The sequence below is a fragment of the Heterodontus francisci genome, chromosome 1 (assembly GCF_036365525.1).
Source record: "Heterodontus francisci isolate sHetFra1 chromosome 1, sHetFra1.hap1, whole genome shotgun sequence".
Lineage (NCBI taxonomy): Eukaryota > Metazoa > Chordata > Chondrichthyes > Heterodontiformes > Heterodontidae > Heterodontus > Heterodontus francisci.
In genome coordinates this window covers 101,022,447-101,087,284 of record NC_090371.1, presented here as the reverse complement: position 1 = coordinate 101,087,284, position 64,838 = coordinate 101,022,447, and the positions used below count along the sequence as shown (strand labels likewise).

Genomic DNA, 64,838 nt, shown 5'->3' with positions numbered 1-64,838 from the left:
TCATTTAAAGACATACTTTGGTTCTGTCTTCACAAAGGAGGACACAAATTACTTCTCAGAAATGTTGGGGAACATAGGGTCTAGTGAGAAGGAGGAATTGTATGAAATCAGTTAGTAGGGAAATGGTGTTAGGGAAATTGATGGGATTGAAGGCCGATACATCCCCAGGGCCTGATAATCTACATCCCAGAGTACTTAAGGAAGTGGCCCTGGAAATAGTAGATGCATTGCTGATCATTTTTCAAAATTCTATAGACTCTGGAACAGTTCCAATGGATTGGAGGGTAGCTAATGTAACCCCACTATTTAAAAAAGGAGGTAGAGAGAAAACAGGGAATAATAGACCAGTTAGCCTGACGTCAGTAGTGGGGAAAATGCTAGATTTCATTATAAAAGATGTAATAACAAAGCATTTGGAAAACAATGACAGGATCAGATTAAGTCAACATGGATTTACGAAAGGAAAATCATGCTTGACAAATCTACTGGAATTTTTTGAGGATGTAACTAGTAGAATAGATAAGGGAGAACCAGTGGATGTGGTGTATTTGGACTTTCAAAAGGCATTTGATAAGGTCCCACATAAGAGATTAGCGTGCAAAATTAAAGCACATGGGATTGGGGCTAAGGTACTGACATGGATAAAGAACTGGTTGGCAGACAGGAAACAAAGAGTAAGAATAAACATGTCTTTTTCCGAGTGGCAGGCAGTGACTAGTGGGTACCGCAGGGATCAGTGCTAGGACCCCAGCTATTCACGGTATATATAAATGATATAGATGAGGGAATTAAATGTAATATATCCAAGTTTGCAGACGACACAATGCTGGGTGGGAGTGTGAGCTGTGAGGAGGATGCAGAGAAGCTCCACTGTGATTTGGACAGGTTGAGTGAGTGGGCAAATACATGGCAGATGCAGTATAATGTGAATAAATGTGAGGTTATCCACTTTGATGGCAAAAACAGAAAGGCAGATTATTATCTGAACGGCGATAGATTGGGAAAGGGGGGGGGGGTACAGCGAGACCTGGGTGTCCTTGTGCACCAGTCGCTGAAAGTAAGCATGCAGGTGCAGCAGGCAGTTAGGAAGGCAAATGGTATGTTGGCCTTCATAGCGAGAGGATTCGAGTACAGGAGCAAGGATGTCTTTCTGCAATTGTACAAGGCCTTGGTGAGACCACATCTGGAGTATTGTATGCAGTTTTGGTCTCCTTATCTGAGGAAGGATGTTCTTGCTATGGAGGGCGTGCAGCGAAGGTTCACCAGACTGATTCCTGGGATGGCAGGACTGACGTATGAAGAGAGATTGGGTCAATTAGACTTGTATTCACTAGAGTTTAGAAGAATGAGAGGGGATCTCATAGAAACCTACAAAATTCTAACAGGACTGGACAGACTGGATGCAGGAAGGATGTTCCCAATGGTGGGGGAGTCCAGGACCAGGGGTCACAGTCTAAGAATAAGGGGTAAGCCATTTAGGACTGAGATGAGGAGCGGTTTCTTCACCCCCAGAGTGGTGAACCTGTGGAATTCTCTACCACGGAAAGCAGTTGAGTCCAAATCATGAAATATATTCAAGAAAGAGTTAGATATAGTTCTTAGGGCTAATGGGATCAAGAGATACGGGGAGAAAGTGGGAACAGGTTACTGAGTTTGGATGATCAGCCATGATCGCATTGAATGGTGGAGCAGGTTTGAAGGGCCGAATGGCCTACTCCTGCTGCTATTTTTCTATGTTTCTATGTGATATGTTTTAATTAGTTTTCAAGGACCTCTTATCTCATGTCCACATACTAATCCAAAAAGACTAAAACATGCAGACTCATTAGGTGAATCCCGATTGGTAAACAGAAGAAATTCTAGCCCTCTATTCCAATCATGGGGATATTCATGACAGTATGCCTGAATCATTGTTTTGAGGGTCTGATGGTACCTTTCTAAAGCTCCCTGTGTCTGTGGGTGGTATGCTGAAGACTTTAGCTGTTGTTGCAAGGATTTGTTTTTGTATTAAAACTTAGGATTCTGTGTTTTTAAAACCTGTAAAAGGATTTCAGTGGACATTGAAACACCTGCAAATAGTTGAACTTTATGGACTTGTTCCCGGGATAGTTGGACTGTCCTGAGAAGAGAGATTGGGGAAACTGGGCCTGTATTCTCTAGAGTTTTGAAGAATGAGAGGTGATCTCATTGAAACCTGCAAAATATTTAAAGGGCTAGACAGGGTTGATGCAGTGAAGATGTTTCCCCTGGTTGGGGAGTCTAGAACCAGGGGACACAATTTCAAAATAAGGGGGAAGCCACTTAGGACAGAGATGAGGAGAAATGTTTTTACTCAGAGGGTTGTGAATCTTTGGAATTCTCTACCCCAGAGGGCTGTGGAAGTTCAGTCATTGTGTATGTTTAAAGCAGAGATTGACAGATTTCTAAATACAAATGACATAAGGGGATATCAGGATAGTGTGGGAAAAAGGCATTGAAATGTAAAATCAGCCATGATCATATTGAATGGCGGGGCAGGCTCAATAGGCTGAATGGCCTACTCCTGCTCCTATGTTCCTATGGATGTTTTGAAAGGAAGTTCAACAGAAGCTGAAGTGGTAAACAAGGACTGTAATGCAGCTAATTTCAAGGAAACCAGCAGGGGGTTGACCTCAGAGTTACCCTCTGTTATGACAAGAGAGAATTTATGACTGGGCATGTGACATGTTTCAGGAAGGTTTTGGTTTCAGCTTGGAACTTTAAAAACCCAGTGAGTTTGGACAAAAAGCTGGCATTTGAAATTTGATTTTGACCTCCCTGGAGATCAGAAGAAGACCCAGAAAATGTATTACTGCTCTGTAAAGGAATCCTGCATCTCTCGAGAAGAAACCCTGTATTTCAAATGTGGCAGATTCCTATTGCCTCCTGTCTCTGAAGAATCCCTGCATCAAGCTATACTGTTGTGCCTTGGGTTTATGAAATCTTGAATATTGGAAGAAACCTTTTACTGCTATACTGCTGCTGTAAGACCTAAGAAGATCCTTGTTGCTGCACCCCTGATGGAAAACCTTATGTGAAGCCTTCTGAAGTTCTTTGAATGCCTATCCAGCACAGATTGTTCATGGGATGAGATCATCGCTGGCTAGTGCTGCATTTATTGCCCATCCCTAATTGTCCTTGAGAAGGTGGTGGTGAGCTGTCTTCTTAAACTGCTGCAGTCCATGTGGGGTAGGTACACCCACAGTGCTGTTAGGAAGGGAGTTCCAGAATTTTGACCCAGTGACAGTGAATGGCGATATAGTTCCAAGGCAGGATGGTGTTTGTCTTGGAGAGGAACTTGCAAGTGGTGGTGCTCCCATTTGCATTTGCTGCCCTTGTCCTTCTAGTTGTTAGAGGTCACGGGTTTGGAAGGTGCTGTCTAAGGAGCCTTGGTGCATTGCTGCAGTGCATCTTGTAGATGGTAAACACTGCTGCCACTGTGCGTCGGTGGTGCAAGGAGTGAATGTTTGTGCATGGGGTACCAATCAAACAGGCTGCTTTGTCCTGGATGGTGTCGAGCTGCTTGAGTGTTTTTGGAATTGCACCCATCCAGGCAAGTGGAGAGTATTCCATCACACTCCTGACTTGTGCCTTGTAGATAGTGGACAGAATTTGGGGAGTCAGGACGTGAGTTACTCGCCACAGGATTCCTAGCCTCTGACCTGCTCTTGTAGCCACAGTGTTTATATGCTACTCCAGTTCAGTTTCTGGTCAATGGTAACCCCTAGGATGTTGATAGTGGGGGATTCAGTGATCGTAATGCCGTTGAATGTCAAGGGGAGATGGTTAGATTCTCTCTTGTTGGAGATGGTCATTGCCTGGCACTTGTGTGGCATGAATGTTACTTGCCACTTATCAGCCCAAGCCTGGATATTGTCCAGGTCTTGTTGCATTTCCACATGGACTGCTTCAGTATCTGAGGAGTCGCGAATGGTGCTGAACATTGTGCAATCATCAGCGAACATCCCCACTTGTGACCGTATGATTGAAGGAAGGTCATTGATGAAGCAGCTGAAGATGGTTGGGCCTAGGACACTACCCTGAGGAACTCCTGCAGTGATGTCCTGGAGCTCAGATGATTGACATCCAACAACCACAACCATCTTCCTTTGTGCTAGGTATGACTCCAACCAGCAAAGTGTTTTCCCCCTGGTTCCCATTGACTTCAGCTTTCTAGGGCTCCTTGATGCCATACTCGGTCAAATGCTGCCTTGATGTCAAGGGCAGTCACTCTGACCTCACCTTTTGAGTTCAGCTCTTTTGTCTATGTTTGAACCAAGGCTGTAATGAGGTCAGGAGCTGAGTTCCCCCGGCAGAACCCAAACTGAGCGTCACTGAGCAGGTTATTGCTAAGCAAGTGCCACTTGATAGCCCTGTCAATGACACCTTCCATTACTTTACTGATGATTCAGAATAGACTGATGAGGCGATAATTGGCCGGGTTGGACTTGTGCTGCTTTATGTGTACAGGACATACCTGGGCAATTTTCCACATTGCTGGATAGATGCCAGTGTTGTGGCTTTACTGGAACAGCTTGGCTAGGGGCGCGGCAAGTTCTGGAGCACAGGTCATCAGTACTATTGCCAGAATATTGTCAGGGCCCATAGCCTTTGCAGTATCCAGTGCCTTCAGTCGTTTCTTGATATTACGCGGAGTGAATCAAATTGGCTTATGTCTGGCATCTGTGATGCTGGGGACTTCAGGAGGAGGCCGAGATGGATCATCCACTCAGCACTTCTGGCTGATGATTGTTGCAAATGCTTCCGCCTTATACTTCGCACTGATGTGCTGGGCTCCCCCATCATTGAGGATGGGGATGTTTGTGGAGCCACCTCCTCCAGTTAGTTGTTTAATTGTCCACCACCATTCACAGCTGGATGTGGCAGGACTGCAGAGCTTAGATCTGATCAGTTGGTTATGGGATCGCTTAGCTCTGTCTATTGCATGCTGCTTACGCAGTTTGGCACGCAAGTAGTCCTGTGTTGTAGCTTCACCAGGTTGACACCTCATTTTGAGGTGTGCCTGATGCTGCTCGTGGCATGCCCTCATGTGTTATCATCAGTGTTACGGATAGTTGGTAAGGGTCTGGGTGGTTCCCATTGCTCACCTCCCAACTAACAGCAATTATGTTTTGTTTCAAATCATGAGTTAGTCCCTGAGTGCTTTTAGGGTCAAATAAACAGACAAATGACAGGTTTTCTTATAGGTTCAAAAAAATAACTATTTTTACACAATTCCCAAAATGTTCGCAACCTAACACGTTCACACACACACGCACACACAAGAATAGATTCCTCAAGAGAAATCGGTAGGATGTAATTCAAAGTGAGGTAGGTGTTTGTGGTTTACAGTAAACCTGTTGAATCTTCTAGGAAGGACAGTCTCTTTTAAAGTTGCAGGCCTGGGTGTTTGTAGTCTTGTACTTGTTGAGGTGTTGTAGATTCCTGGTGGTTAAGCCAGCAGACTGGATGTGGCGGTCACTTTGGGGGGAATTTAATGCTGTCCACTGCGGTGGATTTGGTGGCGCGCCAGGTGATATAATTAGGTGGGAGGTGTTTCTTCAAATTCCTGATGGCAAGATATTTGAGAGGAATTAAGTCAGCGGCGGGTTTGCAGCATTGTGTGAAGATATTTTTTGAAGGGCTAAAAGGGAGGGATGGGTGCTGTCAACGTCGGGGAGCTGTGGGTCAAATTGAGGGTACTGCCTATCAGGGGTAACGGTCACAGTCAATGGGGGCAAATGGATTCTGTCGGGGGAAGGTCAAGACTAATGGGTGGGTATTCGACAAATTCATATGGAGAGGAATGGGACTCGACAACAATGGTCAGTTCGATGTGAGGAGGTTCAAGGATAAGAGGTGACAGGAGTAGGAACAAGGGAGAGGGATGGCATGAATACATTGATGATTACACTGTGCTTGGTAATGGGGAGAAGGCTCAATGGTAACGGAGGGAAGGGTAACGGTCAAGGCTGATGGGTTCGAGCTGGAAGTTTGCAGGAGGAGGTTGGAAGGTGGGGAGACTTGTCCTGAATTCCATGTGCACCATTTTCTCCAATGATAATGGAAACCACATGGATACTCTTAGGATTGTAAAGAGGGTGGGTGGAGGCAAATGAAAAAGGGTGTGTCTTCTACATGCTGTAATTTGAAGGCAGATATAAGGAAGCTGATTATTGCCTCGATGTTTCAGCACACTAGCAACAAAGGGCTGAATTGCCATGCTCTGCTTATTTATTGTTCAGAAAAGCCACAGCGACATGTGTCTCATACACCCAATTTGTCTAGTACCATGGGAATAGGAACAAAGAGAGAGACTAAGGAGGGCTCTTTTCCCTCAACTCATGATACCTGAGTGCCAGCAACAGGCAGAACAGGAAGGTGAGGATGCTCCAAATGATAACATCCAGGAACAGCCTTATCAAAGAGGGGCACTGGCACGTCATCGCATCCTCAGGACAAGAAAAAATTACCTACAAATGTCAGAGAGGCAATGCCAGAGATGCCTAAGGATGTCATGTGAAATGGTCACAGAAGTTTGTAGGATCCTGTGGCATGAACTGCAGCCGCTCAGCTTTGGTGGGAATCCCATGCCAGTTGCCCTCAAGGTGACTGCTGCACTCAATTTTTTCTCCAGCGGCTCCTTGGGATCCACGGGGGACATATATGGCATCTCACAGTCTGCGACCCATATGTGCATCAAAGAGGTGACCAACACACTTTTCCAACATGCCAAAGATTTCATCTACTTACCTGTAGATGGGGACAGCAGGCAACAAGGTCTGCGGCCTTCAGCACCTTTGCTGGCTTCCTTAGAGTGCAAGGGTGATCGACTGTACTCAAATGGCCATTAGAGCTTCCTGGGACTAGCCTGCTGTCTTTGTCAATCGCAAAGGCTTCCACTCTTTAAACGTATAGCTGGTTTGCAACCGCAGGAGAAGAATTGTGCATGTTTGAGCACATTTCCCAGGCAGCTGCCATGACTCCTACATTTTGAGGAACTCCCAGCTGCCAGCAGTTTTCGTGGAACCAGCTGAAGTGGGTTACCCACTTTGTACCTGGGGTCATTCCCAAAGCACTGCTGAAGACAGGTAAAATGTTGTTCATGCATCCACCAAGGCCATCATTGAACACACCACTGGCATGCTGAAAATGCCATTCCGTTGCCTTGACAGGTCTGGAAGAGCTCTTCAGTATGCGCCACAGAGGGTGTCACAAATAATCGTTGTCTGCTGTGCCGTGCACAACCTTGCAATTAGACATGGCAACATTCTGCAGGTGGAGGATCGCCAGTCCTCCTCAGATAAGGATGACTATGAAGAGAGTGAGGAGAGCAATGATGCCATCATTGATATGAGGGCCATGGAGATACACGCAAGGGACATCAGGGAGAGCCTACTTTATGCACGTTTCAGCCAACAATAAGCTGCATCATCAAGGAACGTTGTGAGGAGAAACATAACAATCCCCCATAGAAAATCACTTTTGCATGAGGTCTTATTCATCTCTGCAATCTTACCAAAGTGTTGCTGCACTTCCATGTGATTGGCATTTGAAATCATCTGTGGGCTACAATGAATGCGACTACACACCACTACAAGCAGAGTTAACTTATGGCCATGGAAAGCAAAAGTAAGGCATGACAGTATTGCAAAAAGTTATTTATCATCAATAGGAAAATGGCCATTATTGAAAAGTGAAGGCTCAAATTCCAATGAGATATGGACACTGGACATTTCCTGAGATACTTTGCAAACATCATTGCGTTCCTGCCATAGGCCTCCAAAAAACTTCTTTGTATTCATCTGTAACCAAGCAAAACATTACCGAGAGTGGATCATGTCATGATTGTATGTGTGCACTTGAGTATTAGAGAATATATGGTACATGGAAGGGAAAGTGAAAGTAGCTTTGTGCTTTGGGGAAAACATCTGACCTGGGGGCTGTTGTCAGGTCAAATAGCTTTGTAGCCACAGCGAGAGCAGTAAGCAAGAACTCTCCAGAAGTCTTCAATAAAACACTTGCTAAATCTTTGTTAAAGTTACAGCTGTGATTTCAAGTGTGATTCATTTCAGCCTGAGATGTGACATTGGCAATGAGGTAAATTCAGAGATATTTAAGATTTTTAAAATTTGTTTTTGTGGGATGTGGGCATCGCTGGATAGCCAGCATTTATTGTCCATCCCTAATTGCCCTTGAACTGAGTGGCTTGCTAAGCCATTTCAGAGGATATTTAAGAGTCAACCACATTCCTGTGGGTCTGGAGTTGCATGTAGGCCCTATCAGGTAAGGACAGCAGATTTCCTTCCCTAAAGGACATTAGTGAACCAGATGGGTATGGCATTTATGTCATGGCATTTGCTGGAGCTGACATGTCTGCAATCCAGAGAATTGAGCCGTTTGATCTGATGGGTGATGCCAGTTCCGTCAGTGTGAAATGGAAAGTGTGATTGGAGGAGTTGGAAGCATATGCTGACAGTCTTGGTTTGTGTTTGGATGGGGCGATGGAGGTGCCAAAAGCACAGCAACGAGTCATATGGGGGTGCTTCGGTGAGGGAGACTTTCAAGATGTTGCCTGACATGGGAGAAAAGCTGGATTATAACGTGCAGTGAAAGCTTTGAAGGACCATTATGTGGTGACACCAAATGACACAGTTTAAAAGCCTATTTTTCATCAAATTAGACAGAAAGAAGGGAAACAGTCGCTCAATTTGTGACCTGTTTGAGGCAGGCGTCGGATGGATGAAATTATGTTGTGATGGATTTGAATAACCAGATAATCGATCAGGTGGTCCAACATTGCAAGTCAGACAAGTTGAGATGCAGGCTGCTGGAAAGAGGAGGTGACTTAATGTCGGATGACACTTTGAAGATAGCGGCTGCATTGGAAGCAATGGATGGACAAGTTCACAGCATGAAACTTGACCTCATTTCCGCCATTGGAATGACAAAAACTGAGGTTAATCAAGTGACGCAACGGAATCCAGGTACACGTAAATGTAAGCAGCAAAGGTCTGAGAGAGAGTGTTTCAGATTTGGCACTATGGAAGAGATGATTACTGCCCTGCCAAGGGAAAGATGTGCAGAAAATGTAGGGGCAGAGACCATTTTGCTAAGAAGTGCAGAAGCAAAGCTGAACAGAGTGGGAAGCCTGGCAAAAAGAGAGATGAAAGTTGTACGACTGTGAGACGAGTTGAAGAAGATGCAGTGAGTGAGGAAACAAATAGCAATCGTGGATACATGTTTTCTGTCAATGGAACCAACCATGAGAAAGTTCCAGTGATTGTTGGGGGTGTTGAAATGAGCATTATTGTAGAATCAGGCTGTGACAATAATGTCATCAGCACAGCACTGTGGGAGGAACTGAAGACAAACAGAATCAAGTGCACATCGCAAAAATGTGTAAAAAAAGCTTCATCCTTACACATCTAAAACCCACTTCAAACTGTTGTCTTCACAACGAGTGTAACAGCTGGAGATCAGAGTGTGGAGGCAGAATTCATAGTGATTGAGGAGGATGGTGAGCCTCTTCTGAGTAGAGAAACTGGCCAAGCCTCGAGGGTGCTACACATTGGATTGAAAGTGAATTCTATGAAATCCTATGCAGAGCTTCAAGAGGAGTTTGGACCAGTGTTTCAATGAATTGGGTATCAAGGAATTGCAGAACCACCAAATGAGATTAACAATTGACGAGAACATGAAGCCTGTAGCTCATTCTGTACGCAGAACACCTTTTGGTCAGAGAGGGAAAATTGAGGCAAAGATCAAGGAACTGGTTGACCAAGACATCATAGAGCCATTTGAAGGACCAACACTGTGGGTGAGCCCTGTTGTGGTAGTGCCTAAACCAAATGGTGACATCAGACTCTGTGTTGATATGCAACAGGTAAATGAAGCGGTAGTGAGAGAACATCATCCAGTTCCCACTGTGGATGAAATCTTTCAAGAGTTGTCAACAAGCAAGGTATTCTCTAAATTAGACTTAAAGTGGAGATACCACCAGCTGAAGCTTCATCCTGATTCAAGGAAGGTGGCTACTTTTGTCACTCATTGTGGACTGTACCGATACCAGAGATTGCTATTTGGCATCAATGTGGCAGCAGAGATTTACCAACACAAAATCCATAATGTGATACAAGGGATTCCAGGAACAGCCAATATCTCAGATTACATCATTATTCATGGAGCCAACAGAGAGGAACATGACGAGAGGCTGAGATTAGTATTGGCTAGATTGCAGTCAGCAGGACTTATGGGAAATGCAGACAAGTGCTTGCTGGGCATGACAGAGCTAAACTCATGAGCAATGGAATCAATCCTGCCAAAGACAAGATAAAAGCAATAGCAGAGGCATGTGAACCACAAAATGCTCACAAAGTGAGAAGTTTTCTGGGACTTATGAACTATTGCATGAAGTATATCTCAAACTTCACTACCCTGGCTGATCCATTGAGGAAGTTAACCAGAAAGAATGAACGGTTCAGATTTGATGAAGAACAGAAAGCAGCATTCAAAGCTTTGAAAGACAGCTTGACAAGGGCTCAAATGCTGGGATACTATGATCCAAATGCACCAACGGAAGTCATTGCAGGTGCTAGTCCAGTAGGATTAGGAGCAACGCTGGTGCAAATGCCCGAGAATCATTGTTTATGCGAGCAGATCTCTGACAGATGTGGAGGGGAGATATTCTCAGACGATTGGTGTGGGCATGTGCAAGATTCTATGCATATTTGTTTGGCATCGCATTTGAATTAATGATGGATCACAAGCCACTACAAATGATTTATTCTCCCAGATCCAAACTATGTTCCAGAATCAAAAGATGGGCTTTGAGACGCCAGCAATACAAGACCAAGGTGGTTCACATTGCTGGAAAGCTGAACATTGCGGACTCGCTGTCACGACTACTGAGGGAGGATCAAACACACAGATCTTCACTAGAGAAGGAGGCTGAATCATTCACGCTGTTTGTGACAGTTCATGCTACACTGACAGCAATGACAACTAGAAAGATTGAAAGAGAATCAGACGAAGATCTGGAATTGAATGACATCAGACAGAGAATCTAAGCTGGAAATTGAGAGAATTTCCCATGCAGAGCATACACTATTATACGAGAAGAACTGTGCACAATTGGGAAGTGTATTCTCAGAGGTAACAGACCTTTAGGGCTGAATTTTCTGTGCTGGCAGCCGATTTTGGCAATGGGTGAAAGAAATGGCAGAGCCGCCGCAATCTTCCGTTTGGCAGCTCATTAAAATAGCCAGGGTGGGCCGCACCCCCCACCCCCCGCCCCCACACCTCCGATCACATGGAGGGGACGGCCTGTCCATCCCTGGCAATGTGTCAGCTGCCTGTGTGCAGGCGTTGATCCCATTTTTAAAGGGCTGTCAGCCCTACTGGGAAATTTAACTATTTAAAAGTAAATTAAAATAAATAGACATTTCCTCTGCCCCTCTCCCACCCCCCCATAACAATTTATTATTTGCCCTCCACCCCCCCAAAAAAACACTTACCTTGTCCATCTGACCTTCCCTCCTCAAACTGCACAAACTTGAAACTCCAACCCTTCCCACCATCCCCTACACTCACGGCATTAATTTGACCCCATACCACCACCCCCAACACTGATAAACTTACCTCCTACCCCCTCCCCACCAGCTTGGCACCTCGTTTCCCCGGACAGGGATCCGAAGGCATGGGCGTGCTGGCCACTAGGCCAAAGATCGCAGCGGGACATCAGGAGGCGAAGTGAGTGTCATTAATTCATTCATTTTCATTTATTTAAATATTCAAATTGGGATCCCATTGCTGAGTGGCGGGGGAGTGCTGCCACGAGGCCTCGTACCACCAGTGAAATCGGGCCGGGCCCTCCCGGCGTCCGGGTGCGTGGCAGCCCTCTCCCGGTGGCATCTTCAGGCCCTCTCCCGCCATAGAACCCGACGCCTGGGGGAGAACAAAATCCAGCACATAGTGCTACAAAGGCTTAGGCCTAGACTAGTGATGCTAGCTCAGGAGGGTCACCTGGGAGTGGTTGGTACTAAGCTTATAAACCAAAGTATGGTGGCCGGGGATGGAGAAAGATGTGGAACAGTTTGTCAAAACAAGTCATGGATGTCACCTTTGACCCAATCCACCAGAACCAGTACACAGTTACTGGCTGGACCATGGGAGGATGTAGCAGTTGACTTCTTAGACCCATTTCCATCAGGAGAGTCCATACTAGTGGTGATTGACTTCTCTTTGGCCTCCTTATCTCGAGAGACAATGGGTAAGTGCCTGGAGGTGGTCAGTGGTGTGTGGAGCAGCGCCTGGAGTGGCTATAAAGGCCAATTCTAGAGTGACAGGCTCTTCCACAGGTGCTGCAGAAAAATTTGTTTGTCGGGGCTGTTACACAGTTGGCTCTCTCCTTGCGCCTCTGTCTTTTTTCCTGTCAACTACTAAGTCTCTTCGACTCGCCACACTTTAGCCCTGCCTTTATGGCTGCCCGCCAGCTCTGGCGAACGCTGGCAACTGACTCCCACGACTTGTGATCAATGTCACAGGATTTCATGTCGCGTTTGCACACGTCTTTAAAGCGGAGACATGGACAGCCGGTGGGTCTGATACCAGTGGCGAGCTCGCTGTACAATGTGTCTTTGGGGATCCTGCCATCTTCCATGTGGCTCACATGGCCAAGCCATCTCAAGCGCCGCTGACTCAGTAGTGTGTATAAGCTGGGGATGAGGACTTCTGTGTTGGAGATACGGTCCTGCCACCTGATGCCAAGTATTCTCCGGAGGCAGCGAAGATGGAATGAATTGAAACGCCACTCTTGGCTGACATACGTTGTCCAGGCCTCGCTGCCATAGAGCAAGGTACTGAGGACACAGGCTTGATACACTCGGACTTTTGTGTTCCGTGTCAGTGCGCCATTTTCCCACACTCTCTTGGTGATTGACTATTACAGCCATTATTATGAGTGTTACGACCAGGTGAGAAAGGTATCTAGGGGTCTCTTTCAACCTTCACCTGGTCTTATTGTAACAGGGTTTTAATTTTAAACACACTGTGTTTTGAGCTCCCCCTTGGTGAATCCTTGCTCACCGCTTTCCAATTATAAGGCAAAGAAATGAGCACAAACAGGTTTTCTCAGCTTTCAAAAAGAAAAGTGAAATTTATTAAAATTTAAACTTTAATTTGGCTAATGCCTACGGATACACGCCATGCCCCAATCTAGCATGCATACATGATATGCACATGCAAATAGAGACAGAAAAGAGCAGAAGGAAAAGAAGCAGAGAGGTTTGAGGCAATATGTAGGAGACTTTTCTCTCTTGGGGTTCATGTGTTCACTGGATTCTGAAACTGGTGACAGCAAGATGAAAGCAAACAGGAGAGAGGTCTTTTTAGTCCAGGAGCAAACAACTTTCTGTCTTCAAAACCTCTGTGGCAAGTTCAAATTCAAAAAACTCCAATAGCCAGTTAGTCAAGTGACTAAAATGGTCTGACCACGTCTGTTTGTGCTTTGGGGCTGGGACTGGTTTCTTTGTTCCAACACTGTCTGCTAGTATGCAAAAAAGGTAATTCCAGTGAGGGGCCTGGCAATTCCTTGTGATAGGTCCTCTTTTCTTCCCAGCAACAATTTTGAATTTTAATGTTCATGTGGTGAAATATGTGTCTAATTCTTGGCAGGTGGGGGCCTGCATGACAATGAGTATGTGATAATGAAGTCTACTGCAGCAGAGAAAATGGTGTTTGCCTTGACTGAAATATTTGCAAGGCATGGTCTACGTTGTATTCAGACAATGGGCCTCAATTCATTTCACAGACCTTTGCAGATTACATGCAAGTCACAGGCAGTCACCATCACAGAGTAACATCTAAATGGCCACAGGCAAATGGGGAAGTGGAAAGACAAAACCAATCCTTAGAGAAACAGATGAGGATTGCTCAGGCTGAGGGTAAAGACTGGAAGGAGGTGTTGTTGTCATATGTAGCCATGTATAGAGCAACTACACATATAACGGCAGGAAAGAGCCCAGCTGAGTTGTAATTTGGACGCAAAATACGCACCAAGATACCAGAGCTGAGGGACATTAGAGTTGATCAGGAGGTTCAAGATCATGATGCTGAGAAAAGGGGTGTTGCAAAGTCTAATGCAGACCACAGAAGGAGAGCTAGACAGTCTGATGTGATGCCAGGTGATGAAGTAGTGCTGAGGCAGGAGAGTCTGAATAAGATGGATAGACCGTATCATTCCAAGCTGTACACTGTTATTGCCAAGAAGGGAAACAGTGTGACTGTGCAGTCGCCAGAAGAGGTACTGTATGATAGAAATTCTTCATGTGTCAAAAAAGTATCATGGTGACAACGACACCGGATGTAAGAGCTGAGGCGAAGTTGACATCTAGAAATTCAGATGTCCAAGCCAGTGATGTTGTTGGCAGGCAGACAATTTGTTATCCAGAGGGAGAAACATCAGTTCCAGAGGTGCCAACTGACATTTCCAAATCCTGACGTGGTGACCAGAGTTTCTGAGACAATATGAAGAACATGGTGCGGGAGAGGAGACCATCAAAACGATATGAAGATTATGTGTTGTGATTATATTCAAAAAATCATGGACATGTTTTGGTCTGATAAGGGAGGAATGTCATGATTGTATGTGTGGGATTGAGTATTATAGAATATATGGTACTTGGAAGGGAAATTGAAAGTAGCTTTATGCTTTGGGGAAAACATCTGACCTGGGGGTTGTTGTAAGGTCAAATAGTTTTATAGCCACAGTGAGAGCAGTAAGCAAGAACACTACAGAAGTCTTTAATAAGACACTTGTTAAATCTTTGTTAAAGTTACAGCTGTGATTTCAAGTGTGATTCATTTCAGCCTGAGATGTGACAGATCAAATTTTGCATGAAATAAAAATGTATTAATATATTTTTTCAATCGTCACAATTTGTACAGCATCCATGCCATCATCGTGATCAAAATGTTCAATTTTCTTTTTCTTCCACTTGGTGTTACCCAGATATTAGCAGCTGAGGTGGAAGCAGTCTGCTCAGTGCGCTGCCCCATTGCTTTGGATGACTGTCGTGAGCATCCTCGGGAGGAATGGGGCCTTGATAGCTCCATTCTACGAGGGGACTGCAGCAATGGTGCTTGAGTATCCCCGTCTGCTCGCCTGCTGAAGGTAAGGGGGTCAATGTCAAGGGGGAGGACGAGTCGCCCCTTACTCTGGGGGTGTCCTGAGAGAAAGGCCCTGGGGCATCTGGCATGCGCTCCTCCTCCATTTGTGTGCACGATGGCACCTGCCTGTCTCCCTGAGGGGAAGGAGCACCTGGAGTGAGGTCCAGGTTCCTCATTTCCCCTCTCGCTTAAACTCTGCTGCATGGAGCCCATAGCAACAGAGATGGAGTGCAGGTCAGATCACATATGGCTCGAGTGTTCAACCAGACTGGCCACGGAGCTTACCAGAATCTTGACTGAGGAAGCCATATGCTCAAATGCCTGGGACATGGCAAGCATCGTGGCTTGCATGGACCTCTCCATGGCACGTGCAAAGCCACACATGACCTCAGGCATCGCTGACATATTTTCCACATGGCTTTGTTGCACATTGTTACGAATGCTTCCATTTTGTTGTTAAATTTTGAAGATTTGTGTTTTAAAGCTCAAAAGGAGTCCGTGGATATTTTTTTTAAACAAGGGTCACTGAGAGGTCTGGATTGTGGACAGTTACTGAAAGGCACCTGTTTTCAAGTAATTACCCAGCAGGGGTTGTTTTTGACTTGGGGAAAGATGTTTGCAAAGAAGTGACAGGCCAAGATTTATAGGGGCCAGAAGGCTTGATTCTTGTGACATTGGTTTTGGTTTCACTTTGGACAGTGAGTTGGGATATGGCCAATGGTTTGAAAAGACAGTTGGAGAAAACTTGCCAGGAGAGCAACACGCAGCTCAATCTGTTCCAGCTCTTTGAAAAAACCTGCCAGTTTTCCATCTCTTCAGAAGCTGAGAAGAAAGTGTAAGAAACAGCCTGAAATCCCAGTTACTGCATTTTCCCTGGAAAGCCTTCTCAAACTGATGGTTAACGTCGCCTGTCAAGAACTGTTCTAGGAAGATCCCAGTGACAGCAGTCTAAACGTATTTAGGACGCCAAACCAGAAAGGACTTCTGTCATCTTTTCATATCTTCTCTTTTTTCTTCAAGAATTAGAAATTTTGGCCAACCTATTCTTTTTTTGTATTAGAGCTCTAAAGAGTAAATCTCTATTTTTTTGCTTAACTGGTGTATGTGTGTTTGTGTGTGTGCACGCGCACAAGGAGCTAAGGCAAAAAGGGAACTTCTGTATTTCGATCTGTGTGTTTATGCTTTCCTATGTTACTGGTTAAGACTGGTTTTATAATAAACTGAAAGTTTTGTTGTTTATTAAAGAAACCTGGTTGGGATAAAAATAGTGTCAATGATTGACCATATCGGTACGTGGGAAAAAATTGTAACATATGTTGTGACATGTGGAAAAGTGGAACTAGAGTAAACAGTGCATTCCTCCCACCTCGGTTGTAACAACATCCAGCAGACTTCTCGTAGCAAAAAACAAAGGATCATCATGAGCATTGGGCTGAACAGGGGCCTTATCCACAGCAGTCCTCCGATTGTCAGGGGACCTGGCTGGCACATGCTCCCTCAGCTGCTGGGATGTGTCAATGCTGTGCACACCAGCTTGTGGCCCAGATTCTAATCTTAAATCCTCTGCAGACCGTGTCGATGTATCAGTGCTAATTGAGGTGGACGAAGAGGCAGGTGATGGTGTTCCCTCTGGGGAATTGGCTTCTTCTTCCGCCCCAGAGGAGGATTCTTGGGCCATGTGGTGTTCTGCTACTCGAGTACGGGCACCTGCAGTGGAGACACAAATAGAGGCACTTTAAGCATGTACTTCATGTGAGTTCACAAAATTTCCTTCAGTTTCCACATATAGCTGCAAGAGCAGAGATGACACTTCATCCTTACGCCGTGTGGCTCCTGCCTCGCCATCCCTGCTTGCCCTCCCTCCCCTTCACTCGCAATCTCAGATACCTCCTCCTCAGCTGTGGTCAGCAGCCTTCTGTCAGGGACCCCTCCTCCTTTCTTTGTATGCTCACGCTGGTTGTGACTGTTAAATTGCAGAAAGCTTGCTGTGGAAGGATAATGCTGGAGCCTATCTTTACTCACTTTCACATTTATTATACAAAGTAAAAGGATTACAAATATGTAGCTCCTCACTCAAAACACTCAACCAGTCTCAGTAAGAGTCTCCTTATAAATGCTCAAGTAAGACCCCAGTTAACACCCTCCACCTGCATATAATTAAACAATTGATACACAATTTTTCATTTATCCTGCAGAAGACAGTGCAGGTTTAATGACACGGCAAATGATGCATCACAACCATTGCATACATGCATCAACATCACTCATTCTGCTTTGACTTTCGTAAAACACACATCCAATCACATACAACGCCAATCATCATCTTGGTGCAGTATGATTTAGTGAATGGCACCAAGGCTGCTCACACATTTCACAGCATGCCTTATGTACCCTTTGCCTTAAAGACATGGAGCCATGGAAGAAAACAATGGAGCAGCTTCAACAGGACCACCTATCCTCATTGATCTGACCAAATCATTGATGTGCTTGTGGCACTGCACCCATGTTTCTACAAGTGACCCCACAGTTTGAGACCTCCTCTGTTACCTCCATCCAGGCCACCTTGGTGAGGCAGGAGGGTCTTCTGACTCCATCTACAGGGAAGAGGACCTCCTGCCTTTCTCTGATGGCCAGGAGGAGAACCTGTTGCAGGGAGGCATCACTGAATCTTGGGGTGGGACGTCCTTTGCTGGCTGCCATTTGATTCACTTTGGCTGCAGGGAAAATAAACAATATATGAAGTTGATGGTGACTTTCACAAAATAATGGAGGCGAAAACATTTTGATTTAAGTAAAAAATTCAATTTAAGTTATTCTGAAGATACTTAAATGAAAGGAAGACTGCTGAACCTTCAGGATGCAAGCACAGAATGTTTAAAATCAGTAGTGATCATGGTGCTTGGAGCAGTGACAGCAGGTTCCACCAATGAAAGGCCACCCTTGCCGTATGCCCTCTGTGCCCGTCGTCGCATTGCTGACTTAAATACAAAATTGCGTGGGAAACAGGATTTGCGGGAGAAGTGGAAGTTTCGACAACTTCCGGTCCCGCCGTCGGGAACACTGTGGCACTCATAAGATTCCACCCTTGAAGTTCTCTGCTGCAGCAAGTTAAAGTCTAGAATTAGCAGCAGGGCTTCTTCCTTGTTTTGGCTGGATTTCTTTTCACAGCCTCTTGCTGGACTGCTTTCTGTGATGTTGTTGTGATCTCTCCTCCCTCTCCAGAGGGCCACTTATTAAGGTCAAAATACATCACATTAGCATTTCTGTTACTTGGCACATGGCTTTGTCTCCTGATTTGACCACACAATGGACCAGGAGGTGGAATCCATGGCTTGAATGGATACTATTCTATTATGATGTTGCAGCGTCACACCTTCTTTGTCTCAGAAGACCTATTCAATTCAGAAATGTCTCGATGTTTCAGGATGGGTGTAGTTAACACCTCTTAGTCTGGAATGTATCCTATTGTCCTTTTGAGACAGTGAGGCAGTTTTTTTTATTCAACTGTGGGCTGTGGGCGTCGCTGGCAAGAAGAAGGGTCACTGACCCGAAACGTTAACTCTGCTTCTCTTGCCACAGATGCTGCCAGACCTGCTGAGTGGTTCCAGCATTTCTTGTGTTTATTTCAGATTTCCAGCATCCGCAGTATTTTGCTTTTATTTTAGCATTTATGGCACATCCCTAATTGCCCTCGAACTGAATGGCTTGCTATGCTATTTCAGAGGGCATTTTAAGGTTCAACCACATTGTGGTAGGTCTGGAGTCACATGTAGGCCAGACCAGGTAATGATGGCAGATTTCCATCTTTAAAAGGACATTAGTGAACCGGGTGGGTTTTTACAACAATCGACAATGGTTTCATGGTCACCATTAGACTAGACATGGGTGGGTTATGTAGATGAATGGTTAAGGCACCAAATTAGCAAACCAAATGTTGTGAGTAAAAATCTCACAATAGGAAATTGTTTGCCAGAAAAATGGCCGTAAATAGCCATGGAAGCTTCTGGATTGCTGTAAAAACCCAACTGTTTCAGTAATGTCCTTCAGGGAAGAGCACCTACTTGGTCTGGCCTACACATAGGAATTGGAGTAGGACATTCAGCACTTTGAGCCTATTCTGCCATGCAATGAGATCATGACTGATCTGTAACCTAATTCCATCTACACGCATTGACTCCATATTCCTCAATACCCTTGACTAACAAAAATCTATCGATATCAGTTTTAAAATTAGTATCGACTGCTTTTTGTGGAAGAGAGCTCCACACTTCGACCAGCCTTTGCACTTCTCGGTCTGCTGTGTCAGGTGGATGTAAAGATCCCATGGCAGTATTGGGGGAAGGGAGTTCACTATCAATTTTAATATTTATTCCTCAACCAAAATCATTAAAAAACAGATGATCTGTTCATTATCACATTGCTGTTTGTGGGACCTTGCTGCATACAAATTATCTGCCACATTTCCTACATTACAACAGTGACTACACTTCATTGGCTGTAAAGTGCTTTTAGGTGTCTGGAGGTCATGAAAGGCACTACATAAATGCAAGTCCTGGTTTCTTTCTCTACTGAATAGCTTTGCTTTGATTTTAAGGTTAAGTATCCTTGTTCTAGACTTCCTCACAGCCGAAAAAGTTTCTATCTACGTGATCAGTTCCTTGTAAAATCGTAAAAAACCTCAATCAAATCACCCCTTAATCCTATATACTCCAGGGAATTCAAGCATAATTTATGTAATCTCCCCACATAACCTAACCCTTGGACCATTGGCAGCACTCTGGTACACCCCTTCCAAGGCTAATACATCCTTTCTAAGGTGAACTGTCCAGAACTGTATACAATACTCCAGATGTGGTCTAACTAGGGTTTTGTATAGCTGTAGCAAAGCATCCTCCCCTTTATATTCTAGCCCTCTAGTTACAAATACTAATATTCCAAGAGCCTTTTTGATTATTGTTTTGTACCTGACTATGACATTTTAGTGATCTGTGTACACGACCCCTAAATCTCATTGGACCTCCACTGTTCCTATCTTTTCAACTTTTTGAAAAAACTCGGATCTATCCTTTTTTGGTCCAAAATGGATGACCTCACACTTACTTGCATGCAAATCCATCTGTCATAGTGGGCAAAACTATCAATGAGTCTTCATAATTTTATGCTCCTGCTTACACGACTAAGTCACCAATCTTTATGTTTTCAGCAAACATTCACATATGGCTCCAATTGTGTTATCTATGTCACTAATAAATACAGTGAGTAGTTGGCCCCAGCACAGATCCTTGTAGGACACAACTAGTTACTTCTTTCCAATTTGAGAACATACTGATTATACCTACTCTCTGGCTTCTACCGTCTAACCAATCTCCTAACCAGGTTAATAATTTGCCTTCAATTCCATGAGCTTTAATTTTAACTAACAGTCTCTTATCTGGAATCTTATCTAATACCTTCTGGAAATGCATATAAACGACATCCATAGATATTTCCCTGTCCACTGCTTTATTTACCTCCTCAAAAAAATTAGTTAACTTCTTGACCTACACTTTAAAAGGGTCAACTCCTAAGTCGAGAGAGCTTTGGAAGCTAAATTGTTAAAGCATCTGTTATTTCCTTGTCTACTTCCTTTAAAACAAGCAGGGTAGATAAAGGAGAACAAGTGGATGTAATATATTTGGATTGCCCCCAGAGAAGACACTCCCCACTCCCCAGTGGTGTCTCCACACAGCAGTGGGCCCATCCAACATTGGTGAAATGGGAGCAGAGGTGGGAAGCTGCCCTAAAGTGGCCATTAATTGGCTCAATTGGCCTTGGGTGGGAGGGCTGTCCTCAAACTCCCCATCACGGACAAAATGGCATGGGGAGTAGGACAACGTCATGTCCAACACTACCTCAGGCAACATTGGAATGGTGCCCCCTGCCATTTTGTTTGCTCCCCGTCTTGGTATCCGTCTCTAAGGACATAATAAAATCCTGCCCAAATGTTTCAACAATTCTGTGTAGCATCAGGGTGTAAGCAAAAATGTATTGCCTTCCCGAGATGCTCCTGCAGGGCCTCCTGCAGTACCGACAGTGGCCACCGCTCACTGCCAGTGCTGCAGAGCTGCCAGACTTTCAATTAGAGTCATGGAGTCAATTAGAGTTATACAGCACAGAAACAGGCCCTTCGGCCCACCATGTCCATGCTGGTCATCAAGCCTATCTATTCTAATCCCATTTTCCAGCACTTGGAACATAGCCGTGTATGCTATGGCATTTCAAGTGCTCATCCAAATTCATTTTAAAAGTTGTGAGGATTCCTGCTTCTACCACCCCTTCAGGCAGTGTGTTCCTGATTCCAACCACTCACTGGGTGAAATTTTTTTCCTCAAATCCCCTCTAAACCTCCTGCCCCTTACCTTAAATCTATGCCCTCTGTTTATTGACACCTCCGCTAAGGGAAAAAGTTTCTTCCTATCGACCCTATCTATGCCCCTCATAATTTTCTATACCTCAATCAGGTCCCCCCTCAGCCTTCTCTGCTCTAAGGAAAACAACCCTAGCCTATCCAGTCTCTCTTCATAGCTGAAATGCTCCAGCCCAGGCAACATCCTGGTGAATCTCCTCTGTACCCTCTCCAGTGCAATCACACCCTTCCTATAGTGTGGCAACCAGAACTGCACACAGTACTCCAGCTGTGGCCTAACTAGCGTTTTATACAGCACCATCATAACCTCCCTGCTCTTATATTCTATGCCTCGACTAATAAAGGCAAGTATCCCATATGCTTTCCTAACCATCTTCTCTACCTGTGCTGCTGCCTTTACTGATCTATGGACAAGTACACCAAGGTCCCTCTGACCCTCTGTATTTCCTATGGTCCTACCATCCATTGTATATTCCCTTGCCTTGTTAGTCCTCCCAAAATGCATCACCTCACACTTCTCAGGATTAAATTCCATTTGCCACTGCTCCACCCATCTTATCAGCCCATCTATATTGTCCTGTAATCTAAGACTTTCCTCTTCACTACGACAATTTTCGTGTCATCTGCTATCTTACTAATCATACCTCCTATATTCACATCTAAATCATTAATGTACAATATAAACATCAAGGGTCCCAGCAACGATCCCTGCGGTACACCACTGGTCACAGACTTCCAATCGCAAAAACAACCCTCGACCATCACCCTCTGTCTCCTGCCACTAAGCCAATTTTGGATCCAATTTTGCCAAATTGCCCTGGATCCCATGGGCTCTTACCTTCCTAACCAATCTCCCATGCGGGACCTTATCAAAAGCTTTACTGAAGTCCATGTAGACTACATCAACTGCTTTACCCTCATCTACACATCTAGTCACCGCTTCAAAAAATTCAATCATGTTTGCAAGACCCGATCTCCCTGTGACAAAGCTATGCTGACGATTCCTGATTAATCCCTGCCTCTCCAGGTGGAGATTAATCCTGTCCCTCAGAATTCTTTCCAATAGTTTTCCTACCCCTGATGTTAGACTCACCGGCCTGTAATTACCTGGTTTATCCCTGATATCCTTCTTGAATAATTGTACCAAATTCACTGTCCTCCAGCCCTCTGTACCTCTCCTGTGGCCAGAGAGGATTTGAAAATTTGTGTCAGAGCCTCCCTTGCCTCACATAACAGCTTGGGATACATCTCATCTGGGCCTAGGGATTTATCCACTTTTACGCCTGCTAAAACAGCTAATACTTCCTCCCTTTCAATGCTAATTTGTTCGAGTATATCACAATCCCCCTCCCTGATATCTACACCTACATCATCCTTCTCTGTGATATGACTTGCTTTATTATCAATGCAGTGTCTAAACATTCTACCTGTATATTTCTTCGTCCATTTTATTACACGTTAGTGTTTTAATGGATTGTAGTGGGGGGTGCGAGTTCAGAGTACTATGTTTGCGGGGGGGGGGGGGGGGTTCCTGAATGCTCTTGGTAACTAGGATCCCAGGAATTGTTACTTCCTCTCTGAATTGCTGTCAGATATTATTATCGGCTAGAGATCATGGAGTAGAAGTTGCTCAATCATCTTGGTTAATGGGCTGATCTCCAAGCTGCAGTCGGAGGAGGGGTCCACCTGGAACTAGAGGTGCTCGGTCTGCATTTGCTTCAGAGGAAGAGCTGAGCACAACGTGAGGGTGCAGCATAAACCTCATTGAACTAAGCAGAAAAGTAGAAGGAAAAAATAGTTATAGTTAAAGGTATAATCCAGGACTAGGACCCTGTTGCAGAGCGTATCCGTCTTATTGGGAAGGACTATGGGGAGGGGTGGAGTCAAGGTGTAGAATGTTCGACCAACCCAAGATCACCTGCTTCTCGTCAACAGGAACATTTAAGATCTTATTGTTTGTCTCAAATTCCTCCGTCTGTCAATTAAACAAAGGACGCTAACCCATTTCATTTAACTAGGTTACAAAGGCGTGTAAGGGAATCGGTTACCAATACGTTATATGCCCCTGTGCCAACCTACAAAATGGCATGGCTGATTGGTGGAATCAGGGTCTCCTTTAGTCTGTTTGACCTTAAAAGTCTGCTAAATAAAACTGTTATCGACGCTGGAATGGACAATGTCCTATATCTGTCACTCGGTGTCAGCACTGAGCACCAAGTGCTCAACAAAAAGAGGCTGAAACAAGAGCAGAAAATCCTGGAAATTCACAATCAAATTTCAATCAACAATCCCACTTTAAGTTAAACTGTAATTTCTTTTTACAGTTGCTGCTTGAATAGCAAAATGAAACAATCGTACCCTAGTGACGCACAGAAGTGAAAAGATGCTGAAGAGCTTAGCACTGGCATCATACCTCAAGCTTGCAATGGCGACTTCTCTGAACTTGCAGATATTTAAACTGCAGCTGAAACAAACAGAAGTGTTGAATCACAATCTGACACTTTCTCAAATGCCAAAACTGTAGGTGGCCATTCAACAATAACCTCATATTAACATACTAAGCACTGATTCTAGGCTATGGCTAGACAAGATAACCGATGCTCAGCAATGCGAGATTGTAATGCCAGTTCTGAAACAGCTTACAGAAAATAACTTGTCTCTGAAAAATGAAAAACCTCTAAACTGCTCCATGAAGGAAAATTACATCCATTTGAAGAACGGTGAAATACTCCTACTGCCACAGTAATTATCTTGGGTGGAAGTTAGTGGAAATAGGTTGGAAAGTTAGTCGCCCTTAAGTCTATTTAAATGACACATATTGGGCTCTTGGCGGGTATTAAGCGAGTTGTTGACTTTTTTTGGACGATAATATATGTTCAGGTTTTTAATGGCAATAATCTCTAAGAACCCATTTTGACCTGAAAAAAATAAGCATTAATCGGATAGTAACAATCTGAAAATGGCATTGCAAATCAGAGTGCTGCAAATTTCACAGGGCTTACTGTGGGCCAGCAGACTGACCTGCCTGTTTCAGGTGGTAGGCCCCTTTTAATATGAAAATTGAGGTCCTATGCTGTTCATAGGATCCTGATTGTCTTGTTAGGATAGAAGTGGTCGGAGTATGTATTGTGCACGCTTCGACCAGTCTCATAGGCATTAATGCTGAAGAAGCGTTGGAAAAGAAGACTTGCATTTGTATAACACCTTTCAGGAAATCACCCCAAAGCATTTACAGCCAATAAATTAATTTTGAAATGTAGGAAACGTGGAAGCCGATTTATGCACATCAAGGTACGACAAGCAGCAATGAGATAATTGGCTAGATCATTTGTTTTTGGTGTTAGTGGAGGGGTAGATATTAGTTGGAACACCGGACGACAAAGTGCTACAAACTAGACCAAAATTGACACGTAAGAAGGTAAGTTTTAAATTATTTTTGTAGAGTCACGGGTGCTCCTCGAGGCCCCACAAAAGTATTGTAAGCCCTTGCCTCCCAGGACCTACTCACAGCTGCTGCTGGAGTCACAGCGCCCCACATTCCCGTGGCCCCAAACTGGGGAGCTGTCCCTTCATGGCCGGTAACGGGCGCTCGGCTGGCAAGAAGTCAAAATCTTCCCTCATTCATTTAACCACTCTAATCCGTCCCAAAAAGAGAATCGAGGCCTAATTCTTCAATTGAGAGACTCCGCACATTTCTGGATTAGCTTTAGTGAAAGCATTACACATTTCAGTGTATCAAGTCATCGACCTTCAAAGTTAACTCTGTTTCTCTCCACAGATGCTGCCAGACCTGCTTAAGTATTTCCAACGTTTTCTGTCTTTTAATTTCATATATTTCAGTTTGTCATTTTCCCGCAAGGTGGAGCTAAACCAGCGTTGATCTTTATAAAATATGTCAATATAGCAGTCAGTACCGGTAATGTTATATGGCTGGGCAATGGGCGGCGTACTGTACATTCCCTTCAAACCACATGGAGCAACATGTTCGTTTCTGGAAGTGACAGTACACTTCCTGGTTTATCTGTAATGAGTTACATACGTTCAGAATTTATAATAGACCCCCGTCTAAACACTGCATTAAAACATTGCCATGTAAATTATGAATGACATTGATCAAAATGAAAATTTGGCCGGGATTTTTGAATACTGCTACATGTTTTCTCGGTCTATGTTTTACTCTGTAAAAAGACTTTGCTCGAGACGTTTCTAAAAGTTCCCCGAAAACGAATGCATAGCAAGTCGTCTTAACAAGCGTAAGAACAAAGCAATGTGTATCTCGTAATTAATGGATTTATAGCTAAACCAATGATTTATCTAGACCTGATTTTTTTTTTTGGTAAAACCGCATACTAAATAGCACCGAATGAATGCGTGTATAAAATACACAAATGTGTCGTTGCAAAATAAGCGGTTATGGAAATATACAACGCACTTGAAGGACAGTTTGCTCTGAGCAGATGGGAACGGAGTATGTTCATAAGATCAAGTAACTGAAACCACTACATCTCTGACATGGACCTATAAGTCGTTGTTATAAAAACAGTAGTTAGCAAGATGTTGGAATATAACAGTGAGATGGAAACAATAACGACAGATGACATATACTTTTGACCGTTGCTCGTGGAAAATGCAACAAATCTTTCCCCCTCCAATGCTTACAATTCAAATTTATTGTATGTATAGATAGGGAGAATAAACACTAATATGGATAATTTGATATCTCTGTAATACACCATCTAGTGATGCTTTAATATGTTGTGATTTAGATTGCTCATGTTTATAATACTTGCTGTCATTGAAGTAATTGTTGGCTATGGAGGTTGAGAATCCGTCTCTAATCAATCAATCGGCATGTTTGATCCAATCAGGCTTTGGGACAAGGCACGGCGAGATGATTGACCTCTCCCTCAACCAATCCGAATGAGCGGTCGGCGGAGTCGAGCTGTAATGAGCGCGTGCAGTGAGTTGCATTGTGACGCCATGGAAGGGGAGGGTATAAAAGTCGGCGGGCAGGGAATTCGCCTTCATTCTGAGGCAGGACAGCGTGTAACAGCGGATGGTATGGAGTTATTGAGAACTGTCACTTGCCAACAAAACTCAAAGATGTGCGAACAGTCCCTCGGCAAGTCCGCCGATCTCCGCATGAGAAAAAGACAGGAAGAATTAACATACTCCAACACGGAGATGTCCCGGATTATAACCGACCCCGCAACCGGCAAATGTTACTGCAGAGGAAAAGTGTTGGGAAAGGTAAATAGAGACTGCATTTGGAGGGAGGAAAAAAAGGACAGCAGGCGCGCTGAACGTCTTGCAGTATTTGTAAATATGGTTCAATCAGTGAATGAATCCTTGCAAAAGATTCCAGTTGATGTGGGATCGCATCGTCTCAGTAGAATTGTTACCTGTCCACTGAGCAGTATGTGGTTCCCAGCCCGCGCTGGGTCAGCATCTTCAATCAACTGAAAGATTTGAAAAATGATTTGTCAATGAGCACCGCACGCACAATAATATAATACCTTTTTTTAAAAAAAAGTGTCACCTCTTAATCTTTCTGTGACTGTACAGAAAAAAAGCTAACCCTTCTATGTGTTTGTGGATGTGTAGTAACATGAAGTTAAAAGCCACTGATTCTTTTTTGCTTAGGGAGGTTTTGCCAAATGCTACGAGATGACCGACCTAACTAATAACCGGGTCTATGCTGCAAAGATTATCCCGCACACAAGAGTAGCCAAACCCCATCAAAGGGAAAAGGTGAGTACACTTGACTGTATGCTAGAACTGGGTTTGGTAATGCTGTTGCTTTGTTTGGGTGCGGGTTGGTGTAATGCTGCAGGTTACTTAATCTTCAAATGTCATACCAAGTAAAATATGTTCCTGGTATAACTCTCAATTATTGAGGCTTTTGTCTGATTTTTGCTGTTTTTCTTGCAAAACAGATTGACCGAGAAATTGAGTTGCACCGAACGCTTCACCATAAACACATCGTTCACTTCTACCATCACTTTGAAGATAAAGAAAATATTTACATCCTGTTGGAACACTGCAGCAGAAGAGTAAATATTATTATTTTTTCTCGAGCACAAAAATCCTGAAGTGCAAAATCTGCTTTGTTTTTAAAGATGCAAAATGATTAATTTTTTTTTTAAACTTTAATTTTAGTCAATGGCTCACGTATTGAAAGCTAGGAAGGTGCTGACAGAACCAGAAGTACGATACTACCTCCGGCAGATAGTATCAGGATTGAAATGTCTGCATGAACAAGGAATCTTACACAGAGACCTCAAACTAGGTATTACTTTTCTAACATGTTGCTTTATGATAATGTGTACGTCTAAATGGAGAACTAAGGATTTAAACTGAACTATGGTAAAGAATAGATATCAATGTCTCCAATCTTGATCAAGGAAAAGCATCAACTAGAAGATGTAGTTGTTAGTACTATTCTAAATATAGTTTATTTAATTGCAGGCAACTTCTTCATCAATGAGTCAATGGAACTGAAAATAGGCGACTTTGGTTTAGCAGCAAAGTTGGAACCAGTGGAGCAAAGGAGCAGGTATGGAATCAAGGTATATCCAAGCTCTTAATGATTTTAAGAGGATTATGAAATAGCAGTGCTAACTTCAACATTATCTCTGCAGGACTATCTGTGGCACACCAAATTACTTGTCTCCTGAAGTTCTCAACAAACAAGGGCATGGCTGTGAATCTGATATCTGGGCATTAGGCTGTGTTATGTAAGTATTGCACTTCAAAGTCTTGTTTAGTATGTTTGCATAGTTGAGGTAAATTTAGATTTTTTTTTTCTGTATCAAAGGTGAGCTGCCTCACTCTAAGGGCATTATATGCCCAATTGTCTGCTCCAGGAATACTGAAAAGATGGAAATGAATCCCAACATAACCATTTATAATCAACTTATTTCATGTTGGGGCTCTCCTATGAAGACACTGACTAATGGGTGAATTGTATTCATTGCAGGTACACAATGCTGTTGGGGAGGCCTCCATTTGAGACAACCAACCTAAAAGAAACTTACAAATGTATAAGGGAAGCAAGATACACAATGCCATCATCATTGTCGATATCTGCCAAACAATTGATAGCCAGCATGCTTTCAAAAAATCCAGAAGATCGACCAAGTCTAGATGACATCCTGTATTATGATTTCTTCACTCAGGTTTGTTTATATTGCAAGAATTTAGTTTAACATTTTTGTACCTTTTTTTTCTTTCTCCTCTGCCCCTACCCCACTGAGTATACTGAAACCTAAACTTTGGCCTTCTATTTCAGGGATTTACACCTGAAAGACTGTCACAGACCTGCTGTCACTATGCACCAGATTTTCATTTGTCCAGCCCTGCCAAGAACTTCTTCAAAAAGGCAGCTGCAGCACTCTTCGGTGGGAAGAAAGACAAAGCCAAGTTTTTGGACAATCACAGTAAGTGTACATTATAGTTGCATCCAGTGTTACAGTTCTGACTGCAGGAAGCATAATGGCCAAAAATAATGGCTATGACTAAAGGCATAAAAGAATAAAAATGTCTCCCAGTTTGAAAAGATGTCTGAATAATTATGGAGAAGTTCTCACTTGGTAGCTGAACAAATGCTTCAGTGCAGTAAGCAATCTTTTCCTTTTTTAACAGACAAACTAGGAAAAGATGATGCTGATGAAATATACAAGCTGAAGAATGATTTGAAGAAAATGTCGTTAAGCAACCAATTGAACAACAAAAGCAGATCCGATGAGGTAGGTTGATCTCTAAATTTGGCTAATTGCCATGAATGTTAAAATTTTTTAATTTTTGCTCCTGTTCGAATTGTGTATTGAAACTTTGGATACTTAATGTATAGATCCAGGGCTTTGCTAAAATTGACGTGATTTTCTTTTTAACAGGAGTCAAGGTTTTCCAGCAAGCCACCAATTGTCTATGTCAAACCAGAGACCCCTTCAGTGAAGGATAATGAACAACAAATCCAAGATTCAATTAGGATGATAGTGAGAGGAACTTTGGGAAGCTGCAGCAGTAGTAGTGAATGTAAGTGCACGATTGGAATTGATAAAATGTCTACCTCTGCAGAGATGAAATCATTCTAGCACAATGAGCTTTTTATAATGATTTGGAGATGTATTTACTAATGTAATCATTATAAAATTCATTTCATTTGGAAGTCTAAGCTGCTCAGCTGACTTTTTTTTGCTGTACAAATTGCCATAATACCTGTTAATACATTTCCAGCTCTTGAAGACAGTACCATGGGAAGTGTTGCTGACACAGTTGCTAGAGTGTTAAAAGGCTGCCTGGAAAATATGCCAGAAGGTAAGAGCTACTATTATTTGAATCCAATATAGCTTTGAGTTGAAGATTGAGTTGACCACTTAGCTAGCTTATACATTTTAAGTAAGAGTTTTTTTTTTTTTGCTTTTCCAGGAGACTGTCTGCCAAAACATCATTTGAGCTTCTCCTTCCAGTGGGTCACCAAGTGGGTGGATTATTCTAATAAATATGGCTTTGGGTATCAGTTGTCTGATCACACAGTTGGAGTCCTCTTCAATAATGGAACTCATATGAGCCTGTTGGCTGATAAAAAGTAAGTAGCCTAATGAGTGATTTGATTTATCTATGAATGCAATTGACCAGAATAATTTGAGGTGCTAACCTGTGGCATCTTTCCTCTTCTTAGAACCATCCAATACTATGTAGAGCTGGGCCAATGTTCCATCTTTTCTGCACTTGATGTGCCTGAAAAATTCATTAGTCAAGTGACTATTCTGAAGTATTTTGCACACTACATGGAAGAAAATCTAATGGAGGTAAGAATCCTTACAAATTTATTTCCTGAGTTGCAGACTCCATTTGGACTAGAATCCTGCTTCTAAGCCTTTTATTAAAAGTTCTGTATAGTTGCTACTTTAAGTCTACAAGACCAACTTGCAATAGCCATTTCTCCCTTGCCCTGTTATCCCCTTGATTTTAAAAATTCTTGGTACCACCCAGTGTTTAGCATTCAATGATTGCAGTCCAGCCACCTAGTATTTGTTTACTGACTTTTATAAATGAGATTTTGAATAGCTCTGATCTTTTTATCATCTTTTACAGGGTGGTGATCTGCCTAGTTCAACAGATGCCCAGAAGCCCAGACTGTGTCTCCTTCAGTGGTTAAAGTCTGACCGTGCACTAATGATGCTGTTTAGTGATGGCACATTCCAGGTGAGAAGTAAATTTTTTTTATTTAGGTAGTATGTACTAGCACTTCCAAGCTAATATGCCATCATGTAGGATGCAGGGCAAACTTAACTGATTCCTTGGCAGCCAGAGTACCTGGAAGGTGAAACTCCTCCACATAAGATTGAAGGACAAATCCACTTGTGCCAAGCCAGAAGCCAAGAACTTCTTTGGCTTAGTTGCTGTTAATTCATACAAAATGCTAGAAATCCTATGTGGATCAGCCAGCATCTAGAGAAATATTAGATGTATACCATTCATCAAAACTCATAGTAATTAGTTATGTCGTGAAGAATCATTAAGTAACCTGACTTAAATATTTTTATCACAGGTAAACTTTTATCATGATCATACAAAAATCATTATTTGCAACCACAATGAGGAGTACCTGCTTACCTATATCAATGAAGATAGAGTTTCTACTACATTCAAACTCTCCACATTGCTGATGTCTGGATGTTCACAAGAACTTCGTACTAGAATGGAATATGCACTGAATATGGTGCAACAAAGATTTAATTAAGATTGGATTGTGAAGCTTGGCTATGGCTTCCTTCAATCTGGAACTGACGCCAGGTAACCATCTGTCAGGCCGTACGAGGAACTTGTATTTCGTTTGGTGTGCTGGGCCGGTACCAGACAGATGCGTTTTACAATCCTGCTTTATTGGACTGACTTTTTTTTTTTAAAAAGATAACGACCTGAAATGTGGCAACTGCCTGAGGAACTTCAGTATTTTTGCATTACAAGGACTAGAAATGGATTTTGTTGCAACAAAACGGTGATGTGTTGTGGCTGTTGAGCAAGTGGAAAGTATGTGGCAAGTGGAATTGAAAATATGAAGAGCACCTGGACTTTGCAAGTTGTAAGAACACTTTTTTTTTTTTGTTTTAAATGCAGCTTGTGCTGCTGGTTTAAACTAGGACTTTAGTTCTTTGAACAGAGAACTAAAAATACAAACACTCATTGCACCACATTTTGTGGCTGGACATATTCATTTCTTAATTTATTATGCACTGAGTATTTATTATTTATTGAAAGTCCTGCTCATGCACATGTTTAAATATTAATAAAGATTCTTAAATTCATTTTGTGTATGAAATAGTCTTGACACATTTCAGTATTGGGTAGAGTTTCAATGAAGTGTGGTAATGTCTATTATGTGCATACGACATAAATGGGGAAGAGCTGATGTCTACAAAATATCCTGCAAATTTTGAAATGCACTTTGAATCTAGACCTGGTGAAATTGGAATTGTATTTGTTTAGGGTGATCACATTTCACAAGTTAACTGGCTCGCTGAACTATTAACTGCAGTTCTCCTACCTTTTTAAGGTAGATAAAGCAATTGAACAAGGGACGATCTGATTTTTGGATAGCTGCTGCCTCCATTTTTTTTTAAAAAACAAGAACAAGCAAATGCAATATTGAGCAGTGATCTTTCCTTGCAATGCAGTTGCTGCACGTGACCTTGACCCCTTCAATCTTAACATCACAATGTTCTTCCTGATCAGATTTTTTTGCTGTTAACCAGATTTAATTGCCACAACCCTGCTGTGTGGCAAAGTTCCCAGAATGAACAGGGCTAAAGTATTTATGATTGCATTAAATTGACAAAATAACAAACTTTTTTAGGACAAAATCAATCTATAAATAGAGCATGTATTTGACTTTGGGGGGGAAATTGTCATTTAAGTTCTTGGAGCATACACCTTTCTGGAAGTGATGACTCCCTGCTGAAATATGCTTTGAGGCACCAGTTCCCCTTGGTACCAATTCCAAGTTGTCTTTATGCATAAGCCAGCTACCTAACTACCATGAACTGCAGTATAGCTGATCCTGCCTTCACCATACCAGTTCAGTTGGAATCCATCCACTTCTTTAGATAATGGAGCAGAGGTCTTGGATGTGTTGTTCACTTTTTTTTTTTCCCCATCCCTTTTGGTGTTGAAGTCAATTATAGCATCATGAGACTAGATGTCTCAGTATTGACAAACATGGGTTCTGTGCTCTTGCTGTCTGAAGCTGTTTTATATCCTGTTAATGCATGTTTGAGCTGCTACCTTCCAATATGCAGGTGTCTCAGCCATTCCAAAGACCCAACTAAGGTGAAACTAGCACATTACTTGGATGTTGGGCAGCTGGCAACTTGGAGCAATATAAAAAATAGCTTGTAAGGATTTATCTTGGTGGTTAAATTGAATTAGTGAAGGTGCTCTCAGCATTTTGTATCCAGAAAATGACTGAAGTAGATCAGTGTGAAAGTCAATTTTTTTTCTTTTTCTAATGAGTACTGTTTTCAATTTGCAGTGAGTCTTTAGGGTGGCATATTTAAATTTAGATTTGATTACATCTGTATCCCATACAACAAAATAACTGGTCTACCCTAAATGTAGAAGTATATTCTACAACTAACTTTCATTTAGCCAATGTGGTCTTCTCGTGTTTCCTATTTCACAATTGGTTAATTGTACAAAATTTTATTAGCAAAATTCTTGCCAATTAATAAAGATTTGAATGTTAACAGCAGTTTTCCAGAAATCAATTTTGTCCCCTCCGGCTTCACAACTGTTGGGATGAAAGCACCTTAATCTCACTTAAATTACTGGAGTCTATTTACACTAATGTTGAGCAAGGAAATCACCACCTTTTTTTACAAAAAAAAAAAAATTTTTTTTTTTAAACCTCTAAATTAAGCTCTTCTGTGGGTAATGCATCTCCCTTTAACCAATAGTGACAAAGCATGCATCTAAATAAGCAATTAGAGGCTAAACTGTTCACTTTTTTTATAAATTTATATTCTATTGGATATGTGCTCAGCATATTCATAAGTATTGTGCTGCAGCACAATACTCAAAACATTTTTATTGCCAAACCCCTATTGTGACTTGGTTGTACTATAGCAAGTGCATCTCTAATAAACTTTACAGGTAACTTGGAATGTTTTCCTACATTTTCAAGAGGAAGGTATAATAGACAGTGGACCATTGGTGCAAGTCTAAGACAAAGCATAGGGTGGGTTTTTTTTTGGAAGTTAAAACAAGTGGATGGTATTTGGTTATAGTTTTGAACAAATTGGGAATTAATATCAGGTGACATGAGGCCTGAAGGTGGGAGAATAAAGGCAATACTGAAGTGTAGATAGGGTTTTAGGGGCAGAGGTAGGTGATGTAAACTGGTTTTGGGTGAAATGTGGAGATTAAATCTTCACCTCTGGACAGAACAAAGGTGAGGTTTAGAGTCCAGTTCAATCTCTGCAAATAGCCAGGGGGGTGGTAGTGTGATGGTTAAGAGCGGATGAAAATAATTTGATGTTTCTAACCACTAATCAAAAGAGTCTGCCAGGTACAATTAAAACTTTTACTCAACTTCTGAACTGGTTCAGGCCTGTCCACAGCTACCATATAAACTGGGCAAAATATGTATAATTTGCATTTATTTGACCATTACAAACAATACATAAAGCTAAGAGACCAGGTTACTGTTAAATTCCGAAATGCAGCTTTAAACAGTGTTATCTAGTTCTATCATAATTGCATGTAGAAACTAACATTCTAATCCAGCCAGTGAATAGAAGAGGGTTTGGGAATCTTTCCAGGATGGTTTCTTTGCACGATGTTTTCCATCCCTTCCCCTGCTGTAGGTCACTGTATGGCTGAAAAAGATAATTTGACCGAGTGCTGAGAATTACCAACTTTTCTCAAATGACCTAGATATTCTTAAATAAACTTGTAAGCAATGGAAAACAGGAAGCCCCTTGCCAAGTCCAGCACCTGATATGTTGACACCAGAGACAATTTTGTTTTGAGTCTTGAGTGGCCACCAGATTTGTCAACTCCATTTCTACTGCATACCTGATGGAGGTGAGTAATCACAAGCGGCTGAGTGTTGCACTCCTTAAACCAGCACTATAATGCACAAGTCCCATTTGAGATCAGTGCAAATGAGGTTTTTTTTCTTAAAATCCACAGGTGTTTTTTTAATCCACATTGAGCTTTTGAGTAGACTTGCACTTGTATAATTACCTTTCATGACCATTGGTCGTCTCAAAGCAAGTTTACAGCCGATGAAGTACTTCTGAAGAGTCGTTACTATTGTAATGTAGGAAACACAGCAGCCAATTTGCACAAAGCAAGCTCCCATACACACAAGTTCTCATCAAATAATTTGCTTTTGTGACACTGAGGGATAGATACTGGCCAGGACACCAGGCAAAGTCCTCTGCTGTTCAGAATTGTGTCATGGGGTCTTTTGCATCTGCCTAAGAGGGAAAATGTAGCCTCGGTTTAACATTTGATCGGAAAGATAGCACAGCGCTTGCTCAGTACTGCACTGGAGTGTCAGTCTTTATTTGTGCACTCAAGTCCTGGAGTGAGACAGAACCTTCTGTCGCAGGTGAGAGTGCTGCCAACTGAGCCACAGTTCACACACCTTTTACTTGCACCTCCCACATTGGCATGAGACTGAAAGTTCTAGCTGCAGTGAATTATATGTGTCGCCTCATCCTGCCACTCCATGGTACAATACATGTTCCATCAAGTTGCATCATTTCTGTAATAAGGCATGGTATCTCTTCGCAAGCTATCCAGAAAAGAAAGACTTGCATTTATATAACACAGGATGTCCCAAAGTGCTTTATAGCCACTGAAGTACCTCTTGAAGCAGTCACTGCTATAATATAGGAAACGCAGCAGCTAATTTGCACAGTAAGATGCAACAAATTGCAATGAGATAATAGGATAATCTGCTTTATTTAGCAAGAACTATAGATTTGCTTTCAACAAGAAAAGGTAATTGAGTAGAGAACATCTTTCTGAAATTTCCAAAGAAACCACAACAATTGTTGCCCAATTTTACAATGCAACTGACAATGTTGTTCTGAAAATTGTTGCCTGATATAAACACAAACTGTAAGAATCAACCTATAGAAAAGGTATAAATAGAACAAGGAAGATGAAACATTTATAAGCAGTTAATACTGGCTCACATGAATGTTGCACTGGGACTCGGGCTGAATGGCCTCCTGTGCCGTAATGACTCTAAAAATGATGGAAAGGCTAGGAAATACATTGAAAGGTGCATTTTCCTCCTTTAGTTCTCCTTTCCATATGCCTGCCCTCAGAAATGCAGACACATTCTGGCACCAGGGAGTGGGGTGGTAGGCAGCGGTATGCATTCCCCAACATTTTTGCTTTCCTGCTCAATCCAGATCCACTAGCAAGTAAGTAGTGGGGTGACAGTGGTGAATATGGTGGTGGAAAGTCTGGCCTGAGTGTCAGCATAGCATTCAACTTTAAAAGACATCACAGCCAAGTGTCGTCCTATCCAACACATACGCACGTGAGCTCATACATTTTCCTGTGAGAATTGCTAGGTACAAATAAGAAGCAGATCCCTGGATAACACAGAGACATAGAAAATAGGAGCAGGAGTCAGCCCTTCGGACCTGCTCTGCCATTCAAAAAAGATCATGGCTGATCGTCTAATTCAGTACCCTGTTCCCACTTTCTCCCCATATCCCTTGATCCCTTTGGCATTAAGAAATATATCTATCTCCTTCTTGAATATATTTAATGACTTGGCCTCCACTGCTTTCTGCGGTAGAGAATTCCACAGGTATACCACCCTCAGTGAAGAAATTTCTCCTCATCTCGGTTCTAAATGGCATACCCCGTATCCTGAGACTGTGACCCCTGGTTCTGGACTCCCCAGTTATCGGGAACATCCTCCCTGCATCTCGCCTGTCTAATCCTGTTAGAATTTTATAGGTTTCTATGAGATCCCCTCTAATTCTTCTAAACTATAGTGAATAAAGACCTAGTCAACCCAATCTCTCTTCATACGTCAATCCTGCCATCCCAGGAATCAGCCTAGTAAATCTTCTTTGCACTCCTTCCATGGCAAGAACATCCTTCCTCAGATAAGGAGACCACAACTGCACACAATACTCCAGATGTGGTCTCACCAAGGCCCTGTATAACTACAGTAAGACATCATTGCTCCTGTACTCAAATCCTCTTGCAATGAAGGCCAGCATACTATTCGCCTTCCTAACTGCTTACTGCACCTGAATGCTTGTTTCAGTGACTTGTGTACAAGGACACCTAGGTTTTGTTGCACCTTCCCCTTTCAAAATCTATCACCATTCAGATAATCTGCCTTTCTGTTTTTACAACCAAAGTGGATAACTCACATTTATCCACGTTATACTGCATCTGCCATGCTTTTGCCCACTCACCCAACGTGTCCAAATCACATTGGAGCCTCTTTACATCCTTCTCACAGCTCACATTCCCACCCCCCGCCCAGCTTTGTGTCATCTGCAAACTTGGAAATGTTACATTTAGTTCCCTCACCCAAGTCATTAATATATATTGTGAGTAGCTGTTGCTCAAGCACTGAACCCCGCGGTACCCCACTAGTCACTGCCTGCCACCTGGAAAAAGACCCATTTATTCCTACTCTCTGTTTCCTGTCTGTCAACCAATTCTCAATCCATGCCAGTATATTAGCCCCAATCCCATGTGCTTTAATTTTGCACACTAATCTCTTATGTGGGACCTTATCAAAAGCTTTCTGAAAATCCAAATACACCACATCCACTGGTTCGCCCTTATCTATTCTACTAGTTACATCCTCAAAAAACTCCAGTAGATTTGTTAAGCATGATTTCCCTTTCGTAAACCCATACTGACTTTGTCCAATCCCGTTTATGCTTTCCAGGTGTTCTGCTATCACATCCTTTATAATAGACTCGAGCATTTTCCCAACTACTGATGTAAGGCTAACTGGTCTGTAGTTCCCTGTTTTTTCTCTCCCTCCTTTTTTAAATAGTGGGGTTACATTTTCCACCCTCCAATCTGTAGGAACTGCTCCAGAGTCTATAGAAATTTGGAAGATGACCACCAATGCATCCACTATTTCCAGGATCACTTCCTTTAGTACTCTGGGTTGTAGATTTGTCAGCCTTTAACCCCATTAATTTCCCTAGCACTACTTTTTTTTACTAATACTGATTTCCTTCAATTCCTCCCTCTCATTAGACCCTTGGTTCCCTAACTTTTCTGGGAGGTTATTTGTGTCCCCCAGGGTACTGCCTGTGTGGAGTTTGCAAGTTCTCCCTGTGACCGCGTGGGTTTTCGCCGGGTGCTCCGGTTTCCTCCCACAGCCAAAGACTTGCAGGTTGATAGGTAAATTGGCCATTATAAATTGCCCCTAGTATAGGTAGGTGGTAGGGGAATATAGGGAAGGTGTGGATGTGGTAGGAATATGGGATTAGTGTAGGATTAGTATAAATGGGTGGTTGATGGTCGGCACAGACTCGGTGGGCCGAAGGGCCTGTTTTAGTGCTGTATCTCTAAATAAAATAAAATAAAATTCACAGGCTCCAATTCCCCTTTTTGTTAGATTGTGTGATATTATAAGAAACCAGATGAAACTAGAAAAACAACGTTCAAGCAGCATCATAGCATTACACATCCCAAATTCCTCAACTCTCCAAATGCAGACTGGGTGACCACTTTGCGGAACACCTCCTCTCAGCCCGCAAGCAGGACCCTGAGCTTCTGGTTGCTTGCCATTTCAACATTCCCCCCTGCTTTCATGCTCACATCTCTATCCTGGGTTTGTTGCAGTGTTCTAGTGAACATCAACGCAAGCTCGAGGACCAGCATCTCATTTACCGATCAGGCACACTAAAGCCTGCCAGACTGAACATTGAGTTCAATAATTTCAGAGTATGACGGGCCCCCCATTTTACTTTTATTTTTAGTTAGTTTTTCTTTTTTACATTTTTTACATTTTTTTTGTATGTTTATTTTATTTCATCTTAGTTTGTTCAGTTTGCTTACCCACTGTTTTTTTTCATGTTTGTACTTGCTGCAGTTCAATCTTCAGTCCGTTAACACCCTATCTGTACTAATGCTTTGTATTTCAACACACCATTAACATATTGTTTGCCTTTGCTCCATGACCTTCTGGTCAGCTAATCTCTGGCCTTGTCCAATCTACACCTTCTCCTTTGTTATCTCTTGCTCCACCCCCGCTTTACTTGCTTATAACCTTTGACATTTCTAATATTTGCCAGTTCCGAAGAAGGGTCACTGACCCCAAACGTTAACTCTGCTTCTCTCTCCACAGATGCTGCCAGACCTGCTGAGTATTTCCAGCATTTCTTGTTTTTATCCCTCAACTCTCCAGTCCACCTCATTAGTGAGAAAGCCCTTGGCCTCTGCTGATGCTTTGTGTTAAGGTACTTAAGTCTCCTCTTGGAAATACGCCTTGTGTCATTCCATACAATGTGGGGTGCTTTCCTGTAATCTCCAGTACTATATATTTCATTAACAGAGACTGTAGAGTACAAATCAAAAGGGTTTCTAAGCTGTTGTGTATGGCATTGGTCAGACCCCATTTAGAATACTTATGGGGTTCTAGTTGCTTAATCGTAGGAAGGATATTATTGTTCTTGAATGTACAGAAGTGAGTAACAAAGTTAATTCTGGTGTCAGAAAACAGATGGTTGAACTTGTATTCATTAGAAAAGTGGAATCTTTGAGGTAATCCAGCTGAAATTTTCTAGCTTATGAAGGGGATTGATAAAATTGATCATGGTAGATTGTTTAGTGGTAAAGGGTTCAAAGACAGGAACACAAGTAGAAAAAAATAGGAATTTAGAAGCAATAAAGAAATCAAGTGGAGTTTTTTTGCACAATAAATGATAAATACGTGGGATAAGTAACCATGGAAGTCAATCAAAATGAATCAAATACAGAATTACAGGCAACTAGTTCAGTGAGTAGGTTTGAGGGATTTGGTCAATAGGTTGAATTGAGGTCATAAATCTGTAGTTTCCAGGATGTAAAAGGTTAGTAAGCAAGGCCTCACCACTTTCCCATGTTTTGACATCGGGCAATGTTCTGATGATCATGGAGATCTGCCACAAGGGAGACATTTCATGATCAATGAACAATAAATAATATACACTATATTGTAGCATCTAATTTGCAGACTAGTAGTTTCTTGGACCTTGAAATTATGTGTGTGAATATTAATGCAAGATATTTATGTTTAACAGATGGCTTAATGCCTCAGTTAAAATAGATGACAAAGGAGGTTCATATGATGTGCTAATGGAGCACTGCTTTGTTCCTGTTTCAGAGCTTGCCTGCAGGAAGTATTGCCTGCATAAGTTGTGGTGTAATGCTCCCTTTTCCTCTCCTTTTATATTGTAAAATTGTTTCCCTTTGATACCATTCTGTAATATGTTGGGTCTCCACATGTGATGTGAGGCACAACAGGGGAATAGCAAGTACAGTGGATTTACTTGGTCCCTTTCCTCAATGTAAATGTACTTTATGGGGAAAAAAGTACTTTGAGAGACATCATAAAAGACACTTAAAAGAGGAACTCAACTTCATATAAAGTAATGCTGTTTACCCAGATTTTGTTTGATGCCAAATGTTCACTTGAATGACAGAATCTTCACTGAGGTGTATAACGATGCTCCAATATAGTATCAGGTTGATTGCATGGAATGTCATTAAGATGAAAATTGCATAAAATCATAGAATCTTCCAGCCTACAAACAAGCCATTCGACCCATCAGCTCTGCACTAGTGTTTTCTACATGTAAGCTACCAGCTCTAATCTTGCTGTCCAGCTCCCTCCTAATATCTTTTAATATCTCTCTTTTCAGACAACTGTCTTAATCCTTATTAAAAGAATTTATGGAGTCTATTTCATCAACAGTTTGTGACAGACTTCCACATTTGATCCACCTTCTGGCAAAGATTTTTTGCCAACCTCCCCTTTAAGTCTTTGAGTGATATTTGTGCCCTCTTGTTACTATATTTTCTACCAGTTGAAACAATCTATCCTTATTTATCTTTGAACATTTCTGTCAGGTCACCACTTCATTTTGTCAGCTCTAGTTACAAAAACCATCAACTTTTCACAGCTCACTTCATAACTGTAATTGCTCAGCCCTGGTAACATCCTAGTGAATCTATGCTGCACCATGACCATTGTTTTTTGTATTCTTTGTATTACATCACCTTCCAAACTCATGACCACTACCATCTCGAAGGACAAGGGCAGCAGATGCATGGGAACGCCACCACTTGCAAGTTCCCGACCCAAGCCACACACTGTCCTGACTTGAAAATATATCACCGTTCCTTCACTGTTGCTGGTTCAAAATCCTGGAACTCCCACCCTAACAGTGCTGTGGGTGTACCTAGACTGCAGCAGTTCAAGAAAGCGGCTCACCAGAATACAAATGCCTGCCTACCACAGAAACTGTGTATTTTGATTTATCGTCAACTTATGTTGTCAGGACAGCTTGAAAGGAAAACAAGAAATCAGCCTGCTTCTCAAGGGCAATTATGGATGGGCAACAAATGCTCACCTTGTCAGTGACACTCACATCCCATGAACGAATAAAATAATTACAAAACTGTACTCAATATGGCAACTCTGGCCTTTCTAGTGTTGGTTATTCTGCCTTCTATCCTTATCCTGATACGACATTACCAGTTTGAGTGAATATTTTCAACAGTTATCAATATTTTACATTAAATATTTGTGTAAAGAGTAGATCTGTTCCTGGAGACAGAAGAGACTAATATATGATTAATATGTCAAATATGCATTTTCAATGGTATGGTTCTGCTGAACAGTAGTGCACAGATGAAACTGTAAGCTTCAAGTATTCTTTGTGAGTTGCAGCAGCTGAGACAATTGTATACCCTGAGGAGCCTGTGTTTACACAGAAGAAATCTGCTCACAGTGGCCCTGATTTTTAACCTGCAGCAATGTAAATACTTCCTTCAGCAATGCAAATGGAGAATTTCATCCCTCCTACTGCTCCAGCAGGCTGATTTCTTGTTTTCCTTTCAAGCTGTCCTGACAACATAAGTTGACGACAAATCAAAATACACAGTTTCTGTGGTAGGCAGGCATTTGTATTCTGGTATATACCAAGATCTTTCATACCTTGTAACCAAGCAGCCAAGCAGCAATTTGTGAGAATCTAATCCATTGACTGGACAGTTCATATTTGCATATTCAATCAAATGGACAGAACTGATAAACCAGTTGGTTGGCTAGAGATTTTAAATCTGAAAGATTAGATTCAATATTTATTCTGAGGTTGCTATGAAAAAAAACCTGAAACAGTTCATTCTTCTTTATAATTACAATCTTTACTGAAACTGTTGTCTGTCCCTTGTCAGTTACTGTGAGGCAGAATGGTATGTTGAATTTGTACAGCCCACGGCACTCAGTCTGAAGATCGTTTTAGGCATCTCAGGCTGTTCAACCCTGAAGACAACTTGGCTGTGTATTCATTTCCTACTAATGCTAACTACATTCTGCTTGGCAGAGGTGGGCTGATCTGAAGGTATGAGGCAAGTGACCTCTTTTCTAATGAGCAGCTGTTAGCTTCATGGTACAAAATGTTGGCTGGCAGAGAAAACAGTGTTTCATGTTACCAAAATGCAGCAATTTGACATGTTTTAAAGCAAAAGAAAAATACTGTGGATGCTGGAAATCTGAAATAAAAACAGAAAGCAGAACTAATGTAAGGTCATCGACCTGAAATATTAGCTCTGTTTCTCTTTCCACAGATGCTGCCAAACCTGCTGCGTATTTCCAGCATTTTCTGTTTTTATTATGTTTTAGGGACTACTTTAAATTCAGGAAACTGTATTATGTCCAATACAGCTACAAAGTACATGTTCAAATGGTCTCTTTCTCATATGCCTACCAAATGCTGGAAAATTGTATTTGCATAATAATGTCAAAAACATTATTGTATGAAAATCTTCCCAAAATTCATAAAAACCTTCCAGTCAATAATAGAAAGACAGGAAAGTAATCCAATCTCCATTATAAAGACTGCCTACCTCCATTTTCTGTCTCAGCCCATCTGCTGCTGAAATTCTAATCCATGTGTCTTTGTCACCTGCAAGACTTGACTTTCTGATTTTCTCCTGGCTAGCCTCCCATTCTCCATGCTCTGTAGGCTTCAATTCATTCAAAACTCTTCTGCTTGTATCCCATCCCGTATCAAATCTCACTCATCCATCACTTCTGTTTTTGTTGAAGTATGTTGGCTCCCAAATCACCAACACCTTCAAATCAAAATTCTCATTCTCTTTTTTAAATTCCTTCATGGTCGTACCCCTCCCTATCTCTGTAACATGCCCCCACCCTATAAATACCCCTCCCCAAACTCTACATTCCTCTGACTCTGTCCTTTAATGCATCACCCCCTCCCTTCACCTCACTATTGATGCCTGTACTTTTAGCCATTGGCCCCTTTCCACCTTCCCCTGTTCTTATAAGGCCTTCCTTGAAACCTGCCTATTTGCTCAAGCTTTTGGTCATCTATTCCAATATCTTTCTTTTTGACTCAGTATCCATTTTTTCCTGATTGTACTTCTTTGGAGTACGATAGAATGTTATTGTACATTCAAGGCATTGTATAAATACAAGTTTTTGTAGTGTAAGTGATCAATTTTAACTCACTTTGTCAAAAATAGTTACAGTTAGAAAAGGTATTTCAGATTTAATTTGTTTAAATAAAGGTAAAGGAGTAAAGGTACAGCAGCTTGGACTAATAATCCTGAGATGTGAGTTCAAATCCCATCAAGACACTTGGGTAATGTAAATTCAGTTAATTGAGCAAATCTGGAATTTAAAAAAAAACTAGTCTCAGTAATGGTGACAACGAAACCACCAGATTGTCGTAAAAATCCAGCTGGTTCACTAATGTTCTTTAGGAAAGGAAACCTGTCGTCCTTACCCGTTCTGGCCGACATGTGACTCCAGACCCACATGCCTTGAATGTACAAAAACATTCTATAGTACTTCAAAGAGGCAGCAATGTGGTTGACTCTTAACTGCCCTCTGAAATGGCCTAAAAAAATATTTGTATAAAAAAGAATAGTACAAAAAACTATAGTCCTCATGGACTGGGGTTCAAGAAGGCGGTTCGCCACCACCCTCTCAAGGGCAATTAAGGATGGATAATAAATGATGCCCACATCCATGAATGAATGAAAAAAAAATCAGCTTTGGGCATCTGTTTATAGTGACACTGAATGATTGGTGTACACCTGTTAAAAGATTGATGCTGTAACTACCAGCTTAACTCGCATGATAGCATGTTTGCTTGTTATATTGAAACCTACAAAATACTTAAAGGGATAGTCTGGGTAGATGCAGCTAAGATGTTTCCCCTGGTTGGGAAGTCCAGAACCAGGGGACATAATTTCAAAATAAGGGGGAAGCCACTGAGGACAGAAATGAGGAGAAATGTCTTTACTCAGAGAGTTGCGAATCTTTGGAATTCTGTACCCCAGAGGGCTGTGAAAACTCAGTCATTGAGTATGTTTAAAGCAGAGATTGACAGATTTCTAAATGCAAATGACGTAAAGGGATATGGGGATAGTGTGGGAAAAAGGCATTGAAGTGGATGATCAGCCATGATCGTATTGAATGGCAGAGCAGGCTCAATGGGCTGAATGGCCAATTCCTGCTCCTATGTCCAATGTTCCTAATCATTTGGTCCTCCTTGCTCAAAGACCACTTTGTGCACTCTTAGCATTTCCTCAATGTCAGATGTACTGTTACTCATCAGGACTGTTAGTAATTCGGCCCAGTTTGAATGTATTTCCTTAAGCCGATTTCTTTCCATCAGGGAAAATTTCTTCCCTCCTACTACTACCAATGGCAAATAATAGGATGCGTCATTATATTTTACCCTAACACTAACTTCACTAACACTGGAATAGTGTTGATGGAATAACTAATCAGTTTCACACCAAGTTTTCATAAGGGAATGTGACTTAGGGATTTCTTGTACTCTCCTTCTGAGATAGTAGACACTGCTGTGGCAGTATCGCCTATAGCAGAAGATTTAAGTATTTTAAGTATTTTGTAGGTTTCAATGAGATCACCTCTCATTCTTCGAAACTCGAGAGAATACAGGCCCAGTTTCCCCAATCTCTCTTCATAGGACAGTCCCGCCATCCCAGGAACAAGTCTGGTGAACCATCGTTGCACTCCCTCTATGGCAATAATATCCTTCCTCAGGTAAGGGGACAAAAAGTGCCCACAGTACTCCAGGTGAAGTCTAACCAAGGTTCTATATGATCGAAGCAAGACTTTGCTACTCCTGTACTCAAATCCTCTTGCAATAAAAGCTAACATACCATGCGCCTTCCTAATTGCTTGTTGCACCTGCATATTAGCTTTCAGTAACTTATTGACGAGCACACCCAGGTCCCTTTGTACATCTACACTTTCTAATCTTCTGCCGGCTCAGAAAATGAACTTCCTTGCAATCTGCCACTATCTCTTCCTGCCATTTCCATGGCTGTAGCCTCATCGCAGGTCTCCTTCCATATCAGCTTATATATCTGATTTTACTGTGGGTACTGGAATTTTATCTTCAGCCCTTTTTCTCTCAGCTTCCACGTTCTGTTTTCCTTGCTCTCTGACTGAGTACAACTCTTGATCTTCCTGCTCATTAACATCAACTTCTATTTCCATATCTACCATATGCGCATTCGAGAACTTGTAGGAGCCTCATCCAGCTTTAGGTTGACCACGACCTCAGCCTGGTGCATTGCTGCGACCTGGAGCTTTTCTGTGATCTGGAGCATTACTGTTTCCTCTACTCCTGCATGCCATCTGGATATGACCAACCTTCCCACAGACATAGCACTTTGACTGGAAATGGGAGCATTTAGATAGTTGGTGGCTACCATGGCAACAATAGCATCTAAATTTCTGGCTCTGAGTCTGTGAACTTGGCTGTCTGGTTCCTGCTGAAATCCAGTGGACCTCCCCTGCCAACTCAGGAAAAGAACTTCCTTGCAATCTGCCACTATCTCTTCCTACCATTTCCATGGCTCTAACCTCATCGCAGGCTTCCTTCCATATCAGCTTAATGCCTTTACACAAAAGCTTGGCCAAGATTTTACTGTTCTTTAGACGTCTAACGAACATGTCACAAAGGTTGACTTCTAAGTTGGCACCATAACAATAATGAAACAGTTTCTTTGACTCAAGAATATAATCTGCAATAGACTCATTTGGCAATTGTCTCCTTCTATGAAATGCAACTTGGAGTACAATTTCATTCTTAGTGGAGCCATAATATGAGTCCAGAATCTAATTCATTTTAGACTAGGCCAAGGTATTGGGATCTTATGGGCAACATTGGCTAAACACTGCCTCATGTCCTTCCAGCCCTATCTTTAAATATTCAACATTGGCTGCGATCTTACCGGCAGCCTGGGATCTTCCGTGCGGCGGGCAGCACTCAGGTGCCTTCAGTTTCTCGTTCAGGGAAAGCTGGTGCCACCAAGGTGGGGAAGGTGGGAACTTAGCGGGGGAGGGAGGAAGGGGTAACCTCTGCACTTTGTACAGTTGGGGAATGGGAGAGGTCAAATCAGCAATGTAAGAATGTAAGTGTTTTGTGGGGGGAGAAAGGGTAGCTAAGCAATGTAAGTGTTTTGTGGGGGGAAGGGGCGACATTTTATTTGCTGTGTACTGAGGGGGTATAGGTTTAAATAAGAAACTTTTGTGGCAGGTCTGGCAGCCCTTTAAAAATGGCCCATGTGATGGGGTGGGGGCGTGCGGGGTGCCCGACCTGCATATTACAATGAGCCACCATGCGCTAGATCATCGTGGCATGGTGGGCCGCCATTTTCTTTTCAAAATCCAGGCCTATTTCATGTACTTGGCTCCTCATTCATCCATCACCCCTATGCTCACTGACCTAAATTCGCTCCATGTCCAGCAATGCCTCGATTTTAATCAATTGACAGAATACTGTAGGCAGTTTGTGGGGGTGCCCCCATATAGGAAAGGACATTAAAGCCACAGGAAACGTACAAGTAGAAATATACCTTATGATACCACAGGTGAAAAACCTGTAGAGACACTTGAGATACTGGGACTGCTTCCACTCAAGCAGGAAAGGCTAAGAGGAGATGTAATAGATGTTTTTAAAATTGCTAAAGTGTCTTGATAGATTGAAAGGAAAATGACTACTTCCTCAGATTGAGGTATCTATGAAGAGAAGTCATTAATTTATATGTGTGACTAAGAATTAGGAGCAATTCCTTCATGCAGAGTTGTTGGAACATGAAATGCTTTCCTTGGACAGTGGTTGAGGGAAGATTTAAGGGAAGATTGGATAATCATCTAAGTTAGAGGAATATGCAGAGCAATAGGAAAAGAGCAGGGCATGGTAAGGTGCAAGATCTCTCATTCCTTTAAATGACTTTATGTGTAAGCCAAGTTGTTCATTATGGTATTAATATTTGACACTCTGGGGTAGACGGTTCACAAGGTATCCACAAACTCCAGCCATAACCTCAGCTGGATACCATGGAGAAGTGGCAAAAAGGTATTTGTGCTATTTCTTCCAGGTTTCTGCCAGAGATACAACAGAAGATTGGAAGAACCCTTGTAGAAACTCGAAGCATCCTTATTTTCTACTATGTCTGACTTTTCAGCAGAATAAAAAAAGTAAATTAAAAACATTATTTTATTAGCAGCAGTAGAATGCTGGTGTTATGTAGCACAATTTTAAAGTCTTACTTTGGCATTTGTTGACACAAAGCATATTTGATTTCCAAGATTTTAGACCTGCTGTCAAGGAAAGGCTGGATGTAGTTCACATATGGAAAATGAGAGGGTGAGTAACACAAGACCATCCCCACACATTTCCCAACAGATGACTCAAGAGTACCATTGGCAAAGACTTGGGAACAGATTGCTTTCCTGACTGCCTGCACTCTAGGCACCGAATAGTAAATGTCACAGATGAATTAAAAAGGTCAAAAGGGAAATAAACTACAAATCTAGGGGGAGCATGAGAGTCAAGGAGGGAGAAACAGGTTATGGTTCCCAGGGGAATTGGCAGTAGTTTCTGCTCCTGATACATTCACAAGGAACTACAGTGAGAAGTGCATAAGTATGTATGAGTGCATGTATTGAGTCAGGACAGGATCAGGCTCGGATCCAGTACTGACTCTGTCCATGGGGTCAAATAGACTAACAATACAAATGCCTAGCATGAAGATGCAAGCTGCATCTCAAAGGAGTAAGAATCATAGAACGTTTACTGCACAGTAAGAGGCCACTTGGCCCATCATGTCTGTGCTGGCCAAAAAACGAGCCACCTAGCCTAATCCCACCTGTCTGAGAGTGATTTATCTCCAGCCCACACTTTTTCTGAATGTGGCTTCCATTAGCTGTTTGAAATCATTGAATTTATCCTGTAAGCATCACAGCTGACAAATGAACCATTTGGACAAGGCACTTGGAAGTATCTCGTTTTGTGGAACTGGTGGGAGATATGGGAAATAACTGGTAAGGAAGATACTTTAAAATCTGTCGAGGAGCAGGAAATAAGGTTTTCTATTTCACTATAAGGAGGATAGGATAGGCTAGCTGTACTTAAAGTTGATAAGGCTCCTGGACTGGATGAGGTGTAGGAGTGGAAATTGCAGAGGCACTGGCCATAATTTCCCAGTCTTCCTTCAGGGGTGGTGCCAGAGGACTGGAGAATTGGAAAAGTTACACCCTTGTTTTAAAAAGGGTGAAAAGCCCAGCAACTACAAGCCAGTCAGTTTAACCTCAGTGGAAGCTTCTAGAAACAATAATTTGGGAACAAAATTAATAGTCACTTGGGCAAATGATGGTAAATTAGGGAAAACCAAGGCAGATTTGTGAAGGGCAAATTGTGTTTAACTCATTTGCTCAAGTTTTTTGATTAGGTAACAGAGAAGGTTGATCAGGGTAATGCTGTTGATATAGTGCACATGGACTTCCAAAAAGCATTTGATAAAGAACCACACAACAGACTGTGAGCAAAATTATAGCACATGGAATAAAAGGGACAGTCACAACATGGAAACAAAATTGGCTGGGTGACAGGAAACAAACAGTAGTGGTTAATGGATGTTTTTTGGACTGGAGGATGGTTTGCAGTGGAGTTCCCCAAGGATCAGTGTTAGGACCCTTGCTGTTCCTGATATTTATTAATGACGTAGACCTTGGTGTACAGGGCACAATTTCAAAATTTGCGGATGATTCGAAACTTGGAAACATTGGCCGGAATTTTATGCCACCCCAGCGGGTCGGATTGTGCTATGGGGGCGGCGTAAAATTGAGCGGCAGGCTCCGGGAGGCCTAACTGCCCCGATTCCGCCTCCAACCAAATTTATGGAGGTCAGGTGGGGGGTGGGGGGTGGTGCTGCAGGGTGAGAAACGGCCCGCCCGCCTGCCCGAGGCCAATCAAGGCCCTTAAGTGGCCACTTAACGGCCACTTAAGGGCCCTCGTCCGCCTCCACGGGTATTTTACCCATGGCAAGCGGGTGTGCCGGGGACATTAAAGGCCGCCCAGCTATAGCTGCCGGCCTTTCCGCACCCCGGGGGGGGGCCTGGCAATCAGGCACAGGGTGCCCAATTGAGGGCCGCCCCCACCTCCCAACCCAACCCTGGGATCCAAGAGGCCCCCCTCCCCCCAAACGACCACCCTAGCCTCACCAGGGCACAACCAATTCCCCTGGTGAAGCAACCCAAACTTACCTTCAGTCCCGGCTCCTTGGTATCCTCCTCGGTGGGCTGGGCTGCAGTCCTTGCAGTGGCCACCGCTCCCAGTGGCGCGGCTGAGACTAAGCGCTGCTGGCCTGCTGATTGGCTGGCAGCTCACTGAGGCGGGACCTCCTCCCTCAAGTGGGTGCAAGTCCTGCCTCGGGCCAATTAAAGCCTGGGGATCCGTAAAATACGGGACGGATCCCCAGGCTGGGCGGAAGCGGGTTCGGCACCGACATTTACGTCGGAGTCCGGCTCCCGTCTGCCCACTGTAAAATTCCGGCCATTGTGAACTATGAGGAGGATAGTGTAGAACTCCAAAAGGACATAGGCAGGTTGGTGAAATGGGTGGATGAGTTGCAGATGAAATTTAACGCAGAGAAGTGTGAAATGATTCATTTTGGGAGGAAGAACATGGAGAGACAATATAAAATAAAGGGTTCCATTCTTTAAAAGTGTGCAGGGGCAGAGGGGCCTGGGTCTATATGTACATAAATCATTGAAGTTGGCAGGACAGGCTGAAAGAGCGCTTAACAGAGCATACAGCATCCTAGGCTTCATTAATAGGGGCATAGCGTATAAAAGCAAGGAAGTTATGTTAAACTTGTATAAAGCATTGGTTCAGCCTCAACTGGAGTACTGTGTCCAGTTTTGGATGCCACACTTTAGGAAAGATGTGATGGCATTGGAGAGAGTGCTGAGAAGATTCAGGAGAATGGTTCCAGGGATGAAAAACTTCAGTTATGTGGATAGATTGGAGAAGTTGGGACTGTTTTCCTTGGAGAAGAGAAGGTAGAGAGGATATTTGATAGACGTGTTCAAAATCATGAAGGGTCTGGATAGAATAGACAGGGAAAAACTGTTGCCAGTTGTGGAAGGATCGAGAACAAGAGCGCACCGATTTAAGGTAATTGGCAAAAGAATGAATGGCGACATGAAGAACAATGTTTTCTTGCAGTGAGTGGTTAGGATCTGGAATGCACTACCTGAGAGTGTGGTGGAGGCAGGTTTAATCGAGGCATTCAAGAGAGAATTGGATTGTTCTCTGAAAAGGAAGAATGTGCAGGGCTACGGGGAGAAAGTGGGGGAGTGGCACTTTCGGAGAGCCAGTACAGACATGGCGGGTCAAATGGCCTCCTTCTGTGCTGTAACAATTCTGTTATTCTGTGATTTGAACATTTATGTGGGAAATTTTTAAAGCAGAAACATATTCAAATAAATTATTCACTATAATTGTTAGTCTTACAAAGGATACTGACAGAAGTCCCTCACTCACTTATTAGAATTAGAATTAGAACATTACAGCGCAGTACAGGCCCTTCGGCCCTTGATGTTGCACCGACCTGTGAAACCATCTGACCTACACTATTCCATTTTCATCCATATGTCTATCCAATGACCACTTAAATGCCCTTAAAGTTGGCGAGTCTACTACTGTTGCAGGCAGGGCGTTCCATGCCCCTACTACTCTCTGAGTAAAGAAACTACCTCTAACATCTGTCCTATATCTATCACCCCTCAACTTAAAGCTATGTCCCCTCGTGTTTGCCATCACCATCCGAGGAAAAAGACTCTCACTATCCACCCTATCTAACCCTCTGATTATCTTATATGTCCCTATTAAGTCACCTCTCCTCCTCTTTCTCTCCAACGAAAACAACTTCAAGTCCCTCAGCCTTTCCTCGTAAGACCTTCCCTCCATACCAGGCACTATTCCTGTCGACAATGACGACATAAAGATCAAGGACAAAGGCTCTGCAATCTCCTCCCTGGCTTCCCAGAGAATCCTAGGATAAATCCCATCTGGCCCAGGGGACTTATCTATTTTCACACTTTCCAAAATTGCTAACACCTCCTCCTTGTGAACCTCAATCCCATCTAGCCTAATAGTCTGAATCTCAGTATTCTCCTTGACAACATTTTCTTTCTCTACTGTAAATACTGACGAAAAATATTCATTTAACGCTTCCCCTATCTCCTCTGATTCCACACACAACTTCCCACTACTATCCTTGATTGGCCCTAATCTAACTCTAGTCATTCTTTTATTCCTGATATACCTATAGAAAGCCTTAGGGTTTTCCTTGATCCTATGACTTCTCGTGTCCTCTCCTTGCTCTTCTTAGCTCTCCCTTTAGATCCTTCCTGGCTAGCTTGTAACTCTCAAGCGCCCTAACTGAGCCTTCACGTCTCATCCTAACATAAGCCTTCTTCTTCCTCTTGACAAGCGCTTCAACTTCTTTAGTAAACCACGGCTCCCTCGCTCGACAACTTCCTCCCTGCCTGACAGGTACATACTTATCAAGGACACGCAGTAGCTGCTCCTTGAATAAGCTTCACATTTCGATTGTGCCCATCCCCTGCAGTTTCCTTCGCCATCCTACGCATCTTAAATCTTGCCTAATCGCATCATAATTTCCTTTCCCCCAGCTATAATTCTTGCCCTGCGGTATATACCTGTCCCTGCCCATCGCTAAGGTAAACCTAACCGAATTGTGATCACTATCACCAAAGTGCTCACCTACATCTAAATCTAACACCTGGCCGGGTTCATTACCCAGTACCAAATCCAATGTGGCATCGCCTCTGGTTGGCCTGTCTACATACTGTGTCAGTAAACCCTCCTGCACACACTGGACAAAAACTGACCCATCTAAAGTACTCGAACTATAGTATTTCCAGTCAATATTTGGAAAGTTAAAGTCCCCCATAACAACTACTCTGTTACTCTCGCCCCTGTCGAGAATCATCTTCGCTATCCTTTCCTCTACATCTCTGGAACTATTCGGAGGTCTATAGAAGACTCCCAACAGGGTGACCTCTCCTCTCCTGTTTCTAACCTCGGCCCATACCTCCTCAGTAGACGAGTCCTCAAACGTCCTTTCTGCCGCTGTAATACTCTCCTTGATTAACAATGCCACACCCCCCCCCCCTTTTACCATCTTCTCTGTTCTTACTGAAACATCTAAATCCCGGAACCTGCAACATCCATTCCTGCCCCTGCTCTACCCATGTCTCCGAAATGGCCACTACATCGAGATCCCAGGTAGCAACCCATGCTGCAAGCTCACCCACCTTATTCCGGATGCTCCTGGCGTTGAAGTAGACACACTTTAAACCAAGTTCTTGCTTGCCAGTGCCCTCTTGCGTCCTTGTAACCTTATCCCTGACCTCACTACTCTCAACATCCTGTACACTGGAACTACAATTTAGGTTCCCATTCCCCTGCTGAATTAGTTTAAACCCCCCCGAAGTGCACTAGCAAATCTCCCCCCCAGGATATTGGTACCCCTCTGGTTCAGGTGAAGACCATCCTGTTTGTAGACGTCCCACCTACCCCAGAAAGAGCCCCAATTATCCAGGAAACCAAAACCCTCCCTCCTGCACCATCTTATCACTGTTTTTTATATTCTGCAGGGGTAATGTCACAAGTCTATCGTGCCAATAAGGAGCCTTACCCCCACAAGGAGTCTCAACTTGAATATTCAATTCAGCTTGACCTAAACCAGCACGACACATTGAACACAAAGGCAGACACTAGCTACTCAAATTGCAATTAGGTCAGTGGCACAAGTGAAAACTGTTTCCACTCCACTGTTTGTTGGTTGAATGTCATATTTCTTGCAGGACAAAAATTTCAGTAAGTTTTTCACTTGGCTATGATTATCAGTATCCAATGATTCAGGGCTTGAATTTATACTAGGGGAGTTATAAGATCAGAGGAGCAGAAAATGTGATGTGATTGAGTGGAAAGTAAATGTAGTTAACAAGACAAAACTTTCTAAAATGGTTTTACATCTGACAGTCTGTAAAATTTCACTCTCAGTCCAAGCGGACATAACCTGACCCACTAACCACTCTTAAAACACCTCAAAGCGAAAATACTAATTTAACGCCAATTAGTTTGCTGTCCTTGCATTTTGCCGAGAGAGGAGGCTCTGTGGAGAGAAAAACAGAGTTAACATTTCAGGTCTTTCGCCTTTCATCAGAACTGGAAAAAGTTAGAAATGTAATAGGCTTTGAGCAAGTGAAAGGGGGGAGGGGGGAAGAAGAACAAAAGGGAAGGTGTGTGATAGGGTGGAGGGTGGCAGAGATTAAATGATAAAGGTGTCATGCTGCAAAGGCAAAGGGAGTGGTAATGGGACAAGTAAACATCGGAGCATAGGAGCAGGAGTAGGTCATTCAGCCCATCGAGCCTGCTCTGCCATTCAATACACTGATGGCTGATCATCCACTTCAATGCCTTTTTCCCACACTATCCTCATATCCCCTTTTGTCATTTGTAATTAGAAATCTGTCAATCTCTGCTTTAAGCATACTCAATGACTCAGCTTCCACAGCCCTCTGAGGTAGAGAATTCCAAAGATTCACAACCCTCTGAGTAAAGAAATTTCTCTTCATCTCTTTTGAAAGTGGCTTCCCCCTTATTTTGAAATTGCGCCCCTGGTTCTAGACTCCCCAGACAGGGGAAACATCATACCTGCATCTATCCTGTCTATCCCTTTAAGTATTTTGTAGATTTCAATGAGATCACCTCTCATTCTTCAAAACTCTCGAGAATATAGGCCCAGTTTCCCAATCTCTCTTAATAGGACAGTCCCGCCATCCTGGGAACAAGTCTGGTGAACCTTTGTTGCACTCCCTCTATGGCAATAATATCCTTCCTAAGGTAAGGCGACCAAAACTGCACACAATACTCCAAGTGCGGTCTAACCAAGGTTCTATACAATTGAAGCAAGACTTCACTACTCCTGTACTCAAATCCTCTTGCAATAAGGGGTACCATATCATTAGCCTTCTTAATTGCTTGCTGCACCTGCATGTTAGCTTTCAGTGACCTATTGACAAGGACACCCAGGTCCCTTTGTACGTTTACATTTTCTAATCTCTTACCATTTAAGAAATACTCTGCACATCTATTCCTCCTACCAAAGTGGATAACCTCACATTTTTCCACAATATATTCCATCTGCCACATTCTTGCCCACTCACTAAGTCTTTCCAAATCCCCTTGAAGCCGCTTTGCATCTTCCTCACAACACACATTCCCACCTAGTTTTGTGTCATCCGCAATCTTGGAAATACTATATTTGGTCCCCACATCCAAATCATTGATATATATTAAAGAAAGAAAAGATGTATCTGGATGAGGTGTAAATGGCAGGATAACAGCAGTCTGAACACTAAGTAAAGGGATTAAGAAAGAAACAAGAAGAGAATAAAAAGAACCAGCAAAACAAACAGTAAAAAGAAAAACAATGGGGGCAGAGGGTCTGATCTAAAATAATTGAACTCAGTGTTGAGCTCGGATGGCTATAAAGTGCCCAGTTGGAAGATCAGGTGCTGTTCCTTGAGCTTGCGTTGAGCTTCATTTGAACACCATAGCAGGCCAAGGACAGAAAGGTCAGAGTAGGAGCAAGGAAGAGAATTGAAGTGATAGCTGACAGGAGACCTCATTGTGAGCAGCGAATACAGTATACTAAACTGAAAGGAGTACAAGTAAATCACTGCTTCACCTGGAAGGAGTGTTTGTGGCTTTGTACGGTGAGAAAGGAAGAGGTAAAAGGGCAGCTGTTGTATCTCCTGTGCTTGCATGGCAAGATGCCATAGGAAAGGGGGGAGGTGTTGGGGTGACTGAGGAGTGGACCAAGGTGTCATGGAGGGAAGGGACTCATCAGAATGCTGAAAGGGGAGGGGAGTGGAAGATGTGTTTGGTGGTCGCGGAAATGGCGTAGGATGATCCATTGAATATGGAGGCTGGTGGAAGGTGAGAACAGGGGGATCCTATTATGGCTCTGGGAGGGAGGGGAAGGGGTGAGAGCAGAAGTACAGGAAATCATGGTGGGGGATTCCTCAGTTGAGGAAAAAGAAAGCATAAAGGAAGGAATCTCTTCCATTCTCCCAGTTTATCCATTCATGTTCCATCTGTTGGGATGATGCATACTAGAGCTTCTGATATGTCTGACACTGAAAACAACAGGCTGGCTTCAGAGAGAACAGATTTACCATTGAGCAGATGTTTACACTACGGCAGGTGGCAGCCAAATAGCTCAAATACAATGAGCAACTATATTCTTTTGACTCACTGAGTAGAGAGCACCTAGGCTCCTGTTACAATCTCTCAGCATCCCAACCAAAATTATATCGTTAATCACAGGGCTTTATGCTCATGTGAGCAGCCATATCCACCTGTGCAGAACGTTTTCTGAGCCTTTTGAGACTAACATTGGAGTAAAGCAGGACTGTGAAAAGGTGGATGTGGGACCAGCGTAAGCAACGAGTATGGATACAGATCTGGACTTTGCAACAACATAGTGGTATTACTGAAACAGTGCAGACTCCCACTAAAGCTCAATGATTCTTTGACCAAGAGGCATCTAGCCTTGGTTTTTCAGATCAGTTAGTACATCATCATCTGCAAGTTCCCCTCCAAGCCACACACCATCCTCACTTTGAAATATATCGTCATTCCTTCACTGTCACTGGATCAAAATCCTAGCACTTTCTCCCTAACAGCACTGTGGGTGTACCTGCACCAGATAGACTGCAGTGGTTCAAGAAGGCAGCTCACCACCACCTTCGCAAGGGTAATTAGGAATGGGTAACAAATGCTGGCCTAGCCAGCAACGTCCAGATCCTATTAAATGAATAAAATGACAAACTGTGATAGCAAGTACACAATATCATTCCAAACTTTTTCATAATAGTTGGCAATCCATCTAAGACAGTGGAATCTGTGATGCAATTCACTTACTTAGGTAGCATGATATCCTCCAATGGTTCTTTGACTGACGTAAAGGCATAGCACTTGTGAGCTCTGCAATGAACTCTCTATTCTATATATGGAGATCAAATATAAGCCACAATCTCAAAGTGCAGCACTACAATGCATTAGTAATATCCACATTTATATGAGACTCAGAAACGGTACACACTAAATGAATAGACAAATTGGTGGATCTTGTTCTAGATTGCTCCACAAACTATTAACAGTTCCTTTTAATGAAAGGTAGTTAGGAGCAATCCTGCTGTCTTCTTCTTTGGCCTTCTTGTCTCGAGAGACAGTGGGTAAGTGCCTGGAGGTGGTCAGTGGTTTGTGAAGCAGCACCTGGAGTGGCTATAAAGGCCAATTCTAGAGTGACAGACTCTTCCACAGGTGCTGCAGATAAAATTGGCTGTCGGGGCTGTTACACAGTTGGCTCTCTCCTTGAGCTTCTGTCTTTTTTCTTGCCAACTGCTAATCCTGCTGTAACCAGTTCCATATTGAATTAAGTATATTTTAAAAACTTGTCTTGTTGGTTTCAGCCTGGTTTTGTTGCAGTTGGGGCCTTAAGCAGGTGTTAGGCTCCTTATTTGCATATGCAAAGGACCTAATTGCCTGTTTCAAACATGGGCACTACATGCTAATTTTTTAGCCTTCACCAATAATGAACAAACATTTCCTGCCAGCCAAATTGGAAACTTAGAAGGATGAATTCATAGGTCCAAATCAGTGAAGGCAATCAGGGCTCTTAAAAAGCAAATCAATAAAATCTTCAAATAGGCAATTCAGTGTCAAAAGAAACTCAATACAGCCAAGATATTATCCGTTGGAAGGCAAAAAATGTTGTTATGGATATTTTATTGATGGTGTCGAAATAGCAAAAAATGAAGTGGAAAGGGATCTGGGTTGAGGGATTTGGCATTTAATGTGTCAAATCACTGAATCTGCAATGGAGAATGAGAATAAAATCTGAAATTATATTGCTAGGTTTGTGATTGCTAGATTATAAGTCAGAAGATGTCATGTTAAACTACAGTGCTTGGTCAGACTGCACCTTGTGTCATATATTTGGTAAACTAGACAAATGGTAAATATTCAAGCCTTGGAAGCAGTGCAGAGAAGAGCCATTAGGCTGATCCATAATGTCAAAAAATTGAGTTCAAAGGAAACACTGGAGAAACTGGGGCTCTTTAGTCTTGAAAAAAAGCAAAGGTTAAAGTGGTAAAAAGGCAATTTCGGGATGTTGGGAAGAAGTTTAGATTTTGATCTTGTGTGATAATGTAAAACAGGTGATGGAGAATCTGCAGCCAAATATATGTTGCTCTGATTTTTATTTCCATTGCCTTTCTTTCTTTCCTTCTTTCTTCCTTCATCAGCTTGGCTGAGTTGATAGCACTCTCTCTCTTTTTGTCAGAAGGTTATGAATTCAAACCCCATTCCAAACTATATTAGGCTGAAAGTCTAGTATCGTGTCAGAGGTGCCATCCTTTGGATGAGACATTAAAAGGCATTAAAAGAGTTCTGAAGAAGGGTCACTGACCTGAAACGTTAACTCTGCTTCTCTCTCCACAGATGCTGCCAGTCCTGCTGAGTATTTCCAGCATTTCTTGTTTTTATTTCAGATTTCCAGCATCCGCAGTATTTTGCTTTGATTTCATTAAAAGGCACTGCCTTGTTTGTTCAGGTAATTACTAAAGATCCCATTACACTATTGGGAAAAGAACGGGGACTTTTCCTGGTTTTTGCTTCTTTCAGTTTTCTCTTTTCTTTTTACCTCCCATGGAAGTCCGGAGGGATAGGCACAGAAATGAGCTTGCCTCTTCCTAGAACAAAGGATAAAGCAGGGGCCCCGGTGATGGGAAGGGTATATCAGTAGCTACATAAGCAGCGAAACACAGACAGACAGATAACAGCGGAATGACTCAATCCTTTTGGGCTTCACTGACAAAAATACACAGAAGATTAATGCAGTATTACAAGGGAGACATTATGTAGGATTTAATAGTTTTAGCATACATCTGGCATAAATCAACAAAAAGCATGCTGGTTTATTCACTGGCGTATGTTCCAGGCAATGCCTTTTTTTAAAAATTGCATTATTTTACAATTACTTCCACCTTTGGGTTTCCATTATAGTGCCAGGTTTTCTGTACTGAGGTTTTTCTTCTGTTAGTTATTCTTCAGTGAGACTGACTTAATTATAGTAACCATTTTCTGTTTGAATGAGCTGAGCCCTTAGGTATCTTTCAGTGCGCAGTGAAACATTTTGGAAAGTGACTAGAAAATCCCAATTACTGTTTTGCAGAAAAAGCTTTGGTTTTCGAGAGGTTGAATCAATTTCTTTTCAAATCAAAGCCTGCATAAATCTGATTGTGGTTCATTGTTTCACACAAATGGATATAAAGCATGAATATATTTACACTACCAGATCTTGTACACCAGCAACCTGATTAGCATCCTTAAATAGCTCAGCACTCCAGGGACATATGAAAATATATGAAAATATATCCATAGCAGATTAATAAATGAAGAATCAGTTTCAAGATACAAACAGAAAATGATGTGCTGAAAAGTATTTGCTTGCTTTTAAAGATAATATAAAAATAAATATATACTTAAATATAAACCAGGGAGAAACAATAAAAAAATATATATTATCAGGGACGGGAGTCTGCTATTATCCTTAAACTATGCAGCCTGACAGATATTCTATCCGTATCAAAACTCTGAAGTTCCCCTCTTCCCCTGCCCCCCCAACCCCACCACAGGTATTGAAAGAGTCCCCTCTTCTCAATTATATTATGAACATAAAATGCAAAAATGCCTCCCCTGCAAGAGTTAGTGGAGGATTTAGTGATGCACTTAATATTATGACACGTGTGGGGGATGGGGTGGGTGATTGATATTTGTGTCATTGTGTTTACTTTTTGGGTGCTGTTATTTCCCCCCTCTCCCACCCCCCCACTCCCACCCCCAGCACAATTAATTTTTTGGAAACATAACTTGCCCGTCTAGACTCCCCACATATTAGCTAAGATATAATCTATAAGATCTAATATATAATAATACCAAACAGTCTAGCAACTAAGGCCTGAAAATTTGGTAAATGCATTTTTTCATTGTGGAAAGTTCAGAAGGGGTCAAAATCATTTGCATTTTAATGCAGCAAAACATCCCAAGGTGTTTCACCGCAGTATAATCAGACAAAAGAAAAGACATTATTTAAAGGCCAGGCTTCTGTACTGAGTTTCGTGGAACCTCAGATTTTACCATCATGTGTGTTTCCACAGTTCTAGTATTTCACCACTGATAGACTTAAAAAAATAATTAATTAAGACCAAAAGGACACAGCAACAGGCTCAATAAACGCATAGGGCAATATTTCCTTTACTCAAAAGCTGATTAAGCAACTGTAGATTGATTTTACTGCAATTTAAAAGTGGTTACATTTTACTCATGTAGATTCCTTTGTTCTCGCAATAGTTCACTTATTACATGAACATCCATCACTTCACATCTGATAAAATAGTGTTGACACAGCTAAGAGGCTTTTCCTTCTGAATCCACAGGAACCCATTACGATAGGTGTTTGGTTTCACCTGGTGTATGAATGAGATGTGTACTGTTAAAAATCAGGAACTTTTCATGTTTCAATGCAGTCTTCAGTTCTGCAAATACAATACTGCTTAATTTGTAATAGCTGGGCCACAACAAATACACACCTAGTGTATTGAATCGTATATATTACATAAGTATAGTTTCAGAGTAGCTTTATCCTTATGAAAGATATAGGCCTGGATTTTACCAGCCTTCTGGGACAGGGTGGGGGAGGCCAGTAAAATGGGTTGGGAAGGCAGGGGGTAGAGTGCCAGTCATCTTCGCCTTGGCCATGTGCTCATGGGGTGGATGTGATTCTCCAGAAAACCGATGTTATGACGTCAGGTCCGGATTTTGTCAGCAGGGAGAAAGCTCTAAGGCGGCATTGCTGCGATGACACACGGAACCGCAATTTAAATTGGTGAACAGCTAGTTAGAATGCATTTGCATTGAAGTGAACAGTGAATTTTATGGGGGGTTTTAAATTTAGTCAATGGCGGATGGGGATCATGTGCCTTCAGATCCCTGGCTGTTTAAAGGTGTCAGCACCAAGGCGAGGCTGCAGTGATGCTGTGCGAAGGCAGCCATGGAGAGCATTGGATAAGGGAAGGGGGGGAGCAGAGGCCATTGTTGGCCTGTGGTGCTGGGCTCTCTGCATCGGTGGGCTCTCTCTCAGGTGCAAGGGTTGGGTGGGTGCACTATCGGATGCTGTGCTCTCTGAATGGGTGGGCTCACTCTCGGTTGCGAGGATTGATCGTGCGCAGTCTCGGGTGCTGGACTCTCTCTAAGGGCGGGTACTGAAGGCTATTAGCATGTATTCAGAGGGGAGTAACAACAGGAAGGTCCCAAGGCAAGTCTGTCTCTGCAAGGCCAGAGCTCAGATGGTGTAAAAATCAGCTGGCATGGGTCTCATACATCCTGCCTTTGTGAACCCCGTGCAGCAGCAGCTCAGAAGAAGGGAGGGCCAGAATCCACCTGGGTCTGTACGTGAAGCTCCAACAGGAGAGTGGCAGCAGCCGCCCATGCCATGAAGTAGTTATCCGCACCAGAGAGTGTACCTCCAAATATCCAAACGTCAGTGTCAGCAAAGTCTGCGGCTCTCCAGGCAGGCCGTCACCAATTAATGTGCCATGCTGCAGGACGAGCTGAGACCCAGCGGCTTCGGTGGGCACCCAGTGCCCGTGATCCTGAAGATCACTGTAGCACTCAACTTCTACGCCCCTGGCTCTTTCCAGGGATCCACTGGGGACATGTGTGGGGTATCCCAGGCAGCAGCTCACCTCTGCATCAAGGTGACCAATGCCCTGTTTAAGAGGGCCGATGACTATGTGCGCTACTGGACCGACCCTGACAGTCAGGCCAAGCGGGCCATCGGGTTCAGGGCCATCGCTGGATTCTCCCAGGTGCAAGGTGTGATGTTTGCACACATGTTGCCATCAAGGCTCCAACTGACCAGCCAGCCCCCTTCATCAACAGGAAGGGCTTCCATTTAATCAATATTCAACTGGTCTGTAACCACCTGTTTCCCACAGGTGTGTACCCGCTTCCTGGGAAGCAACCATGATGCCTACATACTTCGACAGTCCCAGGTGCCGCAGCATTTCAGGCCACCAGCTTGCCTTCAGGGATGGATTCTCAGGGACCTATTGAAGAAGTGGCTCCTGACGCCTGTGAGGAACCCTCAAACTGCAGCAGAGGAAAGGTACAACACCTGCCATGGGCCCACTCAAGCGACCATCGAGCAGGCCATTGGGGTCCTGAAGATGAGAATCCGGTGCCTTGATTGATCCGGTGGAACCCTGCAGTGTGCCCCAGCGAGGGCTTCATGTATCATGGTGGTCTGCTGTGCGTTGCACAATCTAGCACTGCAAAGGTGGGAGGCCTTACAGGAAGAAGACATGATTGATCACTAGTCCTCATCATATGAGGATGTGGAGGAGGCCAAAGAGCAGTCAACACTGGTTCTTGCTTCCCTTGCACTGGAGGCCAGGGCCATTGAGAGAAGCGCAAGGGAGGCACGACACAATCTCATACATACCCACTTCCTGCCACCATGGTGGCCTCTCAAAATGAACACAATAAAGACTCAAGTCACTGTATTCTTTCTGTTGCCTCCTTCCTATCTCACTCCAGTGCCTAGTGCCCAACTGCACCACATGCTCTGGCACATCTGAGATGCTTACCAAATGCAGCTTGTGTCTACACTGGCAGCCCATTGCAGGAACAAGAGTAAAGATTGCTTCTCACAATTCAGCAATGAAAGCATGTGCCATTTACAGCAATTAATCTGAAATCTATTTGTTACACTAATTACAGAAACCAATGCAATGGTCACAATCAATACACTCGTGAAACCCCAAGTACAGCTAGGTGTTCTTCTTTTTATGCTTTCATGTGCTTCTGTGTGGTCCAACCCCTAGACTGGCAGCTCAGGTGGAGACAGGCGACAAATCAGGCTGCCCTTTGGCCTGTGATGACTTTGGTATTGATAAATGCACTCAAAAGAATGCGCTACACATTATTGCTATTATTTCCATAGGACTAGAAAACCCATTAGGTGTAAACGAGTTTATAAGAGCACATTCCTACAAGAGCAGACTGTGTATATACTGGCCATTTTTTTAACCTCTTTAAGTGAAATATCCTCATGCAGCCTGAAGCCTGGAGGGCCCCGGGTGGCTGAGGGATTCCTGTGCATGAGTAGGAGACTCCTCAGTCATTGCAGCTATTGGGGCTGGGCTCACTGGCCACACTCAGAGCACTCTGAGAGGAGACCCCCAAATATGGAGAACTGTTTTTTCTCCTTCCTTTCAAGGCTCGCTTGAACCTCCCTGCTCACCAGAGAAGGGCGAGGAGATGGAGAAGACTCCAGGCGCCTAGTCCTTCTCTCGTCTTGCCACTGCTGCATTGAGCACATGGCCAAGGCGATGATGTGCAGGTCTGCATGCATTTCTGGGATCTGGCTCTCCATGAAGGTCACCAACCTCTTGATGGAGGAAGCATGCGCTCACATGCCTGAGACATGGCAGAACCCGTGGCATGGATGGACTCCTCCATCGTCCGTTCATGTCTGCGCATAACCTCTGGCATCTCCACCAGATGTTGTCTTATGTCTCTCTGCAACTCCAGCATGCTGTCAGCACCAGAGGCTCGTCATCAGCCCAGGCTTAGCATGGGCTTGGCTACCCACAGCCCTCCGACTGTCAATGTCCTCGGCTGTCGCAGCTTCTGTCAGCTGCTCAGGCACGTGTGTGATGTTCTCACCAGCTTGTGACCCTGAATCTAAGCCCGAGCGCATAACCATCAAAGTGAAAGTATCTGCACTGGTGGAGGATGCAGGAGAATGATGTCGGCGGCAGGCCACAAAGGCTGTGCTTGCCTCTGGAGTACGACGACCTGCATGAGAAAACACAAACATTTGTGGGTTAGGTTGTTCAGATCTCCTCATGCCAACCATGTGTGATGTGGATCTCCAGAAGTGTGGTGGAGGACACATGAACACAATGTCTCCTCACTCTCTTGTGCGGACACTCCAGTCTCACCATCCGCTTGCATAGCTTCCCTAGGTCCCCACTAGCTGCAGAGCCTCCTCCGCTGCCGATGTCAGAGCATAGACATCAGGGATCGCACTGCCAGTCCTCGATGTCTCCCTGATGTTATGGGTCCAGTTTCGCCTGCAAGCGGAAAGAGGGGCACAGTTAGACTTCGCACAAAGAGTCACAGAACCTGATGGTGTCTCCTAAATGGCTCCTCCCCATGGTTGCTCTCAGGGGGCATAATGGTGATGAGCTATGAAAAAAGGTAGCCTTTTGCTGAGATACAGCCATGCATCTCCCAGGATGTGTTGATGCCTCACACTCTTGCCACTGCCTTTGTGGTCACTGTTACAAACAAATTTCTCTACATTTTCAACAACATGTCCGTAAGCAGATTGTGATTTAAATTTTTCCTTTTTTTTCAAAAAGGAAGCCCTGATGGCATATTTCTCCACTTCCTCAGTTTGTGAACCCTGACTTTTAAAGGACCACAATAACACTGTTGTTAAAGTTTTAAAAAAAGAAGTAGGGTTTATTAGCACATGCTCTTCCCCACTCCTGTTTTTGGGGCTATCGAATTTAACCTCTAGTCACTCTAACTCCTTTCAACCCTGTTTCTTGGTCAGGGGTTCTTCTTTCTTTTGGGCCTCCTTATCTCGAGAGACAATGGATACGCGCCTGGAGGTGGTCAGTGGTTTGTGAAGCAGCGCCTGGAGTGGCTATAAAGGCCAATTCTGGAGTGACAGGCTCTTCCACAGGTGCTGCAGAGAAATTTGTTTGTTGGGGCTGTTGCACAGTTGGCTCTCCCCTTGCGCCTCTGTCTTTTTTCCTGCCAACTAAGTCTCTTCGACTCAGGGGTAGAGATACGTATAAGCCTGTAAATAACATTTCAAAGTAGTTCATTGTAGACAAAGCACTTTGAAAAGTCTCTAAGAAATGAGATGAGCCTTTTTATTAATACAATCCTTCTTTACTCTTTCCTTTTGTTCTGACCTTCCTTCCTCCCTCTGTTCCTGGGAGACAGGGTGAATTGCATATGGCACAGAATATGCAGCTGCAGCTTTTTCAACCCACCTACTGTGAAGATGGATGGGTAGCAGGAGCAGTATACATTAAAGCTACTCTTCTTTCATTTAAAATAAAACTTGGCTGATTGTCACCAGTTGCATTACAGTGTTAATGATCTCTATACCACTGCAAGCAGGACAATATTGAGCATATGCTTCAGTTTAATTAATACAGCAAAAAAACTGCACAGTAACTGCACTGTATTTTTTCTGTCACTTAATTGCAGCTCTTGAAGCCACAGATTGGTTAAATTATTGGGTAGGTGAGGCTTTTGGGATTTCTGTATCATGGTACCCATAATTTTTTTTTTTGCCTCCCCATAGTCCCCCACCTTACACAATTTGGCATTCTCAGTACCATAGCCTCTGCAAATGGTATGTTGGCCTTCATTGTAAGAGGATTTGAGTACAAGAACAAGGATGTCTTACTGCAGTTATA

At 43.0% G+C, this 64,838-nt stretch overlaps 1 protein-coding gene and 1 long non-coding RNA gene across 2 annotated transcripts; one reads left to right on the top strand and one right to left on the bottom strand.

Annotated features, from left to right (window-relative positions):
- Nucleotides 1–13,223: 13,223 nt before the first annotated feature.
- LOC137371297 (uncharacterized) lies at nt 13,224–25,400 on the bottom strand. Its single transcript, XR_010975202.1, has 3 exons — nt 25,101–25,400; nt 17,734–17,900; nt 13,224–16,893 (listed from the first exon to the last, which is right to left on the bottom strand). It is a non-coding gene; the product is annotated as an uncharacterized lncRNA (long non-coding RNA).
- Nucleotides 25,401–26,594: 1,194 nt separating this feature from the next.
- On the top strand, nt 26,595–31,905 carry plk2b (polo-like kinase 2b (Drosophila)). Its single transcript, XM_068033631.1, has 15 exons — nt 26,595–26,842; nt 27,236–27,343; nt 27,529–27,645; nt 27,752–27,881; nt 28,061–28,148; nt 28,234–28,329; nt 28,572–28,770; nt 28,884–29,031; nt 29,237–29,340; nt 29,488–29,629; nt 29,831–29,911; nt 30,023–30,182; nt 30,276–30,405; nt 30,692–30,802; nt 31,149–31,905. Exons 1-15 carry the CDS (start codon nt 26,654–26,656, stop codon nt 31,338–31,340), a joined length of 1,995 nt encoding a protein of 664 aa, XP_067889732.1. The 5' UTR covers nt 26,595–26,653; the 3' UTR covers nt 31,341–31,905.
- The last annotated feature ends 32,933 nt before the right edge of the window (nt 31,906–64,838 follow it).

What these genes read in the sequence shown, in the direction of transcription:
- plk2b (XM_068033631.1), top strand. Translation starts at nt 26,654, where the DNA reads ATGGAGTTATTGAGAACTGTCACTTGCCAACAAAACTCAAAGATGTGC. An exon ending in CTGCAGCAGTAGTAGTGAAT is followed by an intron (nt 29,630 to 29,830) that starts GTAAGTGCACGA and finishes ATACATTTCCAG; the next exon opens with CTCTTGAAGACAGTACCATG. An exon ending in CCTGGAAAATATGCCAGAAG is followed by an intron (nt 29,912 to 30,022) that starts GTAAGAGCTACT and finishes TTGCTTTTCCAG; the next exon opens with GAGACTGTCTGCCAAAACAT.